General features: G+C 41.8%; 1 protein-coding gene and 1 pseudogene across 2 annotated transcripts; one reads left to right on the forward strand and one right to left on the reverse strand.

The window, feature by feature from the left end:
* Positions 1 to 7148: 7148 nt before the first annotated feature.
* Positions 7149 to 35377, reverse strand: Sec62 (SEC62 homolog, preprotein translocation factor). 2 transcript variants are annotated; one of them, XM_051157023.1, is made up of 9 exons: positions 35292 to 35377; positions 27133 to 27241; positions 25973 to 26078; positions 17576 to 17780; positions 17076 to 17168; positions 14946 to 15006; positions 12739 to 12858; positions 8309 to 8757; positions 7149 to 7721 (listed from the first exon to the last, which is right to left on the reverse strand). In XM_051157023.1, the coding sequence occupies exons 1-9, from the start codon at positions 35325 to 35327 to the stop codon at positions 7566 to 7568; spliced, it is 1335 nt and encodes a 444-aa protein (XP_051012980.1). In that variant the 5' UTR covers positions 35328 to 35377; the 3' UTR covers positions 7149 to 7565. The 2 variants fall into 2 exon arrangements, with proteins under 2 accessions (XP_051012980.1, XP_051012979.1); XM_051157022.1 differs by lacking the exon at positions 7149 to 7721 and having other exon boundaries at positions 8164 to 8757.
* Positions 28659 to 29038, forward strand: LOC127199143 (60S ribosomal protein L35a-like; annotated as a pseudogene).
* Positions 35378 to 64555: the final 29178 nt, after the last annotated feature.

Here is a 64555-nt window from a genome sequence, read left to right on the forward strand (position 1 = left end):
GCCAAAAACACTAAACACTAAGAATGTAACATTTATATAATTCCTGACTGTGTCATGGTTCTTCTTGCTACAGGTGATTTATTGTCTATATGTGTAATAATATAAACATATATGTAAAAGATAAAAATTATTTTTAAAAAAGAAAGAAAAAAAGTCCTAGTTTGTACTTTTCTGTACTCTTATCAGGAAAAAACATAATTCTGCCAGGTGGGCAAAATGGCCCTGGGTAACAAGCATTTGAAAAGAACTGCACTGATAAACTTAAAAACTAATTCTGGCAGTATCTGCTGTGTAACTCTCCCATCTTTCCAAGTGGCCAGACTTGCAGTCTCCTGTCTCTGTCTAAACTGCTGGAAGTGTAACCTGGGGGTGGGATCTGAGAGAGATTTAAGAATGACAGCATACGTATAATGCACAGCCTAAGCTGTATAGAAGTTAGTAAAGCCTCACATTTGAGGCTGGCTCTCCTTGGGCATCAGCTGTGGCTGGAAGAGGGCTGTTCAAGTGTTCTGCCTTTATCTTTGAGTGTGAGCGTAGGGAATTTCTTACAGAAGGGAGGAGGGTGAAATAACAACAAGGATTCTGAAAATGTCATAAAAAATCATACTATTAACTCTCCACCTAAGAACACCTACAATATACTTAAGTCGGTGTGTAAGTAAATATATAGAATTTGAATGAAAATTCCCCATCAGGGCTGACAATGCTCTCTCTAAGACCCAAAGACTATCTTGTTTTGTTTTGTTTGGGTTTTTCTTTTTTTTTTTCTTTTTTTTGGTTTTTGGAGACAGGGTTTCTCTGTGTAGCCTTGGCTCTCCTGGACTAGCTTTGTAGACCAGGCTGGCCTCAAACTCACAGAGATCCGCCTGCCTCTGCCTCCCAAGTGCTGGGATTAAAGGCGTGCGCCACCACGTCCGGCTTGTTTGGGTTTTTCGTTGTTGTTTTGAAGTAGTGTTTCTCTGTGTAACAGAGCCCTGGCTGTCCTGAACTTAGACTTGTTTTGTAGACCGGGCTGGCCTTGAACTTACAGAGATCCACCTGCCTCTGCCTCCGGAGTTCTGGGATTAAAGGTGTGTGCCGCTGTTGCCACCACCGCCACCGCCGCCGCCGCCACCACCACCCCAAAGACTATCTAAGAAAAAAAACCCAACATCAGGAATGAGAAGTATTCTAAATTGTTGGTCTTGAGGCAGAGGCAGGCGATCGCCGTGAGTTTGAGGCTAGCCTGGACTACAAAGTGAGTCTGGGACAGTCAAGTTGACACAGAGAGAACCTGTCCAAAAAAAAAAAAAAAAAAAAAGGTGATTTTTGGTTAGCCAAGAGACTCCCAAAAGATTGTGGGTTATTTTATCACTCTTGGTTGCCCCACCAGAGGTGGAAGGTACGTCTTTATTGCTGAAGACACCATGTCCTTCAGACACAGGGCCCAGAGGCTCCTGAGCTGGAACTGACCTGAACACCTTCTCCATGAGGACTAACTTTCATGGTACCAGAAATTGCCATGTAAGCGTACAAAGAAGGAAGCAACTGGACAGTCCTACCCAGCTGTGATGCCTATGAGCCACGGCAATGACTGACATGGATGGCACGATAGTCCTACGGATGCAGTAGCAGCAGGCATATCCTGGAGGTAACCAACAACTCTCTAACTGGACATAAGACCCCTCAACAAGAAGGAAATCATGTCTGGTACCAGAAACCTAACCAACTACCCAAGGCTAAAGTAAAGTCATGGATCTTGGAAAAGAATGTACAACTGCTACTTTTCAAATGAGCAGAAACCCTAGCTACACTCTAAATATTTGTTCTTTTTTTTTTCTATTTTTTTAAAAAAATATTTATTTATTATGCACAGTGTATGTACACCTGCAGGACAGAAGAGGGCACCAGATCTCATTGTGGATGGTTGTGAGCCACCATGTGGTTGCTGGGGATTGAACTCATGACCTCTGGAAGAGCAGTCAGTGCTCTTAACTGCTGAGCTATCTCACCCACAGAGAAGGAAACTTCTGTTTGTGATGAAGAGCTTTACAGAAAGTCTTAACCAATCAAAATGAAGAACTGCGGAGCCCTGTCCCATATAACTCCTGCCTCTGAAGACTCAGGGTTCACTGCAGAAGAGGGGGTGGAAAGACTAAGAGCTAGAGGAGGTGGGAGTTTGCTGTGAGATTGTGTCTCCCAGTGACGTGAGCTGAACCCGTCAAGTCTCATGGACATGGCTGCCTCAGCATGAGCCGAGCATAGAGAACAGACACGCTAACATGGGGTGGGGAAAGAGCATGAGGTCTCAGTCCTACACTAAGAACCACAGGCAACTGAGAACCGGAGAAATGGCCTTCCCTAGAGAGGAACGTATCAATTGGTTATCCAGAACCAAGAGGCCCGCCCGGAGAGCATACATACACGTAACATTAGACAGACAGCAGGGTTTGCTTATGGCTTGGGAATGTATTTGTGTAACAAAGATTAATAAAAATAGAGCCCAAGAATTTGAAAACGAACAAGAAGGGATACAGAGAAGGGTTTGGAAAGAGGAAAGGAAAGGTGTGTGCATGTGTGTGTGTGTGTGTGTGTGCATGTGCGTGTGTGTGCATGCGTGTGTGTGTGCATGTGAGTGTGTGCATGTGTGTGTGTGTGCATGCGTGTGTGCATGCGCGTGTGTGATGTAATTTAATCTCAAAAATTAATAATAATTAAAAAAAAAAAGAAAGCAGGCTGAGCAAGTCGTAGAGAGAATGCCAGGAGGCAGCATTCCTCCATGACCTATGCATCAGTTCCTGCCTTCAGGTTCCTTGCCTGGCTTCCTCAGTAACGGACTTACAACGCCAGGTAAAACAAAGCCTTTCCTTTCCTCCCCAGGTGGATTTGGGTCATTTCAGCACCAGTAACACTAACCAGACATACATCTTCATGCATTGTCTCTATTTCTGACCTGGTGATTTTACCTCATCCTTTCAGATCAAGGTACAGCCCGGGGGAAGCCTTTCCAGGTCTCTCCAGCCTGCACTGGCATTTATTCATGCGATGGGACTGGCAAGCTACATACCCTTACCATCACATGTCCCTCTGTTTTGACTGCATGAGTATGCTCCCTTGAGTTCTGTGATTACACACTGCCTGGCAACAGTAATTGTTCTGGGGATGTATGGTGAATGACTGAAGAATCATCTCAGGATGGGTACCTGACTTCATCCCTTATTTTAAAACCTTGCTACAAAGAAAATCTTTGCTATTCTCTAAAAGATACCGTCTACTTAAAAATAAACACATTGGGCTGGAGAGATGGCTCAGAGGTTAAGAGCACTGCCTGCTCTTCCAAAGGTCCTGAGTTCAATTCCTAGCAACCACATGGTGGCTCACAACCATCTGTAATGAGATCTGGTGTCCTCTTCTGGTGTGCAGGTATACATGTGGGCGAAACACTGTATACTTAAATAAATAAATCTTAAAAAAAAATAAACACACAAGAAATTGATTATTGGTGGTAATGGGGACATGGGTGTCAATATTAAGGGTTAAATTAAATGAAATAAAGTAGCACTGGCTTTTGGAACCGAATACTAACAAACCTGATTACATAGGTCAGAATTATAATCAAAGCCCATACTTTGCCATCATATGTGGCTAAATGCAACACTGTCTTAAAAACAACAAACAAAAAACTAAAACCATCTTATTTCAAGATAGGGGCTATGGTACAAAAAAGGTGAAGTGGGGCTGGAGAGATGGCTCAGAGGTTAGGAGCACTGGCTGTTCTTCCAAAGGTCCTGAGTTCAATTCCCAGCCACTACATGATGGCTCACAACCATCTCTAATATGATCTTGTGCCTTCTTCCGGCATGCAGGTGTATGTGCAGGCAGAACATTGTATACATAACAAATAAAAGGGGGAGGGTAATTAAGTGGTCCAGGTATGCCCTGAAAATAAAATGAGGCCAAAGTATGATGATTTGATTTGAGAAGTAGCCTATCCCCCCCCCCCCCGCTTTGATATCATAACAGAGACCATAGGAGCTGGGGACTCAGTGGTGGACCAGAGTTCAGCACCCACGTTAGACCATAGGAGCTGGGGACTCAGTAGTGGACCAGAGTTCAGCACCCACGTTAGACCATAGGAGCTGGGGACTCAGTGGTGGACCAGAGTTCAGCACCCACGTTGGGTGGCTCCCAATTACCTGTAACTGGAGCTCCAGATCTTACACCCTCTGCTGGCTTCCACAGGTATCCCAACACATGTTGCACATGCGCATGGCACACACGCGCACACACACACACACACACACACACACACATACACAGAGACACACACATATGCTAAAATGAAAGAAATTATTTTTATTTCTAACTCTAAAATGGCAAACTTACAGATAGATATATTCTTCATGTTGAAATGGCAGGGTAGAAGAGCCATTTAATTAAGTTTCGAAGGGACTCTCAACTAGGTTCAAGTGTATTGATGCATTTATCTGTTATATAAGATAAATGCTGAAGGTAGAAAATGCCAAATGAAACTGCAGTTAGCTGCAGAAATAGCGTCCTGCTTGAACATACAGTTTCTGGACTCCTTTCTAACACTCAGTGGTGAGGGTCTGACACTCAAGTGGTTGTCTTGGTTCTAGTTCCAACAGGAAACGCCTTTATATGGGTGCTCTGACAACACTAGCAGTCTGTCAAGTGTGGGAGCAGAGGCACAAAGAGGAAGCTGGGATGCAGGCAGCATCACAACAGCCATTTCCCAAGGGAAGGGAATTTTGGAAAAGGGGTGACTTTTGACAGCTGAGGCAGTCTCACTGTGGAGATGAAGGGAAACAAACTGACCGTTTGATTTCTGGCCATGACACTTCTGGGCTACAGCTGCACAGAAGCCAGAAGGGACAGGAGCCCGACGCACATCTCCATTCAGGTCCGCCTGGGTGGGCAGGTAAGAGACAACCAACACATCTGACACTCACCATAATGCTAAGGGCTCCAGGGTGGCAGCACTGGACTTTCAGCATGGGTGTGCCTTAGCTCTGACATACAGAAGTCCTCAGTATTACTGAATCAATGAATACAGAAAATGCAACTTATCAATGATATAACTAGGAAGTATTTATTTCCAGGCAGGGAACATATTTAAAATATTACTCAATATCGGAGCAGGATTTGTCAATAAATTCTATTCCAGGAGGGCAGAGGCAGGAGGATCTCTGAATTTGAGGCCAGTCTGGTCTTTGTAGAGTTCTAGGCTAGTCAGGGCTGTACAATGAGACTCTAAATACGGTTCTACGGATTAAATGTCATGATTACAAATGTGGTCAACCGTCATTATTTTTGGGTTCTTAAGTTTTGGGAGGACATATTTGTGAAATTGCCTGTAGTACTTTTACAGCCAAGTGCTGGGCAGCAAAATACCTGACTGCCCCATGCAGAATCTTGGCTGCGGTTGGACAGGATGTCTTATTCTAGACCTTGCAATGCGTTTTTGCTGTATATGATGTCTGCTTTTCATTTCTGTGCTTTTTGTTGCTGACTTTAAAATGGTCACCAAAGGTAGTATTAAAATACCATCCTATGTTCCCTAAGGGCAAAAGTGCAGTGGTTTGACTCCTGGAGAAAATAGCAGGAAATCTCCATTCAGGCAGAAGTTAGTATTCTATTGGTCATGAGCCAATGTTAGGAGTCAATAACATGGCTTCTAAAGAGACAGCTACAACACGGTAGTTGTATATAGTGGTTGGCTGAACGCTGGGAACAGAGGCTTAAAGAAACTTAGCCCTGTGTTTCCTTTAGACATGGTGGCTCAGGATTTGCGAATCAAGCATTCCAGAGACTTCACAGAATATAACCACAATGAAAACCACCGGTACATACTGTTTTTCAATTCCTACAAATTTTGAAGGAAAACTTACATATGACATATTTTTTCTAGGCAGAATCTAATTTGTATTCATGATAAAAAAAACAAAAAAACAAAAAAACAAGAGTGAGAAAACACCAAAATCCACCACTACTGCATAATTCAATGTAATATATTAAAATTTATTACTTTCTGAATATTATTCATTGAAGTTATCAATTAACATTCTCTAGAAGACCTTATCATTTAAAAATTAGAGAATCCAGTAGGAGGGAAAAGAAAAAGCACCCCATTTAATACGTTAATTTTGAGAACATCCACATATGCACTGTTCTTCCACCAGGACTCAGCCCTGGTTAGCTCAATCTTACTTAGGCCAATGTACACACACTCCATAATAAATCCTACATTACTCAAAAGCTTTGTGCTTCTACTTACAGCAGCATTAAGAACTCACGTTTTAAGGATCGCCACTCCATTGGCTATTGTAAACAATTCTCCATGCTGGTACACAAGGATATTTAGTCAGCCAACAAAGACTTCTGAAGACTATCACAGAAGAAGCATTTTTATTTTTGTATTTGTTTAAAGTGTTCAACCTTGAAAGCATACAATAGAAACTAAGCTGACATTTCTAGCTCATATTTAACTATGAGAATATATCCCCCAAAGGTCATTAATATTTATAAAAAAATTTACTAGCATTCTGTAGAAATCCCCACATATCAGTTAAGAGGACTTTGTAGCTAGTGCTCTTCAGTTTTTAGACTAGACACAGGATACGTGTTATAAAGAAACTTGCAGACCAATATTGGATGCCTGGATACCACAGTAGTAAGATTTACCCAACAGTTTTATTGTTATAAAACATTTTGGCTCCTTTTCCACACACCACATAGGTAGTAATCTACTGGTGACTAACAGGTTCATATGCTGCAATCATCCTTTTCCTCACTGGAAATGAAGCAATGGAGCTCTGCCAACTGGGTAGGAAGGGACACACCCAGGCCCTGCCGTCAAGGCAGCCCCTTGAGGAAAACCTTAAAAGACTATCATCAAGCCATATTTCATAAAAGGTCAATATACAGAGAATGTGCTTCCTCACAATTAAAGGTCATCTTGAGTCAAATACTAAGAAGGGAAACAGCCTAGAGAGATAAATACCTATACATCCAACCATCTCCTAACTACAAAGCAAAACCATTCCAACTGTGACTGAAAAAAAAAAAAAAAAAAAAATCAATGCTCACAATCAGTGCGTAAGAATGTATCTCCAAGGAATGAGTGTACATACACAAAAATTTTAAAAGGGGGTTTGTGATTAAAGCAAAACTAATTTGAAGCAATTAGAGAGTCCAATGGTTTTCTATGTTTTCTTTTATATCCTTTATTTTTAATTGGTATTTTAGAACAGCAAATTATCTTTCACAGCAGTGCCTTCTGGTCTGATAACATAGTCGCCGTTTCTAAATGTAAAGATTTAAAATAAATCAAAATGAACATTAAGGCATACAAACAGCTACTTTAAGTCTGTTCTTACTTAATAAGAATAATTTTACTCATTAAAATACATGGAATGTTGGCACACAACTGAAGCTGCTGTAAAAGATCCAATGTTCTGTGGGTTACTGAAATTGTCTAGAAACATACCTTACATGGTTTTTGTTTTACAAATTTAAGTATTGAGAAATTTCTAAATCATAAGGAACAATTAAAATAAAATGCTTTATTTGAAAATTATGTACAGAATACATTTTATATTATGACAAGGAGACGGGGAAGAAGGAAGAGCCCTTGCCCTCCAATCAGAGCTCTTCACTTTCTGCTGGAGATGGCCACCTTTCTCTGGATTGAGTGTACAGTTCAGTTTGGATTTCCTAAGCTGAAAAAGGAGACTCTGTAGCTGAATTAAAAGTGGTGCTGCACTGTTACTAGCTGGTTTGTTTCCACAAAATGCTCTTGATCCCTGCTAACTCAAAAACCTTAAAGAAGGAATTTTCTGGTATAATTTCATGACAAAAAAAGGCATAACTACCAAGAGTGATGAGTTTAAGCATTTCATCCTAAAGAAACTGCAAAATGGCTATTTACTTATGCATAATTGGAAATGCTGCAGTTTCTTTAGTGATTTCCATTAGTCTAACAGTAAAAAGCCATACAACTATCAAAAATGCCCTTAATCTAAATGTCACTGTGGACAATGTATCTTTGATGACTATCCAAATGAGGCCTACTTACTGTAAAATTATCAGATGGATAAAATTCATTAATGGCTTTTGACTGTGCCAGTAATAGTACCAACGTTCTACAAAACAAAAGGCTGGTGTAACTGAAAGTCAAATACATGTCGGAAAATGAATTTAAAGGCTGCTACAAATGCCATGTGTACACTATGGTGACCAGCACACAGAAAAGCCAACCTGTTGCACTCGTCAGTCCCCAATAGTCAGATTATGATTTCTCATGTGCAGATTTAGGCGTTTCTCCATCTTTGTCTTCATCTTCCTCGTCACAATCCCCATCTGTCTGCTGTTCCAGTTCCTCTTTTGTGATCATTTCAAAATCATTCCCGTTTCCACTACTGTGCTGTGACGGGTCGTCCTCCCTCCTGTCGCTGTCTGTGTCTGAGTGCCGCTCTCCCCCTGAGCCTTCTGTTCCATGACTGCCTGGTGCTGCTTTCCCGTCTTCGTCCTCCTTTTTCTCACTATCTGACTTTTCCTCACTGTCAGACTTCTGTTGCTTTTTGGTTTCAGACTTGTCATCTTTCTTTAAGTCTGCTTTTGGTCCTTTGTATTCATGTGTGTACAGAGGCCTGAAGGAGTCAATGAAGCCCACATCAGCAGTCAGATTTGGCAAGAACCAGAAGTGGTGCCTTCCTCCAGTCATCAGCCAAATGATGAGGAACAGAATGCAACGAGCTGTGGGAACAAAAGTTTCTTCTGAATAAATGAATCAACTACAGGGAAACTGTATCAACAAGAAACGGAGACAATATTTAGCCTTATTTGCATATTTTATGCACCATAAAGAAGGATATCTAGTCAGACTAGCTTAGAAGATGCAAGTATCTTAAGAGTACTCTGCCCTGAACTCAGGAACAAATGTTATTGCCACTCTCAAAACATTACTTCTATTTTTTAAAATCTGGGTGCATGCATTTTGAGATGTTGTACTTCATTAAGTCGCGGCCAGCTGCAAGTTGAAGCCTTCATGAGCTCATGGTGTAAGGAAAGAACAGCATATGAGCAAGGGTTACACCAACTGTAAGAAAGCAGCTGGCGAAAAGGAAAATCAATCTAGTCCTTATGTACTTGTCTGGATTTTAAAAATTACTAAAACTACATTCAACATACAATACAGAATAAATGCAATTATAATGCTGAAAAAGTGTACACACAGAAACATATATATTATTATTTCTGATTTTAAAATAAATACAAACAATTCAGTGGGCTCTTATATGTATTGCGGATCTAAAGCATGTGCTAACTTGTCTAAAAGACAGCTCAGCCTTGAAAAAAGAGTCCAGGCATTAGGAAATTTCTATCGTAGAACTGTTTTATTAATTAGGTAAATTATGCTTATTTAAGTACCAATTGCCTCAACATTAAGAAAAAGTTTATGTACCTTAAATATAAATTAGGTATAGTGCTGCATGCCTGTAATCCTAGCACTTGGGAGGCAAGGTCTGAGATACACATCAGAATCCTATCTCAAAATACTAAAAGGGGTGGGTGTGGAGGTGCAGCTCTTTAATCGCAGCACTCGGAGGCGGAGACAGGTGGCTCTCAAGGTCAGAGGCCAGCCTGGTCTACAGAGTGAGTGCAGGACAGCCAGGACTGTTACACAGAGAAACCCTTTCTTGAAAACAAGACCAAAAACAAGAAAAAACACACAAAACAACAGCAACAAAACTAAAAGAAATAAAAACCAATGAAATCCCACAATGCTAACACAGAAAGATTGCTCAAACACATGGCTTATGAGGTAACTCTTGGTTTTGTTTGTGATGGGGGTTGGGCTGGAATCCACGGTGGCCTGTCCATTAGGCAACATAAACCTACATTCTTAACCTTTTACATCTTGGGATGGGCTAAATTTGAGATGGGCAAGCCTTAACTCTCCATCCTCTTGCCTCAGCCTTCCAGGTAGCTGGGATCACACATGCTTATAATCACACCTGGCGGAGAGCACTCTTCGTACAGTGTCACAAACTTTGGTTATTTCAGATGGTTTTCCATTAATTTACCAATATGTGTAGATTAGTGATCTTTCTTTCCTGTTTCTGAGACAGGTAGCCCCGTCTGTTCTGGAACCTGTTCTGTACGCCAGGCTGGCCTCAGTCAAGAGCTCTGTCCCCCTCTGCCTTGAGTGCTGGGACTAAAGGCATGGGCCACCACATCTGGTTTTATTTATTATGTTAAAAGTTCACAATGACTATACAAATGTTCTAGGGTAAACAGTTTTGTTTTATTCTGTTTTCCTTAAAATTATGTACAACTATTTAAAAAATAGCTTACAAAATAGAGGATCCATGCTTTTCTCATTGTTGTACTTTGGATAAATCAAAGGATATGGTTTTTATATATGCCGTAGTTTATAAGGCAGGATTTACAAATAATCTTACTTATAAAAAGGTCATAAACAAACAGAATTTCTTACCACATGTAAACTGGGCAAAACAGAATTATAATTCCAGTTTTTCTCTATATGGCAAAAGATAAAAGGATGAACCACAGAAAAACTATGACATGTACCATCCTACCATTCTTACAGTAAAAGCTGCAATTTTAGAAAAGTGTCACATCTTATTTTAAGTGGTGATATTAACCATGCATATTGAAAAACACCAAAAAAATTTGAGTAATTCTATACCACAGTATTTGTAAGTGGGGTATAGATCAAAACTATTTGAAAAACAAAGTGGAGGGTGGGATGCAGCTCAGTTGGTGGAGTGCTTGCCTAGCAGGCAGGAGGCAGCGTGGGTCTAATTCTTCGCACCACATAAGCAGGCAAGGTGATGCATGCCTGTAATGTCAGCACTCGGGCCGTACAACAGGGCCATGAATTCAAGGTCACCCTCTGTTGCACTGCAATTCTGATGCTAGCTGGGTTACATGTGACCTTAAAATATTATATATACAACACACACATTATATATACTTGTATTTACATGTTGGGTTTGCTTCTTTAATTTGTAAGACTATCCCTAATACTTATATGTATAAACCTGGAAAATTATTTTCAAAATTCAAAACAACATTTTAAAGGTCAAAACAATCTAACATAAATTATAGTACACTGGCTTAATTAAAATATAGCAACTAGAATAATTCTACTCAGTAGAATTAATCCTTTGCTGAAAAGCTTCAAGAAATTTTTGTGAATTTCACTAGTTTGTGGGGGTCAGTCTTATTCTCTTTCCTGTGAGTTCAAATGTACGGCTTTCCTCCCTGAGACAGGCAGGCATTAGACTGACACTAGGTGCCTGCTAACAGGACTGGCTACTATTTCTTGGCCTACAAATGTGCTGTGCTGTCTGCAGAAGCAGTAAGAGGTGTTCTCAAGGTGACTAAGCTAGAGGAAGAAAACAAATCAGAGTTAGGTGAAAAGGGCTCATTTAATGAGAGCACAGATCAAACGGGAGGCCTGTTACCACGGTAGACTTAAAAAAAGTGGGTGAACTCTTGGTTTCGTGTGAATGGTGGCCAACTCAGGACCTATGGTGACCAGGGAAGGTGCGAATACACAAACTGTTTAGAACTATACAAATAAAAATTAATTACCTACCAGAGAATAATATGCATCCAGTTTAGTTACTGTGGGCCAAAGTTCTGTCTTCTAACAGCAGAAACTAGATCAATACTGGAGGCGATTTATTTTTCTATAAAGCAGTACCTGCTCTAGGCTGGGAATGGTGGCATGCGCTTTTAGTTCTAAGACTTAGAAAGCCAAAGATAGGTGGATTTCTTTGAGTTTGAGGCCAGCCAGGGTTATGTAGTAAGACCCTGCCTTTAAAAAAAAATGTATAAAAGATCTCAATAATTCTGAATGTTAAAAACCATCCACTTTGTCTTCCTATTTGGTTTTTAGTTATTTAACTCCTTAGTTCAACTAGAATTTAGGTGAAAGTGAAAAGTTATAATTGTCCCTAAGCGGCAGACAAATTGTTTTGAATCATTTTAACTGAATATGTAAATAGAAAAATATTTAATACAAGTTATATTTACTTTACCTCAAATATCTCTAATGATTCACCACTGCAAAAATAAATCTCCACTATAGCTAATTTTAAAACACACCTACATGCAGATTAAAATACAGGAATGTATTAATATTAATTAAGATATAGTAATATTTTATATATTTCAAAATAACTAAGAATAAATTTCAAGTGTATTACCGTAAAAAATGATAGCTAACAAGGCAATGGATTTTTTTTTAAAGACAGGGTTTCTCTGTGTAGCCTTGACTGTCCTGGACTCACTTTGTAGACCAGGCTGGCCTCGAACTCACAGCGATCCACCTGCCTCTGCCTCCCGAGTGCTGGGATTAAAGGCGTGCGCCACCACACCCGGCAAGGCAATGGATATTTTAACTTGATTTAATCATTCCACAATGCAAAAAACCCCCATATATATATATATAAAAATAAATAATTGAATCATGCTTTATACTGTATAGAAAACATAGTATAAATAAAACATGAAAGTTTGAAAAGACATAGAAAATGCTAGATCGGAGCCAACGTAATGCGCTCTGCGCTCTGACTTACAACACAGGCTCACACCCTTGCTGTCTATACTGATTTTGCTACTCAGCTTCTCTGGAGCTCCAGGGTGAAGTCTGAGTGCTCATACCCACCTTATACCAAGAGCCGTAGTATTAGAGACACTTACCAATAGCAAGGAGAAGAATGCTGGCTACAAAGCAGCCTGCGCCCACACTGAGGTAATACACACCTACTCTCATTTCTGCTGGCCAGAGAGGGAAGAGGGTGGCTGCTATTACTGCAATCACTGCAACAAGAAATGACAAAGTTACACAGTAACTTTTAGAAGAAATATTTTAATGGCTCGATTACAATTAACAGTGGGGGGGGGGCGGGGAGGGGGGCAGGACTGATAAATAGCTGAAGAAAAAAAGCACCATCTATGTAGGGATGATTATCAGCAACTTCATGTTATTTAACATAACATTTTATACTGTTCTTAAATAGGTTAGCATTTTTCAAAAGTCTAGATTACATTTAATTAATAAGAATACCATCTAGACATTAAAACTATTCTTTAAGTCAGCAACTACTGTCATTTTGAAGCTACTACTTTTTTTTTTTAATTAGGAATAGAGAAGCTTAAACAAAACAACCAAACAACACCCACTCCCAAAATTTGAAGACCCCACCTCCCACCCCAGGGGAATCAGATTCACAGAGTTGAGGCTGTTGTCTTTTAATGGGCAGAGCGGTTAGACAAACTATATAAAAGCATTTCTAGGGTTTTTTTTTCCTGCATTTATAGTAGGGTCTCTTAGAAAACTGTTTAGAAATGAGAAGCCTGGTTATTAAGTCTTTATCATTTTTTGTTTTGTTTTTCGAGACAGGGTTTTCTGTGTTACAGCCCTGGCTGTCTTGGAACTCTCTTTGTGGATCAGCCTGGCCTGAAACTCACAGAGATCTGCCTGCCTCTGCCTCCCGACTGCTGAGATTAAAAAAGCATGCACACCACCGTGCCCGGCCTTTAAGTCTTTAACATTAAGAACAGGATTTGAGCACTATGCATAAGCTAGGTAACCCTTCCAAAGCTAATTTACCTTATATTTGGTAAGACATGTTCTTATTGGAATGAGACACGAGAAGGCATTTATGACAAAGTGACTACTACACTATATGCAATCTATAGCATTAGTCTTTTGGGCTTAAATATGTTTCAACTCTTACTGTATGTGTCTCCAAATGGGATCCTATAATGTCTTACTCACCAATAATATTTTAGCTAGTATGGTTTTACTATTTGTTAAACTATTATTTCCCACCCATTTTGCCTCCAAACTTAAGAAAACTACATAAATAAGTTTAATGCCTATATTAAAAATGAGTCAAAGGCTATAGTGAAGATGAAATCTTCATCCAGTTTTTGTTCCACTGTTCAGTGGTAAACACTATTAAGCTTATCCTAGTCAAAGATTGCTTATGTACAATAAAAATTAGCTACAAATAACTTTTTCTAAATAAATGAACTTATGCAACTTTTCACTCTTTGGCAGTTTTCTTTTCATTGTTTAAAAGCTGCATGACACTCTATCACACAGGCATTATTTCACTCTTCTACTGAGGAACTTGCATGGTAAGAGACAGTACTGCAACGCGTGCAATGAATGCATGACTGGGACTCCCTAACAGAGTGAATTCTCGGCTGGGGGTGTAGCTCAGTGAGTAGTGCTCTCCTAGCATGTGTAATACCCTGGGTTTGATCTTAGACACTGTAACAATAAGCAAAACCTAACAACACTGAAAGAATCACGACAATTAATTCTTTCAATGAACTGGTAGCCAGAAGACACACACATTTAAAATGTGAAGGTTATTTGATAGATTGTTGTCTTCAAATGAAGTCTGAGGTATGTTGATCAACATAGCAAATGAGTAAGTGCATATACTTCGTTCAACTGTGTGCACAAAGAGGAATGTAAGACAAATTCCTGCAAGAGTTACAGGGTCAATGCATTTGCATCTACAGTTTGAAAGGTATTGCCAAACTGCCTGCTATAAAGTAAAAAGAACTGTACCATCGATAGTCAGGAGTGGTCCCTCCACCCCGGGACTTCCACTGTTAACTTTTGTAATCTTAGTATTTGTCACTTCACTCTGTATTAACTCTTTATCATATTTTAGCCAGGTTGTTCTACCATGTTAATACTATAAATATCTTTGTTTTAGTTATTGCAAATAATTTTAGTTTATTACTTAATCTTCTAACTTTATTTAAAGTATCCTCTTGGGCAGTTCTTACTTTATATTAAATTTAGAAATATTTTTTGGGGGTGCTGCACTCCACCCCCTAAGCTTTAGATTACACTAAAAAGCTACTTATATCCTCCTACTTACCAAGAATTAATCCCATGACAAATGTTTTAATGTGAACTGGGTCATAGATCCACACATAAACCTAGAAGAATCAAGAAACCTCAGTGCTTAAAAGTTCTAAGGTCACATGAGTAAGTAGTTTACTTCTGTACCGTAGCTCCTCAAACGCAGTCCCCAACCTCTGAACACACTAACAACTCTCTGATACAACTATACTCAATCATTACAACCCTAGTTTTAGCTGAGTTTCTGTAAAGTACAGTGTTCTTCCACTTCCTAGTTCTATTTTGAACAACACCCTTTATTGGTTTTTTTTGCTTTGTTTTGTTTTCTGATTTATTTATATTTCTAACATTTGAGTTTCTGATTCAACCTCTATTTTAATATTTACATCTTCCTTGGGAATTAGATTTAAAAACATTAGTTTTGCTACTTACCACAAAAAAAAAATCCCTCTAAAACCTTATGGCTTCTTTTTTTTTTTTCCCCCTGAGACTGAGTTCCTCTGTATAACATAAATAGCCTTGGCTGTCCTGGAACTTGCTCTGTAACCAGGCTGGCCTTGAACTCACAGAGATCCACTTGCCTCTGCCCACTGGGCATTAAAGAGCTGGGACTAAACGCGAGCACCACCACACCCATCTATTTTAAAAAAAATTTTTTTTCCAATTTGAAAAGCCTGGAAACATGGCGATTCTCGTGTCTATGTGTACGACCTACCCTTTCCAAGGCGGCAGGCTTTTGTCTGCCTTGCTTCCTTTCCTTGTACAATGGGCAAGGTGCCAGTCAGTTCTGAAGGCTCAAGTCAAACGCACATGGTCTCTAGACTCTGCTTATCCCTCCTAATTAAATTAAGCATACCTACATGGTGTTCTCACAGCATTAACACAGAGAGATGCGTAGGTGGCCCTTGACTTTAACTGACTATAGAAGCTTCCTTGTAGAGAACTGCATTGTATTTTACCGTGTCAGTTCCAGCACCCATGACATGCTTAAGCATCCTGACATGCTTAACACTGAAGATGTTTGCGCTCTTCAATTGCAGAGTTTCAAACACTCAGCCCTAGGATCCACTGTTTTTTACATATCAGATAACTGGTATAAATGTATCAAGAAAGAAGAATATGCCTTGAAATTCCAACAACTCAGCAGCTAGGGCATAGCTACTATTTTTGCGGCACTTAAGTGCCTACTGCTGTAACAGTCTTCATACAAGGCCACGTGCAAAGTACTAGTAATATTGAAAATTTCACACTCTTCAAGAGATGTGTCAGCCGGGCATGGTGGCGCACACCTGTAATCCCAGCACTCGGGAGGCAGAGGCAGGTGGGATCCCTGTGAGTTCGAGGCCAGCTTGGTCTTAAGTGAGTCCAGGACAGCCAAGGCTACACAGAAAAACCCTGTCTCGAAAAACTAGAAAACAACAAACAAGAGATGTCTGATGAAAAGCCATAGATAATAGGGGATCCCCATGAACCACCCTGTTCTTTTTTCTCTTGATGATAATAGAAATTATGCACTTTAACTGGGAAAATTAAATCCTCAATATAAAAAGTGCATTTTCAAGATGTTATCTCAGGTAAGCCTGACAACATAGTGAACCCAAGGGTAAGTGTCCATAAGATGATGGTTTGCTAAAATAGTTTTATGGCCATCACAGACCATGAGGCACCTCGGCAAGAAGACTAACAGAGGAAAAAAGAAAGGAGAAGCTTGTGCCTGCTACGGAGCTTCATGCCTGTGCGCGCACCCCGAGCACACGCATGAGAAAGAGAGGATCTGACTTGTACTAAGCTACTGCAGTTTCAGGCCTCATCTCATTCATACAGTCAGATCCAATCCTAACTTTTCACAAAACTAGGTTAGACAAGTGGGCTTTTTCAAAGTTATCTTTTTTTTTTTTTTTTTTCCCCCGGAGACAGGGTTTCTCTGTGTAGCCTTGGCCATCCTGGACTCACTTTGTAGACCAGGCTGGCCTTGAACTCACAGCGATCCGCCTGCCTCTGCCTCCCGAGTGCTGGGATTAAAGGTGTGTGCCACCACTCCCGGCTTAAATTGTTTCTTTTTGTAGTGATGGTATCAAATATATTTTTCAGATTTTCTATGAAAACTGGAGCTCTGTGATACTGGAAACCAGTACTATAATCTCACCTCATTTCCATCCACAAAAGCTTGATCATCATGGGGCTCAAGTTTGAATTTTTTCTTAGTTTCCTTCTTTTTTGGAGTTCCTGGAGTTTCCTCCTATAAAAGGACAGGTGAATAGAATAAAACACTCAAGACAAGAAAAAGTTGTGACCTCCATGAAGTGAAAAATTCTCTCTATTTCTCACATTAGCAAAAATCCTTCAGATCAGTATTTACAAGCAATTGGACAACGTCTCATGTGACTGTTAAAGTGTTGTAATCAGAAGACAATGAAGATCACATGAACACGACAGTTTAATTTGTCATCCATGTATGTAATGCTTCTCCTGCACGCAGCACTCTTAAGAAGGCCCGAGCTGTCCACGACCTGCAGTTAGCAGGTATGAGTCTGCACGTGGGTGCTGGAAGTTGAACATCGGTCCTCTGGTACAACAGCCTCTGAGCGGCCTCTCCAATCCCCACAGAGATTTCTGCATTTTAAATTTAACTTGAGGGAAACTTACCTTTTTGGAATCTTCCTTTTCACCATCTTTCTTTTTCTCTTTTTCCTTTTTTGTTTTTTCTTCTTTTATGCTTTCTTTCTTGCCTTTTTTATCTTCTTCTTTCCCACTTTCAGATTTTCCTTTATCTTTTTCTTTTTTTACATCTTTATCATATTTCATTTTCATTACTTTTAGGGCCCGATGATAAAACTGTTTCTTTAAAAGCCTCGAGGGGAAAAGTGATAGTTCTAGTATTACAATCCCCATCAATTACAAAGACACAGACTTCTCAAAAAAGCAAAAATATTAAAATCCAAATAAAATGAGCAAAGAAAGATGTGAACTATCAACTTATAGTTATAATAAGTAAACCTATGAAAAAATTACAGTGAAATATAAAGATACCAAATAAAGAATTCCACAAAGGAAAAACAAAAAACAAAATCCTAATAGCCAATTTGACTATGTAAAAGCTGTCAAAATTGACTTTTAAGTAAAATGAGACTTATCCACATAGTTTCTCCCTAGATACACTGACAGTAACTAACACTGTTCTATGGAACTTATTTCTCTACATGCACTTTATCGTTCAATCTACTGCTGTGATAAAGTATCAAGTAGGGATGAACAGTAACATATAGTACGTTGATAAAGATTCTCACAAGGACAATCTAAAACGCATGCAATGTTTTAGGCATAATACTGTATTCCTAGGTCAGTAGTCTCTCCCTAGATATAGTAAAGCTGCCCCCTTGCACGGAATATTCTTCCTCAAAAACGGCATGAGTTTTCACTTTCCTTTCTTCACGTTTTCTCTGAGTTACACCCATACCTGCTTACAAAATGTCAGCCCACCTCACCCTCTTTCAGTTTCTGCTATTTTGTCAACAGCACTCACCTATTAACTTACATTACTATTTACTGTATGTTTGCTCCTTTCCTAGACTTAGACTGCTAAAAGACAAAAGACAGACCTCAATTATCTTATGAGTTCAGAAGCTTAGCTGATCCCTTATTAAGTCAATCTCATTGGGTTGGTTTTTTGTTTAGTTTTGTTTTTTCCTCTCTAGTCCTACCACTGCTAGCTATGAGCCATCTTTTCAAATCTCATGTTCTAGTTTCAAAGTTCCTGATATTCTTCTCCATTCTTATCTTGGTAACATATTATACACTGGCTACAGCACAGTGTAGAAGCTATATGTCACTAACACCCTCTGTCCCTAATGGTGACTATTCACTCTTCTGCTTACACCTCCCTGGTACCCAACCAAGCATGATCACTCTCATTTGTTTGCTAAGTCTCCTCCCCTTTCTGTCCAGATGATTCTGTGACTTCTGGGCACCTATATTGTTTGTTGCTTGACTGGGCTTCCATGTGATGCCCAACTAATTCCAGCTCATGGGCACCCCACCACAAAGCTAATGTCAAGAGTTCCTCATTTTTCTTCAGAAGTAGATATTATTCTGAGATATGTTCCAACTGCCCCCCCCATAAATGACATTTGTGTCTGTTTGATAAGATATAAACAAAAATTTTAAATGTGACTTTAATGATTACTATTTGTTAATACAAAAAGGAGTTTAAGAGTAGTAGGCTAGGGCCCAGGGGTCCCGCTCAAATTAAGGCACCAGCCAAGGACAATACAGGCGGTAAACTTTAAACACCTACCTAGATCTAGCCAATGGTAAGAACAGTCTCCACAGTTGAGTGGAGAGTGGGATATGACTTTCTCACGTACTCTGGTGCCTCACATTTGACCATGTCCCTTGGAGGGGGAGACCTGGTGGCACTCAGAGGAAGGACAGCAGGTAGCCAAGAAGAGACTTGATACCCTATGAGCATATACAGGGGGAGGTAATCTTCCTCAGTCACAGTCATAGGGGAGGGGAATAAGGGGAAAATGGGAGGGAGGGAAGAATGGGAGGATACAAGGGATGAGATTAACCATTGAGATGTAACAAGAATAAATTAATAATAAAAAAAAAAAAACTGGGAAAAAAAAGAGTAGTAGGCTAGTGGGCTATTTGAATATGAAGAATGTTCTACTTTGGCATGTCTTGAAAAATTATTAAAGAGGATATACTGTTTATATTAGCACTCAACATTGAATCAAAATATGTAATTTTTAATGAAAAAAAAAAAAAAAAAGCTAATTTTTGAGCCAGGTGTGGTGGCGCACGCCTTTAATCCCAGCACTTGGGAGGCAGAGGCAGGTGGATCGCTGTGAGTTCGAGGCCAGCCTGGTCTACAAAGTGAGTCCAGGATGGCCAAGGCTACACAGAGAAACCCTGTCTCGAAAAACCAAAAAACAAACAAACAAACAAAAACCCCTAATTTTTTAGTTTATATTATAAATATACATATTATTAAAACTTCTCAAATAATAATGTGATTCCCTATGAAGTAGTATTACTGTCATTTTAGAATTTCTTCTACATCATTAGTTTGTATCTTTATTTTGCTTAAATTTACTTTGTGGAAAAAACTGCTCTCAATCATTACTTAAGAAACAACTATTTCCTCAGTAAGAAGCTAGAAAAGGCACAGAACCAGGGGGACTGCTGCTTCTGCTGCTCCTCCTGTATGGCTGCCCACACACAACAGAGCAAAATTGTGCAACTGCAGCATGATGAAGGCACTTTACAGGGACCCCAAAGTCCTCATCAATTTAAATGAAAAGTAGCGCAAAGCAGTTCCGCTGAAATCAGGAACAAGACCAGGCTGTGCACCCTTTCCATATCTATTCAATACAGTACTTGAACTGCCAGCTAGAGCAGTAAGATCTCTGAAGGAGACCAAGCAGTTAGAAACAGGAAGGGGAAAAGTCAAAGTATCCTTATTTGCAGGTGATGTAACAGCATACACAAATGGCCCTAAAAATCCCACCAGGGGACTCCTACAGCTGATAAACACTTGTAACAAGTAGCTGGTTACAAAACTGACTTACAAAAACCAGTAGCCCTCCTATATACAAATGACAATCAGGGAAACAACACCTTTCACAACAGCCTCAAATAATATAAAATATCTTGGGGATAATTTTGGCCAAGCAAAGGAAAAGATTTGTATGATAAAAACTTTAAGATATTGAAAAAAGAAATTGAAGAAGACATCAGAATTTGGGAAGGTCTCCCATGCTCAGGAATGAGTAGAACTAATACAGTGAAGATAGCCAGCCTACCAAAATCATCTACAGATTCAACTCAGTCCCCATGAAAATTCCAACACAATTCTTGAAAGGACAATTTTCAGCTCATATGGAAAAACACACACACACACACACACACACACACACACACACACACACACACACGATAGAATAATCTTGAATAATAAAAGAACTGCTGGAGGTATCAGCACTCCCAACCTCCAACTGTACTACATAATTATAGTAATGGAAATACCATGGTATTGGCACAAAAACAGAAACATCAGTCAATGGAATCTAACTGAAGGGCCAGGTAAATCTATACACCTACGGACAGCTGTGAAAACAACAAAGAAACAATAAAAACCTACATGTAGAAGAATCCAAATAGGATCCATATTTATTACCCTGCCCAAAACTCAATTCCAAATGGGTCAAGGACCTCAACACTGACTGCACTTAAAGAGGACCTGGGTTCAATTCCTATCACCCATGTGGCAGCTTACAAGTGTAAGCTTACAGTTTAATATATAAATTATTTTTTAAAAAGGACATCATGAAACTGAAAAGCTTTTCAGTTCGTAAGGCAAAGGACATTGTCAATCAGACAAAGAGGCAGCCTACAGAATTGGAAAAGACTTCTACCAACTATATATAGAGAGAGGGCTAATAACCAAAATACATAAAGAACTTAAAAACCAGACATCAAGAAAACAAATAACATAAAAACAACAAAAACAAAAACAAAACAAACAAAAAAAAGGGGTACAGATCTAATAGAATTTTCAAAACAAGAAACTTAAGTGGCTGAGAAGCACTTAAAGAAATGTTCAACATACTTAGTCATCAAGGGAATGCAAATCAAAACTACTCTGAGATTTCATCTTACACCAAACATAATGGCCATATCAATAAAACAAAAGACAGCTCACACTGGAGAAGATGTGGAATAAGGGGAACACGCCTCCATTGCCTGTGGAAGTGCAAACTTGTTCAGCCACTACAGAAATCAGTGTGGCTCAACCATGTTGATTGCTGCTCTAGTTACAATAGCCAGAAATTATAAACAACCTAGATATGCAGTAATAAAAGAATAGATAAAGAAAGGGGTATATTTACACAAGGAAATATTACTCAGCTATTAAAAAAATGAAACCATGGGCTGGAGAGATGGCTCAGAGTTAAGAGCACTGGCTGCTCTTCCAAAAGCCCTGAGTTCAATTTCCAGCAACCATCTATAATAATCACAACCATATATAATAAATAACATCTGGTGCCCTCTACTGGCATGTAGGCAAACATGCAGGCAAAATACTGTATAAACAATAATCTTAAAAAAAAAAAGGAAAAAAAGAAATCGTGAAATTCACAAGTAAATAGAAAGAACAAGAAAAAGAAAACCACCCTGAGTGAGATATATTCCAGACCCCAAAAGACAAATATGGTATGTATTTCCTTATATGTGGGTATTAGCTGTTAAGTCAATGACAACCAAGTTACAATTCATAGAACCACAGAGGTTAGGTGTGGAGTAAGGGACTTGGGGTGGGGACAGGTAAATCTTGTTAGGAAAGGGAAATGAAATAGTTCTGGAACGATGGGGTGGTCGGAACTGGGGGATCAAGTTGGGAGTGGGAGTGCATTTCTTGTGTTTTTTCCTTTGGTTTATTTTCTTGTTTGGTTGTTGGTCCTATTCCAATTTGTTTATTTTTACTTATTGTATTTTTATTATTACTCATTCAATGCCTGTTTTCTAGCAAGAGACAGAAAGGGTGTAGATCTGGATAGGAAGGAAAGTAGGGGACAAGTGAGAGGAGGAGGGGAAATCATAATCAGAGTATATTGTGTGAGGAAAAAAAAGTATGTAGTTAACACCCAGTCAAATTAGTGTTTTAAACTATTTTAGTTACAAACATTCAAATACTGCCTTTGCCACTTAACTAGGTAAGTTGATTTTTTAAAAGGATTTATCTATTTATTATTATGTATACATATATACAGCATTCTGCCTGCATGTACACCCGCAAGCCAGAAGAGGGCATCCAATCATATTATAGATGGTTGTGAGCCACCATGAGGTTGCTGGGAATTGAACTCAGAACCTCTGGAAGAGCAGCCAGTGCTTTTAACTGTTGAGCCATCTCTCCAGCCCCAGTAAGTTGATTTTATGTAGTACTCATCATATACAATTTTTAGGATTAAATGAGAGGCATATAAATTGTTAGTGCTTAGCATACACATACTTTGTAAGTGATAGTTATTTTTGCTATGAGAAAACCTTCCATTTATAGTTCTGCAAACACAAGATTCATAAATCATTACAATGCCGGGCATGGTGGCGCACGCCTTTAATCCCAGCACTCGGGAGGCAGAGGCAGGTGGATCGCTGTGAGTTCGAGGCCAGCCTGGTCTACAAAGCAAGTCCAGGACAGCCAAGGCTCCACAGAGAAACCCTGTCTCGAAAAACAACAACAACAACAACAACAAAAAACCCAACAAATAAGTCATTACATTCTTCTATGTTATAGTAAGTAGAATCACTGACTGTCTCCTTGGTGAGTATTTAGAGAATGTCTATGCAACTAATTCTGTGCCTACAAAAGTGATGCTGATTAACTGCTACAGGGTAAGTCGTAAGTACACAGCACTCAGGCATTTGCACAGAACTACTAATATGGCCCTATTTGAGTATGTTCTATGCTTCTTCCTGGGAATAAATGCTTTTCTCTTGTTTTTTTGGATAATCAATTATTTAAGTTCCAAATTTTGATTAAAACATTTCCTCTGTGGGGCTGGAGAGATGGCTCAGTGGTGAAGAGCACTGCTTGTTCTTCCAAAGGTCCTGAGTTCAAGTCCCAGCAACCACATGGTGGCTCACAACCATCTATAATAAGATCTGGTATCCTCTTCTGGCATGCAGGGGTACATGCAGTCAAAACACTGTATACATAATAAATAAATAAATATTTTAAAAATTTTCCTCTGTGAAGTCATTGCTGAAGGTTTCTCCAACTAAAATTACTACCTGTAATTTTTTAACAGATGAGAATATGTACTCTGAAGCAGTGACCAAGTCATAGTAACCAATGTTATTATAAGGCCTAGCATTGCAATGGGGGTTTATTTAATTCGTGCTGAACAGGTTTTTTGTTTTTGTTTTTTTAAGTTTAGAAATTATTTGTATATTTCTTTTGCTGTCTTAATTTTTTTCAGACTTAATATTTACTTTATGTCAGACATTCTAGGAACTTTCACAAATGTGTGATTTGTTTATGTAAGTAGATTGTGAGTGTATAACTGGTGTCCTCAGAGGTCAGAAAAAGGCACCGGGTTCTCTGGAACTGGAGAAACAGGGCTGCTGGGAAACAAACTGGGTTGGAATGTAAGAGCAGCAAGTACCCTTAACCCATATGCCATCTCTTCAGCCTCAATACCTTTTAACACTTTTCATAACAACGTATTAAGGTTCCTAAAAGGCCACAATGTGTGAACTAATACTGGTTACTCTCCTGAGAGATTTAATATCCCTAACATTAGTACTGGCAAGTGATACAGATTTGACTTTTGCCACGGAGGACACAGTTATGGTCCAAAGGTGGACAGTATGGAACCTGACTGCTGCATTTAGAGCTTTACCTTTACTTGTTATATGATCTTGGACAAGGATTTTAATTTTGCCTACATATCCCAGTTCCTGCATGTGTAGTATCTGTTAACATATTATAGCATACATAAACATGTATGTATATCTATATGTACACACACACAGCAGAGGGAAGGTTACATCCTGAATTCTCAAGACAGTAAATATAAACTGTATCACTATTAGTTTAGCCTCAATGAGACTTGTTTCTGGTTTCTGGCTGGGCATAGTGGTGCACCCCTTTAATCCCAGTGCTCGGGAGGCAGAGGCAGGCGGATCACTGTGAGTTCGAGGCCAGCCTGGTCTACAAAGCGAGTTCAGGACAGCCAAGACTACACAGAGAAGTCTTGTCTCAAAAAACCAAAATAAATAAATAAATAATAAATTAATGAAAAAGAAAAAAAAAGACTTGTTTCTGAAATGCTAATTAGTCATCTATAGTCATTTAGCAACTAAGAATTTGATAATTATTAACTTAAACATTTAGTAAAGAGGGTTCTCAGATCAATACTGTTCATTCGTTCCCTCCTTTTCTTTTCCTTCCTTCCTTTCTTTCTTAAAACAGGGTCTCAAGCAGTCCAAGTTGGCCTCCAACTCACTTGTAGGCAAGAATAACCTTGAATTCTTGATCATCTTGCCTCCATCTCTCCAACGGGGCATTATAAGCACTTAAAAGTGTTACTAAGCACAGTCATTAAATGCTTTATATACGTCCCAAACAAACATGGAATTTAAAATCTTAAATATGTTTTTAAACTTTGGTACATAAAAGCAAAATTTAACTAATACAGGTTAGTAAGTATGCTACTTAAGTATTAAACAGAAAGAAGAAAGTAATTTGGTTTTTTTGTTTGTTTGTTTTTGTTTTCAGGCATAAATTAGTGAACAAAAGCTTCTCTATAAAGAAAAAGTACCTAAATGAAAAACATGTGTATGTTACCAAGGTGCATGTACTTTATCTTGCAATCTTCAAGAAGAGACTATAATGGCAGTGAACCGGTTTAATTTTAAGAGAAATACTATATTAGCAATCACTGAAAACAGCAGTAAGTTGGGCTTACAGTCCAGGGCAAAGCTACTAAAAAGCAAAGGAAACAGAATTAACCACCATCATCCATGTAAAAAACTTGGAAAAAAAAAATCTGACTATTTCTACACAGAACTTGCCCACTGTAGACATGGTTATGCTTTTTTTCTCTTGATTCTTTCATTCAGTAGCTTGGGTGAATACACAAGAGTAAAAGACCAAAGCTATAAAATGCACACAATTGAAAATATAGTAAGATAGATGGCTAGAGAGATGACTCTGCAGCTGAGAGCACTAGCTGCTCTTCCAGAGGCCCTGAGTTCAATTCCCAGTGACCACACGGTGGCTCGCAACCATCTGTAATGGGATTTGATGTTCTCTTCTGGTATTCATGAAGAAAGAGCACTCATGTGCATAAAATACATAAATAAATAAGTTTTTTTAAAATACAGTAAGTCTAAGAACAAGCATCTGCATGCTGATAAAATCCAGGTTACATATAAAAGCTCATTACAGTTAGTAACAACAACAGTTAAAAGGCTTCAGCCCTATGGGAAAAGTTGGCATTATTGATTGTTATCCTGACCAAGAAACACTACCTGTTGCAGTAGTCAACCACAGACTCCCTGTTGGTAAATAAAGCTTCCTCTCCTTTCTTGGCCTTTGCCCACTTTGAGTCCAAGAGGCAATCCACTGCTTTTGAAGCTACAGAAGAAATTTGTTATGTAAAATTTAGTACATGTGAACTTACGTCTAATGAAATCATGTTATCAATGTCAACATTCTGACAACAGAAATAAAGACAGGATAGAGTATCAAGTCTAATGACTATCATTAACGTTCTTTACAATGCCAACCTGTGAGATACACTGATAAACATCTTGACAGCAATGTTGGCAAGTAAATATCACTCAAAGCAAAATAAACTAATGGGGAAATATTTATAACAAAAAAATCCTCTCAAAATTATTTGTATGGAACCATCAATCACTGAATAATCACAATAAAAAATAACCCAAACACTTCCTACTTCCCTCAATGGTAGTGAAAATTCAGAACAATCATGGAATAATCTACTGCTGTATTAGCAAATAAATACATTAGATTTAGAGATTAGCATGCCGATTTTTCTAAACTTTTAGTGAGTAGCAAAATCATTAATATCATAAAAAGAAGAAATTTCTTCTGTATATAGACGTTCAAGTTTAGTTGGGTTTTTTGTTTTTTCTGAGACAGGGTTTCTCTGTGTAGCCTTGGCTGTCCTGGACTCGCTTTGTAGACCAGGCTGGCCTCAAACTCACAGAGATTCACCTGCCTCTGCCTCCCAAGTGCTGGGATTAAAGGCGTGCGCCACCATGCCCAGCATTCAAATTTAGTTATTGAGACAAAAAATACAACCATCACTTATAAGCGGTTGGGGACTATATCATAGATGGTATCAGCTTTCATGAGGTTGAATGGATAATATGCGAACAATGTTCCTAATTAGCTCCATGTAATCATACTATCTGAACAAAAGGTAGTATTTTATAGCAAACACTGAAAATAAGTCTTGTTTTTGAAATGTCCAATAAAACCAATTATAAAGCATTTATCCTTTTTTTTCAACCATAAAAGGAAGATTAGGATAATCAACTGCCATATACCCATCACCCAGATTCAGTAACCACACACGGAAGCTCTTCATAACTTGTATGCATCCAAGTGTAGGTAACTTCATAGGACTTGTACAGAAATAAGGCTAGGGTCGTAGTCATACCAATAAAATAATCAACTCGATGACCCATCATATTGGTGGATTTTGTTGGACAATTGAATCGAAGATACTTGGCTACAGCCTTCTCTTCTTTAGATGGTTCACCAACTTCCTGCAACAAAGAAATGCTAATTTAGTGTGGTTACGTATGAGAAATTCAAGCACTGAAGCGTAATTTGTACATCTATTCTCTAAATCTTTTCAAGTGTTATATTGGGCTTGCTTCTTTCAGAGCTTCCTTGGAGCAAACCTGATAATGCATATGAAAGACAAAATGGACACACGTAATACTTTATAAATACAAACCCACAGGGCCAAAGGCTGTCCTACATGTTGGCCTAAACTACAGAGTATTATTAAGCTGTTTTTCCAGCATATTAACTATTTTGTATAGCATTCCTTCAATTTTTATGGCTTCTTTTAATATTCACCAAGCAATAACTTAAAAGATAAGATGTTGCCAATAATGACTGCCTAAATGTCAAAGCCAGTAGAAACAGGTGTCATAAAGAAATGTAATAACCATAGTCAAACATATGGATAACAGTTTATAAAGAGTTTGTTAAAAAATCAACCAAGGGTAGCAGCTCCAAGGTAGTAACCGTAAGAACTGAGATGCTGGTGACTGCACTTAGTCTTTTCCTTTTTCTGAAGGATCACAGACGCTGTCTGGGACTCTCCCCAGTGGGGCTGTGGAAAGGGTTATTCCTGCTAATGGTAGTGCAGTAGCGAGAGCTGCTCTGGGAAAACTGCTCTATCCTTTCATGTGTGTTTCCTTCTCTACTTATTGCTCCCCACCTCCTTTTTCTTTCTTTCTTTTCTTTTCTTTTCTTTTTTTTTTTTTTTTTGTAGACAGGGTTTCTCAGTGTAGCCTTGGCTGTCCTGGACTCGCTTCGCAGTCCAGGCTGGCCTGGAACTCAAAGCCATCTGCCTGCCTCTGCTTCTCGAGTGCTGGGATTAAAGGCGTGCACCACCACGCCCGGCTCCCTTTTTTAAAATGACAAACTTGGCTACACAGCCATAATTAATTGTAGTAATAAAAATTAAAAGTCCAGCAGGGCATGGTAGTGCACACCTTTAATCCCAGATTCAGGATGCAGAGGCAGGCAATCTCTGGGAGTTTGAGACCAATTTTATTTTATTTTATTTTAATTTTTTATTATTGATTTATTCTTGTTACATCTCAATGGTTATCCCATCCCTTGTATCCTCCCATTCTTCCCTCCCTCCCCTTTTCCCCTTATTCCCCTCCCCTATGACTGTTCCTGGGGGGATCACTTCCCCCTGTATATGCTCATAGGGTATCAAGTCTCTTCTCGGCCAATTTTATTTTATAATAACAACATATACTAACTGCTTTTTCCTCATTCAATGTATCTGTTGTCAACTTTAAAGTTCATCTAACTGGTAACTTGCCATTGCGATGAACTTGATTTCAAAGTGAAGGAAGCCTGATTAAATAAGAAGTCTCGCTCTTTCCGCCATCTTGGCGCCTGTGCAGGCCTGCTGGGAACAGGACTTCTAAAACGACTTCTAAAACGCGACTATGTCTGGGAGGCTGTGGTGCAAAGCCATTTTTGCTGGCTACAAACGAGGTCTCTGGAACCAAAGAGAGCACACAGCTCTTCTTAAAATTGAAGGTGTTTATGCTTGGGATGAAACTGAATTCTACTTAGGCAAGAGATGTGCTTACGTGTATAAAGCAAAAAACAACACAGTGACTCCTGGAGGCAAACCGAACAAAACCAGAGTGATCTGGGGAAAAGTAACTCGGACCCATGGAAACAGTGGCATGGTTCGTGCCAAATTCCGAAGCAACCTTCCTGCGAAGGCCACAGACTGGACACAGAATCCGTGTGATGCTGTACCCTTCTCGGATTTAAACTAATGAAAAGTAAATAATAAAAGTGGATTTGTGCTCTTGTTAAAAAAAAAAAAAAAAAAGAAGCCTCAATAAATGTAAGTCATTCAATCACATACATACTTCTGAGTGCTTATCCTATCATCTTTGGACACTACTATGTGTATTGGTAAGGTAGGACACCTGCACTTTGTTACATAAATATGCTAAGCAGCAATTACTATTTTCCAAACAGGAAAAATAAATAAAAATATTTTAGAAGTACACAAAGTAGAAGTGAACAAGGGTACGGAAAAGATGTCTGATTTTGAAAGGCAAGCTCTGAGTACACTTGAATGACCAGCATAAGCAAAGAGGCTGAGAATGAACACTCAACTCTCATAGAAATCTGTTTTAATGTACTGGAATGTTAAATCTGTACAAAGAGAATAAAAATATTTTAACTTTATTCCATAAGGAGCAAAAAAGATGACTGTTTTTAATAGAACAGAAAAAAGAAAGTAACTTAAATAATATTTTTATGATTGTAGGCAAGATGAATAGGGGAAAACATGCAAAGCAGGAAAGTAGTTAGGAGACTACTGTAACAGTCAAGTAAATGTGACGTGACATTGGCCTAAGACAGGAAGGAAATGTATATATCTGAAACATTTCAAATGTAGAGTCCCAAGGATTAATGGTAAAGAGTAAATGCAATGTGGAGATACAAGCTATGTTAATCAATAAGAAGGAAGCACAAAGTTGGGTGGGCAGAGAGGTAGGACTGGCTCTGGGAGGACCTGGAGTGAATATGCTCAAAACGTTATTTTTTAAAAGGGGTAGTTTTCAATAAAAAGAAATGTGTAAGGAAGGATGGGTAAGGATTATAGAGACCATCATTTGGGTATGGTATGTCAATACTTATACAAATCTTCAATTAAACCATTTAAAGATCACAGAGAAATGTGCTAAGTTCCTAAATGCTGATCAAGGCATCACATACAAAATTTGGTAAATGTCAAGATAAAAAAACTCAAAAAAGTCAATTTTGTAACAGTAAGTCAGACACTATTAAGTATCTTCAATTTTTTTAAAATTTCACTTAATAATTAAGTTAATCAACTTTTCCCTTAACTCTTTATTTTCCTTGGTAAGGACACTACTAAACAACAACGGACAAAAAACTCCACAAAAGAGACATCTGAGTAATTTTTTCAAGAGGACACAGCATTCAGTTGTCTACTAGTCCTCTCCTAAAGTGACTGCTACTAGTTAATAACAGTGTAGTGTTGCAGTGCCTGCGGGGTTTAGTACCAGGAAGACTACTGTGAGAGTAGCACCAGGAAGGACAGCACAAGTTGGTTACACAGGAGATGCTGGGTGACTTCCGCCCTGCTGCAGCCTAAACAGGGCCTAACGTGTGGTCTTAACCTTGCTTACAAACTAGACTATAGTACACACTCTCCTATTTGTTCCCTTTTACTGTGAACAGAATGCTTGTGCTAGACTTCTAACCAGAAGTGAAAGCCTTTTGAGAGTATTTATGAATGCTTACAAAACATACAAAACCTAGCTCATCAACTCAAACGAAAAGAACTTTTTTAACTCCTTGAATTCTAACAATTGTCTTTGAATGAAGATATCAACAAGTTTAAGCTAGATTGCCTTTTCTTTGCATCAATACCAATCTGCTGGCTACTATTAATCACAACCTAAAATTACTTAACCAGGAAGTCTGGTAATATTTGTAGTCTTCTGAAGGAAGAAAGAAAGAAAGAAGCAAAGCATCCAGAGCAAGCCATGGGCTTTACTCTTACAGAATTCCAAACAATTTACAACTGAATAGAAATAAACTTATTAGTCTGTCAATAATAAGATGAATGGAAAAGGTCTTAGCTTTTGCATACAAGTACAAAAAAGTAATATAAATGTTTATAAAAATGCAAATGATAGGTTAATAGGAAATACTCTGAAAGCTAGACGGGATCTTAAATTATTTGCTTAAAGTCACACAGCTCTGTAACCTAACAGTAGTACCATCTACAATTGCTTCTGTGGTATTTCCTGTGGCAAAAGGTTTGCTATGTAACTGCAAAATTCTGTTAAGCCCGGTATTCTGGGATGAAGTAGTGGGTAGTAGGAGGAACTTTCAGACTTAGGGATTTTTGGATTCTTTTTCTTTCCTTCAGACGGTTCCAAGAAGTGAGACCTGGTTGAACAGTCTGGTTGAACAGTCCCAAATATTTTTCTTCTCTTTCCTGAAATGAGGCATACAAGCCCATGTATATGTCAGGAGTTTACTTCCAGGAAGACAGATGGGTCCAACAAAAATAACTGATGGAGGCTATACAAGTCTTAAGATAGAGAAGTCACCTGAAGATTTCAAACTGAACTAGACTCCACACACAAGCATAACACTTCATGGAATGATTCTCTGAGCAGGAGTAAGTCACACTAAATCTTTCTTAAATGAAATTTTATATTCAGAATTTGGGGAGCTAGAACAATAGCTCAGTGGTTAAGAGTACACACTGCTCTTGGAGAGGACCCAGCACTTAACGTTGGATGGCCAACCACTGTCTGTAACTATAACTACATATATGTGATATACACATGTAATATATATAAATTTGGGGTTAAAATAATTCAAAACCTATTTTTCCAGTCAATGATGATGAGGTGGAAAGAGCACTGCACTGTGAATCAGATGACTAGTCTAAATCTAACTTTATTAACTTTTTTTTTTTAAGTTTTTTTTTTTTTTTGTGGAAGATCTATTTATTTTATGTAAGGACTGTATCTGCACACACACCTACATGCCAGAAGAGAGCATCAGATCCCAGTATAGATAATTGTAAACTACCATGTGGTTGCTGGGAATTGAACTCAGGACCTCTGGAAGAGCAGCCAGTGCTCTTACCCTCTGAGCCATCTCTCCAGCCCCACTTTATTAACTTAAAAGGCAAGCCTAGTTCAAGTCAGGTGACCTCACTGGACATCAGTCTATCAGTAAAATGAGGGCAAGATCTGTAAGCTCCAAGCCTACCACTGTTTCTATATGGCTGAACATTTTGTTGGTGGTGGTGTTTTTTGTTTTTTTTAATTGCACGCATACGTGTGAATGTGTGCATGTAGAGGTCAGGCCAATTCTAGAGGTCAGTTTTCTCCTGCCACCTTGTGAAATCAAACACAACCCACCAGGCAAGTGTTTCTGCCCTCTGAGCCATCTTACCTCCTGAGACTGAACGTAGACAGAGGATTCTAAATACGTTCTATCGGGTTCTTTTCCATTTGTAAACTCTTAAGATATAAGAACTCTAAGTCAATGCTTCTACTTCCTAGTTAATCTACAAAGTCACCATATTTCCTGAAAATACATAATTGCTGTTCTTAAATCAGACAAGTATTTCACTAGTTTTGACGATGTCATTCTGGCCTAAGAGTCTTAGTTATTAAGATGTGACAACATGAAGCCAATGAACTCGTGAGCTCACTGTGAGGTTCCAGTGACCCAATCTGAGTCCAAGAAAGAATGTGATCGAGGTCCCAGATTCTAAAACTATTCTGTTCTCGAAAAGTTGGCTCCAAGACCAAAATAGAACTCTCAACTTTGTATCAAACATCCCTCCCCTTCCAAAACAGCCACTGTAATTCAAAGTCAAACAAATCTGACTTAAAAATCTTTTCTAAACAAAAACATCAAATCACAACAGGAAACTCAAAAGATAGCTTTAAAGGTCTTTGAATAGATTTTTTTTTTTTTTTTTTTTTGGTTACAATCTCTGAACTTTGTCATTACATTTGCTCTTTTTATCTCAAGTGATGCCAGTATCAGAGTTTTCGATTCTTGACAGGAATAAAAGAAGTGAGAAATTCCCTAGGATAGCTGGAAGAGGTTGAATAAATGTCTCCGTGGTTAAGTACTGCTTTCCAAAAGTCCTCAGTTGGATGCTAGCACCCACTGTCAAGGAGCCTTAACGCCAGCTCTGGGGAGCAGACACCCTTTCCCGCCTCCACAGATACCCGCACCCAAGCACACATAACTGCACGTAGAAGACACACAACCAAAAAATAAACAGTAAAAACTTGTTGGGCTATATAAAAGTAGTACTGTAAGATCTTCCACGAACATTCTATACTGCCATATAAAAACTTATTTAGAGGATGGGGAAAATTAATTTTATAATACCAAGCTGACTTTTAATCACTAGACTCTGAAAAAAACAAAAAGTAAATAGCAACATTCCATATAACTTACATCCTAATGGTTAATTTACTAGATACATGGCTATTAATTATTTTTAAACTTATTAAGGAGTACTTATCAAAAACCAATATAACCTAACCTAATTTCTTTATTCTGTGGAGGAGGGAAAGAAGGAAGTTATGCACCAAACATTTTTGTTGGTTGGTTGGTTTGTTTGTTTGGAGACAGGGTTTCTCTGTGTTGCCTTGGCTGTCCTGGACTCATCAAGCATTTTAAATAACCTTTAGTAAGTCATTAATTCACTTACTGTTTTCATACCAACTCTATAAGCCTAAAAAGTTTTCTTTTTTTTTTTTTTTAAGGTAAGCAATCCTTACAAATGAAAAAGCTTAAGTTTAAAAAACAAACAAACAGCCGGGCGTGGTGGTGCAGGCCTTTAATCCCAGCACTTGGGAGGCAGAGGCAGGCGGATCGCTGTGAGTTCGAGGCCAGCCTGGTCTACAAAGTGAGTCCAGGACAGCCAAGGCCACACAGAGAAACCTTGTCTCGAAAAACCAAAACAAACAAAACCCACCAAAACTCAAAGTCCTTGCTAATTCGCGGAGCTGAAGTACAAGCAGGCAAAAGATAACTAAGCTGTAGCTCTTGGCCAATACCCTTGCTGTAGCATGAAACCCTCTTTACCTACAGTTGTTTAACATAAACTCATAACTGAAATATGAACAGACATTTAAAATGTACATTATATCATCTTCATGAAAATATTGAAGATCAGATAAAACTGGAAAATAACGTGCATTGAAGAACAAAAACGTACAAATCTGTATTGCCGAGGGTGAGCATAGGAGTACAGGAGGTAGAAATTTAACAACTCAACACAAATTGTAATAAACTAACTACAATTTAACAACTCAATACAAATTGTAATAAACTAACTACAATTTAACAACTCAACACAAATTGTAATTAACTAACTACCCATGTTCAGCAGTAACGCGAAATCTCAAAAGCATAGGCATAGCATAATTAGAAAATTCTATAGTCTCGACACCCTAGTTTAAATAAAAGGCTTTGTGAACTTGGAACCTGCCTCTAATTTCCTTCTGTACCCTCTTCAAAATTACTTTGTAAAGCCTGCCAAATTCCAAACGAACTGAACACTGGTGTCTCTCCCGAAGTATTTAAAAAGTTTTCACCTATAACTTAAAAACGCAGTCCAAAGGGCCTGGAGGCCGATGAACAGGTAAGCCTTTCAAAACGGATATAAAGCGAACATCGCAAGTCATCCCGAGTGAGGACCACACCGACAAGAATGAGCGTTAACAACTTATGATTGACACAGTAACAACTTAGGCCGTTGGGTTTCTTCTGCGTGAGCTGCCTGAGGCGCTCGCCTCCAACCTTGAACACACAAAGAGCGCGCAGCTGGGAGCAAACTGCGGGGACTAGATGCACAGGTGACATCGTGTGGGGCGAGGGCGGCATGCTATGTAGGGCATGAGGCTGGCGAGGCTGGCACACGGGGAAGGTTTCTGGGTGCCACCGGCTCATTGCAGCACCGACCGGGCAGGATTTGTTTACATCGCGTCGCCTGGAGGAAAGCCTGCCAAGCTTCAAGTACACCGCTCGGTTAAAAGAACTACGGGGTGGGGTGGGGGTGGCAGCCGCCACTGCACATCTGGAAGGGGAGCCCGGAGGCCGGACCATCTGGAAGCACAAAGAACCGGCTGCGGCGCCCCAGGTCCCCTCCCCACCGCTCCCCCCTCCCCCAGTTACAGTGGCCTTAATTTCGGGAGCGCCATCGTCCGCGCTCCCGAGGGGAGGAGGCTGGCCTCCCCGCGCGAGCCCCCCAGCGGGCCGCCGCGGGATTCCGAGCGCCGCGCCTCCTTCCCTCCCCCCCCCCCGCTCCGCCGCCCCGCAGACCCCGCGAGCGAGCGAGCGAGCGAGCGGCCGCCAGCACCGCCCCGCCTCGGGCCCATCAAGGCGCCGCGACCCCGCGGAGACACCCTCCCGCCGCCCTCCCGCCCGCGGCCTTTCCCCTCCATCCCCCGCCCCACCTCTGCCTCCTCTTCCCAGCGCGCCCAGGGCCCCGGCCCCACGGCTCCGCCGAGCTACCTGGATCCGCTTCTTGTGTCGCCTGCGTTCCGCCATGTTGGCCGCTCCGCCCGGTTCCTTCTGACGTGGAGCGAGAAGGGAGGGGGGGGGGGGAGAAGTGGAGAGGGGTGGCGGCGGGGTAAATCTCGCGAGAGCGCGGCGGCTCGCGGCCCGTTATGTAACCCGCCGCGGGCTAGGGGCTGGCGGCGGCGGCGGCGGCGGCGGGGTTCGGGCAGTGGTTCCCCTTCGCAGGACTGGGACGAGGCGTCGGCTCCCGGGCTGACTGAACGTCGGAGTCATCGGAATGGCTTCTAAAGTACAGACTCCCCGGCCGCGCCCCTCAGAGTCACCGTCGTCGCCGGGGCGAGGCCTTGCCTGAGGAGGAGGACACCTGGACCGCGGGGGCCGCAGCCTCACCTGTGGCGCTTCCTGCCGCAGCCAGCCCCGTCGCGCCCCCTCACTTCAGTTCCGTGAAATTCCACTTAAAAAGACACGAGAAACAACCTCAGAGGCAGAGATGGAGAGACTCCTCTAATGAGTGTGAGGGGTTGCGACGCTGCATGGCCCAAAGCTTGGAATGGCTGCTCCGCGCCTCACGTGACGCCTCATAACTCATCTTTAGAATCCACAAGTCAGGAAGAGCCCAGGGAAGTTGGGATGAAGTAGACCGTAGGCCACGCATACTATGGCTGCTATTTACTATATGACTGTGGTTATTTTAGAGCCTTCTAGACCAGTGAGATTGGGTAGTAAGGGCTTAGATGCAAGTTCCAGTGACATTGTGGGAATAGCAAACCATTGTACCTGTAGGTAGTTGAGAAAATACAGATGAGGTAGAGACAATAAAGTTGAATTCTACCAATCAGGTCTGGTCTGTTAATTATTTTAATTTTTGCCATTTATTCCCATTTTGTGTATACTTGGGGTGCGTGCATGTTGAATTTATCAATTTTTCTATCCCCAAATATTCATTGTAAACATAATTTCAAAATCCTTGACGTTTTCTATTTCTTTGTTTGTTTGTTTGTTGGTTTTTCGAGACAGGGTTTCTCTGTGTAGCCTTGGCCATCTTGGACTCACTTTGTAGACCAGGCTGGCCTCGAACTCAAAGCGATCCGCCTGCCTCTGCCTCCCGAGTGCTGGGATTAAAGGCGTGCGCCACCACGCCCGGCCTGCCGGATCTTTTTATAAAGTAAAATAGCTGAAGGTCTTTAAAAAAACAAACAGCGGGGCGTGGCGGCGCACGCCTTTAATCTCAGCACTCGGGAGGCAGAGGCAGGAGGATTGCTGTGAGTTCGAGGCCAGCCTGGTCTACAAATTGAGTCCAGGATGGCCAAGATAACATAGAGAAACCCTGTCCCAAAAAACAAAACAAACAACTATGCAGTTCCACTCTCAAGGGAGAAGTAATTGTTAACAATTAACCCAAACCTTGGGACAAACTATCTTCTGTTTCTCTAGTCCTTCCTACCCAAATAATGGTTCTGTTCTGTACTGTTTTATTTGGAAAACTCTAAACTGCTCTGTTTTTTGGGACAGGGTTTTTTTATGTGTTATAGCCCTGACTGCCCTGGAGCTCAGGTCTGTAGACCAGGCTGATCTTGAACTCACAGAGATCCTCCCTTTGCCTCCTGGGTGCTAAGGTATGCACCATCACTGCTAACAGTGGACTGGTTTTGTTTGTTTGGTTTAGTTTTTTGTATAGTACAGTTAGTCTGTAAATGAAAACACTATTTTATTTAGTAGAGATTGGGGGCTTACTAAATTCAAAAGGTTAGGTTAGTACAATATGTGTTGAGGAAAGGAACTTACTTTGTGGCTCTACATTGGTCAGGGTTCTCTGGAGCACCAGATCAGTTGAATATATATTAAGAGGGGATTTTTATTATATTAGGTAATTATATTATACTGTCTGGGTTGTCGAACAATGGCTGTCTCACACTGGAGAGGATGAGAACCTTGGTAGCTGCTCTGTCGGCGAGGCTGAGTAGCTAAGCATGTAGAATTCTGGCGCTGAAGGCCTGGAGGATTCCTAGAGGTGGATTGGTAAGTGGTGAAACCTGGAAGAATCCCCTGATAGCAGTGAAGGAATGCTAAGGCAGCCGGAGCATCAATAAGGCAGATGAGCCTCCCAATGGTAGTGAAAGAAAGCAGGCAAAGTAAAAGCTTCCTTCTACCTTGTTTGTAAGGGTTGCTGTCCCGGCCTGAGGGACAAATCGAACCAGGGTTCACCTGAAAGGGGGTGCAGATTGAAAGTGGGGATAGAGATGGGAGAAAATTGAGTGAAGTCTGGAAATTTCGGATCAAGGCTCTCTTTAATGCATATGAGTAAGTCTTTATATAGCAAGGTCAACAGGAGTTATTCTAATCCCACTTTCCCTAGCCCCTGGGCAAGAATACAATCGCCTGAATAGAACTTCCTTAATCCTCTGGGTAGTTGCCTGTAAGAACTTCCCTATTTCTCTGGGTAGACAATCCAAAGATAGCCTAGAACACAAGACCTCCTTCAGCAAGGGTCAACAACTCAAAGGTCACAGCGTGCAGCCTAAGCACAGGATTTCTAACATGGCTGAATTTAGCATGGCTCCCCATAGGTTGCCCCCCAAAAAAGTACCACCAACATTTAGAGTGGGTCTTCCCATCTCAAACAACCTGATGAAGAGAATCCCTCACAGATGTGTCCAGTGGCTTGCCTTTTAGTCACCTCCAGGTTCAGCCTAGTAGAATACCAAGACCAACCACTATGAGCTCCCCCTCAAACTAAAGCTTTTTTTTTTTTTACCTTCAGAAGAGAATTAATGATTTAATTTACTGTCCTCATGTTCTCCTTGCTATTCATGCTAGACCACAATTTGGTGTTCTCTCTCTCTCTCTCTCTCTCTCTCTCTCTCTCTCTCTCTCTCTCTCTCTCTCTCTCTCCAGTTCATAATATTTCATTTCTCAAGTTCAGTATCTTCTTTCTGCTAGCATCATATTTGGCATTTTATGATACAATATATGTCTTTAATCTATTCTTCCCCCCTTTTTGTTGTTTGTTTTATAAAGATTTATTTATATATACAAGTGTTCTGTCTTCCTGTATATCTGCATGACAGAAGAGGGCATCAGATCCCATTATAGATGGTTGTGAGCCACCACGAGGTTACTAGGAATTGAACTTAGGCCCTCTAGAGGAACAACCAGTCCTCTTAACCACTTAGCCATCTCTCCAGCATCATCCCCCCCCCTTTTTTTTCTAACCAAATCTTGGTTCAAAGACGTCTTCAGGCAACAGTATGCTGTCTTTGAAAAGTGATACTTATATTTCAGTTGTAGTAGTAATAGAAAAAAAAACATTTAAAGGGTCAATTTAGATGAAACAAAGAATACAAGGATTATGTGTATAGAGAAAATTTGTGAAGGCAAAGTATAGATGATAGAAGTGTGAACACTTCATTTTACTAGGGGTCTGAAGAAAAGGCTCCTCGCCTATCTAGACCTATCTCTCTTATGAAACATCCTATGTTGCTTGCCTTTAACATTTCTTGGAGTTAGGCAGATACCTCCCAAGATGTGAGAGCCAAGGGAAATTTCACAGAGGCCCCAGATCTTTTGCCTAGTCTACTTTCCAGTCCTATGTTCTGCGAGATAAACACACTGGGTTTGTGTACCAAGATGGCATTGGAATTTCAAGCTTGTCATCCTTAATCCCAAAATCCAAAATGCTTCAAAATCTCAAATAATTTGAAAAAGAACATATCTGACTTTATGTAATGAGTTGTAGGAAAAATGCAAGCACACTAAAAATATTGTATAAAATTAATTTCTAGTTATGAGTACCAGATGTAATTGAAACTAATATAGCTCGGGTATGTACAAAGATTCAATTTTCCCATTAAAATCCAAAATTTGAGACAATTATGTTCATGAGAATTTTGGATAAGGAGCTTTTAACCTATAGAGATTTCTTCCTTATTCTTTTTGGCTTCTCTTTCCTCTTTGCATGTTCTGGAGAATCTCAGGCACCCTTTCAGATTAATGCTAACATACTACGTGAATATGCATTTTCAGCATTCTTCTGGGCGTCTGCACTGGGTATTGAACTAGAAATCTCCATTTCCCCAGCAGCACCTTTACACTTCATTACGTATCTTTAATGTTAGCTGCACTGTTTGCTCAGTCATGCTAGAAACCTCGAAAGGCGCCCAGCCATGCCTTTCTGTTCGCCACTCAGCAACCTGCTCATCGGACACCTGAGATGTTTGGAATTCTTCCCCTCCATATCATTGTCTCCATCAGGCTTTGGTTACTGGATGAACAATTACTGTGACAGCCTCCTAATTGTCCTCAATTACCCTTTCTACACACTGTGCCACCCTTTATACTCTTGATAACTACCCCCCCCCCAAATTGCCCCTTATTGTGTATAGCAATATGAATAATGGACGATATTTCCACAAATAACCTAAGAGTTTAAGTTCTAAATCTCCTCTTTGATTCGTTACTCATACAAAATAGCTCGGTGCCTGTTCATGCCGTTGATGGTGGTTGTGAAGAATTCCTCTGAGCCGGGCGTGGTGGCGCACGCCTTTAATCCCAGCACTTGGGAGGCAGAGGCAGGCGGATCACTGTGAGTTTGAGGCCAGCCTGGTCTACAAAGTGAGTCTAGGACAGCCAAGGCTACACAGAGAAACCTTGTCTCAAAAAAAAAAAAAAAAAAAAAAAAAAAAAAAGGAATTCCTCTGAGCCGTTTCTTGTCCTGACCTTGCAGTCCCATTCGTGTTTGGCTGTCATTTCTCTCTCAAATAAATAGCATTTCTTTCCTTTTAATTTTTCCCTTAAAACAAAACTATAAGAGACCTTAGTGCAAGTTTTTTTTTTAGAAGAGATTTATTCAGTGTTCGTTAAGGGGTTGCTGCTAGTGTTTTCCTAAGCACCAAGAAATATAATAGTGACTCGGGGATGACTATTCCTGGCCTCATAGAACTTATATTTTAGGAAGAAGGACAGATAAATACAGGAAGCAAGTTGTGAAGTTTCTTAAAAGCCTTACAGACAAAATTTGGAAACATGAAAGAACTGTTTGCAGGTGGAAGAAGGGTACAATGCTGTTGCAGGATATTTGGTCCCATTGTGAACCCTGGGATTGTGAACTGTAAAAGCCTGATCCTAATGGTGGTATGCCTCAGGCTTTGATCCCAGAGCTTTCTATTTACTATAAACAAGTACTTGTGGTGTAGCTCAGCCCTAGCACACACCTTTAATCCAAGAGCTCTCTGTAAACAGCATTAAATAAAGTTAGCCCCAGGTCAAAAGGCATAGCAAGCAACCAGATTGACATGAAGTGAACGTAGGAAAAAAACATAGAGAGCAAGAGGAAGTCTGGAGGACAGATAAAAAGACACACAGGAAGTAGAAAGGAGGGACACTGAGTTGAAGGAGCCGACTGGGACATGAGCTGAGTAGGAAAGGCTTTTTCCTTCTGGGATGTTGGTGGAGTAGGAAAGTCAGCTGGAGGCTTTCTCTGACTCTTGGAGCTAGCAGGTTTTCACCCCAGCATTTGGCTCCTTCATTGATAAAATCAAGTGATTGGGATTTTCTTTCTTTATAAGAGCACAGTGTAACTGAAAGGGTCCTACTGTGTCCTTGAGCAGATCAACACATGAAAGAGTAAAGCCAGTGAGTGTCTGAGGAAGCTACAACCAGAGGCAGAATGAACAATACTTATAAAAACCTACAAGTACTCAGTAGAAGAATAGATAAAGAAACTGTGGTACATTTACACTATGGAATACTACTCAGCTATTAAAAACAAGGATTTCCCGAAATCTGTGGACAAATGGATTGAACTAGAAATGATCATAATGAGTGAGTTCACCCAGAAGCAGAAAGAGTCAAATGGTGTATATACTCACTTATATCTGGACACTAGCCCAAAGGATATGTCCCATGAAAGTCTTCGCATACCAGGAAAGTGGGTCAGAGGGGAGGACATCCTAGTGGGACTTTAGGTGAAAGAAGCATGGGAGAATGGGGAAATAGAAGGATCCAGAGGGTCCTAGAAACCTACAAGAAGAACATTATGACGGGCAGATCTGGGCTCAGGGGTTCTGCTCAAACTATGGCACCAGCCAAGGACAATACGTGCAGTAAACTTCAAACCCCTACCCAGATCTAGCCAAGGGACAGGACATTCTCCACAGTTGAGTGGAGAGTGGGGACTGACTTTCACACAAACTCTGGTGCCTCATATTTGACCATGTCCCCTGGATGGGGAGGCCTGGTGGCACTCAGAGGAAGGATAGCAGGCTACCAAGAAGAGACTTGATATCCTATGAGCATATACAGGGGTAGGAGGTCCCCCTCAGTTACAGACATAGGGGAGGGGAGTAGGGAGAAAGCGGGAGGGAGGGAGGAATGGGAGGATACAAGGGATGGGCTAACAATTGAGATGTAATATGAATAAATTAATAAAATATTAAAAACAAACATACAAAACCTACAAGTAGCAGAGTCAGGCTGTATTTGAGTGATGATAAGGAAATAGGTGGCTGGAGTAGCTCCAAAAAAAAAGGGTGGAGTCAGCCGGGCGTGGTGGCGCACGCCTTTAATCCCAGCACTCGGGAGGCAGAGGCAGGCGGATTGCTGTGAGTTCAAGGCCAGCCTGGTCTACAAAGTGAGTCCAGGATGGCCAAGGCTACACAGAGAAACCCTGTCTCAAAAAAAAAAAAAAAAAAAGAAAAAAAAAGAAAAAAAAAAGGGTGGAGTCAGGGATCAAGGTTGAAAGAGATGGAGTTAGATTGCACAGGATTTTGAAGACAACTTTAGGGACTTTGGGTTTTACTCTAATGGGCTATTAGTGAGTTTGTCACTGTGAATTACGGTGTGGGGGGTGACATGATATGCATAGGAAGTAGAGCATGGGAGCAGATGCAGGATTGAAGGAAGGAACCTCTACCTTGGGAGAGGTGAGGGCTTACGTTGTGTGGTTGCTGTAGATGTGGTAGAAAATGCTGTGTTCTAGGTTCTGATCCTGAGGGGGGCAGTAAGAAGAAGAAGAAGAAGAATCACAATGAGTGTAAAGTGTCGCAACTTTTAGAGTGTAGCCAGCAGCGTTTCTGACTTATGCTAGAATAACCTTCCTCTGTGTAAAACACACAGCTCAGATGTTTGGCTTGGTTTAGAAGAATGAGCTTTCGACTCACTACGGTGAGAGAGATAAGACTGGAAGAGGGCTTCCTGCGGGAAGGCTGGGAATGGGCATTTGGTGTTGAGTGTGCTGCTGCTGTCGGGAAGTCTAGTGAAGACCTGAGTGGATATGTGGGTGGTCGGCTAGCTATATGAGAAATGGGGAATGGATCAATGGTACCATATTGGTATATTGAGTGTTTTGACATGAAAGAGTTGCAAAAATGTAGACACTGGAAAGCTTCTCTGCCCTTCTATTACCCACATGTAAGATCAGGGCATGCATGTTCTTTGATGGCCCGTCCTTCCCTTGCCCCGTACAAGGAAGGGAAGCGTCCCTTAGCTGACTGGCGATGAGTCTACAAGGGCAATTCTTAGTGAGGACTATCTAAACCCATAAGTATTTACCTCCCATCGTTGTCTTGACCCTTTTTGCCCAATCTCCATAATTTTGTCATTCTTTATTAAAAGGATAACTAAAATCTCCAAGTGTAATTACTGCTTGATTTTCCATCTTTTGGGTGAGGGGAGTGCTGGGAACTGAATGGCGATGCTTTCACTTCTTTTCATGATTGATTGGAATTTTCTTCTGCTAATCTAGTTTTTTTGTTTCTGTTTTTTTTTTTTTTTTAATCAAAGGCCCTCATCATCGAATCTAAGAGGGCAAGAGGAACTTGCTTCTGTGGTTCTACAGGATAACAAGTGCGTACATGCTACTGAAACTCAAGAACAAGAACACAAGGGAGCTTCCTTTCCTCAGGACTCTTCATGGGCTTCTGCTTTTCTTTCTACCACTCTAATCATTTCTTTTCAATTTTTCCTTCCTGGGTTTCCTCTCCTGCTCCTCCTTCCAGTGTTGGAGAGCCGACAGTAGGTCTTCTTATCCAGGTCTGCCCACAGTAGGTCTTCTTATCCAGGTCTGCCCACAGTAGGTCTTCTTATCCAGGTCTGCCCATAGTAGGTCTTCTTATCCAGGACTCTCCTGGCCATCCCTGTTGACCCTCCTCATCACCCTTGCCCCCTTGCTCTTTACTCACTTTCTCCAGGACATTTTTCATGTGAGGCGACTTCCTCTTTGTGTCTCTGGACGCTGTTACTTCATATAGAATTTCCTGTCACTTCGTTATGAGACTTCCTCTAAAACTGAACACTTCCCCAGCTTTCACAGAACAGAGACGTTTCATTTTTTTCAGACTTGACTTTGGTTAAAAATGCTTTCGAGCCGGGCGTGGTGGCGCACGCCTTTAATCCCAGCACTCGGGAGGCAGAGGCAGGTGAATGGCTGTGAGTTCGAGGCCAGCCTGGTCTACAAAGTGAGTCCAGGATGGCCAAGGCTACACAGAGAGACCCTGTCTCGAAAAACCAAGAAAAAAAAATGCTTTCGAATGTTAAACATCTCTTTACCATGCTCTGATAAACAAAACTCTCCAGTCTAAATCTCTATTCTGGATAACTGAAGAAGAGAGGGGAAGCTGGAAAGCTCGGGTTTTGAGGGTATACCATTTCAGCACGCAGAAGCGAGTAATACAGGGCCGTGCTCCCATTGATGGGTTTAGACCATCTACAAAGTGATAATACTTAGTTTTAAATACTTTTGCTGGGACTATTTTATGTGGTTAACAAATATGGATGAGACCTTAATGTAAACAATGGCCAGTCCCTTTTTCTCTTTTTGCCTTTGAAAAACAAAACATGCTGGTTCTTTTTTTTTTTTTTTTTTTTGGTCAACTTGACACAACCTGGGAAGAGGTACCCTCAAGTGAGGGACTGCCTCCATCAGAGTGGCCAGTGGGCCTGTCTGAGGGTCATTTTCTTGATTAGTGATTGATGAGGGGAGAGCCTAGCCTACTGAGGGCAGTGCCATTCCTGGGCAGGCGGTCCTGGGATATAAAAGCAAGCAAGCTGATAGGGGGTGGTGGCTTCAGGACTCTGCTTTGAGAAGCTGTGATCCACTTAGCCCGGAGCCAAGCTTGGAAATTTGCTTCTAGCACCTTTGAGGTTGCTCTTTCTCCCACAAAGATAAGAAAGTGGACCCCTCCTCATTTGTGAGTAGTCTTCTGATTTTATCAGATCTAGAAGTATAAAGGCAGCCTGGGAAGTAGAGGGAGGCTTTCCACATTCTGTCAAGTGCCACTTCACTGTACCCAATGCCACAATTTCTTTCTTAAAGCGGCCCCACGCCCCCCCTACCTTTCTTCTCTCCTAGGGATACATTTGAAGTCTTGGATCCTCTTGCAATATGCACTTTCATGACCATGCAATTTTGATATTTTCCTTTTCCCTTCCTACTTGTCATCTGGCTCAGCTAAATGAGTATTGGTGGGAGAATAAAAAAAAAATGATAAAAATATCCTCTGGCGCTTCAGTCAATTTTTTTTTTCTTAGAAAACAGAACTCATTCTTTTGGGAGGCCTTTAATATTATCCAAGGCTCTGTGGTCTGTGTGACCCTTCGGAGAATTTAGAAAGAACCATTTTAAGAGGCTAAAGAAATATTTCACTGTGCAAAAATCCTGGCGTCTGGGAACCGGTCATTTTTGCTTGACTTCCTGCAGTCTAAACTCACGCGAGAGCGGAGACCTGTGGGGAGATCCAACTACCAGCCTGCTTTCTCCCTAGAAACTTGAGAGGAGAGGCAAGGTCTGGAGATCTTAAATCACAGCAGTGTCTTTGAAAAGAAAAGACCCTCATAGGTTAGTAGAATCTAGAACGTGTCTTCTGCACAAACTAAACATCTACAATAATATGGCGGGACAGATGGGAGACGGTCAACTGGCACAGAGTTCTTAGAAGCTGTGAGCACCAAGAAAACCAGTAAGTCTAGACCTGGACATCAACTGAAGATTAACATTGTTACCTTTCATCTTTCTTACATAAGTCCCTGACTTCTGCCCAAGTGCTGATGTTCACTTGGCATACAGTATACAGTAATGTCATATCTCAGGAGTGGAGGGCAGCAGGACAGGAAACCACACAGGTGGGACATTTTACCTAGTTACCTAAGTAATTAGTAATTATTGACCTACCCTCAAATTAAGTTATTAGTTATTCATGTGGTTCCATTGAGGGTCTATTTAGGAAAATGTGAAACTAGAATGCCTTATATTCTTTTATTTAGGATTTATTTTTATGTGCATGGGTGTTTAGCCTGCATGCATATCTCTGCACCTGGGACCCTGTGAAGGCTGGAAGGGAGGATGGGATCCCTTGAAACTGGAGCTACAGACAGTTGTGATAGGAAATGCCAGTCATGTCTCAGTCAGTCTCAACGCTGGTCCCATGTGGCAGGATTGGCGCATACTCTACCTGTCTTGTTCTTTCTCTTGGTTTCCCTTTTCCTGTCTGTAGCCAAGACCTCCAGGGGTCTCCCCCAGTCAAATCTGAATTCCAACAATTTGGATGGGATGCATAGTTTTTTTTTGTTTTCTCTTATGGGAAGAAATGCAAAATCTCCTCCCCAACGCTCAACACATTTCCTTTCTTCCGTTCTGAGGGTATCACGTGTATGTGCCGACCTAAGTCATCAGTTCTTTCTAAGTTCTGGCGTATATCAGCAGCGGTGCTACTTGTCTCACTGATACTTAAAACATTTAAAGTCAACAAAGCAATATTTACTCTATCCCTGGGAGATTCCATATCCTCTTTCTGTTCTTTAACAGCATTTTTTCCTTAAAGCCTGTTAGAGTTCTCCATAATTGCTTGTCCTGGAAAAATCATAAGATATATTTGTAACATTTTTTTTAATGCCAAATGTTGGTTGTCTTCTAATGGATACCTACGTTGAAGCATCATCAGCTTTGATCTGTAAAGGCATCTCCAAGATAGCCATCATCTCCAGAGTCAGCCTCCTCAGAATCCAAGGCAAACTCCCAGTGGAACTCTGAATATGCATCAACAGTATGACTCGTCGACATATGTGCATATCTTAATTCTCCGAGCTCTACGAAATGAAACGCATAACCTGTGGCGTGCCACTGCTCTAAGGTAGCATCGATAAGCTGAACCTAGACTCGCAGCTCAGAATATTGCATCTCTGTGGCTTGCCGCTCCAACTCCTCAAGGCTTTGTGCTTTCTCCCCTCCAGACCTACCCCCTTGGTGCTATTGTTAAGTCTCAGGCTGAATTCCTCTGAAGGGACCCTGTTTTGATTCACAGAATCTGCCAACATCTGTTCTATGGCTTCCAACTCAGCACCCAATGTCTCTTCTTTTTCCAAGTCAGCCTTATTCTGATCTCTCCTAAAAAGGATATGCAAACTTGTAATCGTTACTGAAAAAAACTATTTGTGTGCTAAGAAAGAAGATCATAGAATCCAGATGCATTGTGCCATTGTTTTCCTCCATTTTTGACATAGAAAAAAATATATCTCAAAATCTCTCCCTAAAGACTTTATTATATTTAAACCAAATACTTCCTCCTATGATTCCCCCCCCCCCCCCCCTACCGACAGGGTTTCTCCGTGTTAGCCTTGCCTGTCCTGGACTCACTTTGTAGACCAGGCTGGCCTCGGTCTGCCTGCTCAGCCTTCCGAGTGCTGGGATTAAAGGTGTGCGCCACCACACCGGCTGATTTTTTTTTTTTTTTTAAATACCTAGCTTCCTTTTTCTTTTATTGCTTTCCAAACTCATTGCTTTACCAGTTCAGATGCTTGGGGTTTCCCAGTTTGTATCTTGCAAAGCTGTCAGCCCCGCCCCAGCCTTTCGGCTAGTTTTTCAGGTGGGCTGCTGGCCCCGCCCCAATTCTTCGGTTCACTAGGAAGAGGCGGAGGAGGCTGGCTGTTCCCGCAGCTCCAGGCGCGGGAGCGTCGCTGGATGCCCCACCCCTGCTGAGTAGCAGGCACAGCTTCTGTTTTGGCGAAAACCTGAGAGAAAAGGCCATGCACCTTTGGAACCTGCCCGCTGAGTTAGCTCTCCCAGCAAGGTGGCTAAAGCCAGCTGCTGCGTCTCCTCTGCAAATCCTCAGTGTCTCTAGCCCTGATGTGGGCTACAGTGAGCTTCTGTGTTCCTCCGGCCAGCTGTGGAGCCTTTGCTCAGAGCTGTAGTTCTGGAAAAGTTCTCGCCCCCGGGGCGTGCCTGAGGCTCCAGTCTGCTTTCGCTCTCTTTTAATGAGATCAGGCCTCCTGTCTGGCTAGCAAATTGCATCAGCCTCCAGTTTCTCTTTCTCCGCCTCCCACAATAGTTCTTGTGTTTTGTGTTTCGAGACAGGGTTTCTCTGTGTAGCCTTGGCTGTCCTGGACTCCCTTTGTAGACCAGGCTGGCCTCAAATTCATAGCAATCCACCTGCCTCTGCCTCCCTGAGTGCTGGGGTTACGGGCGGCGTGAGCCACCACACCTGGCTCTAGCAGTGGTTCTTTTTTGTTGTTGTTGTTTTTCGAGACAGGGTTTCTCTGTGTAGCCTTGGCCATCCTGGACTCACTTTGTAGACCAGGCTGGCCTCGAACTCACAGGGATCCTCCTGCCTCTGCCTCCGAGTGCTGGGATTAAAGGCGTGCGCCAGTGGTTCTTAAAAGGGGCCATGCCTGGCTTTCTGTTCCGGCTTCTGTGTCCAGAACTCTTGGCTTAACGCCTGAATCTAGTGTCCTAATCTTGGATTATGTACCCACTGCTGGAAACCATATGTTGAAGGGAGTTTTCTGTAACCAGTGTTTCTTGCTCATGGCTTTGTTCCCATGACACCCATGTAACACTTTTTAAGGACATTCGTTCTAATTATAAATGTATGAAGGTGAGTACATGTGCCCCTGGAGGCCAGAAAAGGGCATCAGATGCCCTGGCTCTGGGGTTCCAGGCAGTTGTGAGCCACCCAGTGGTGCTGGGAACCAAATCTTAGGTCCTCTGCACAAGCAATACAGGCTCTTAATGGACGAGCCATTTCTCTAGCCCCTTGCTTTTCTGTAACTCTTTAAAAAAAAAAGGGGGGGGGGCTTGAGAGCCAGGCGTGGTGGTGCACGCCTTTCATCCCAGCACTCAGGAGGCAGAGGCAGGCAGATCGCTGTGAGTTCGAGGCCAGCCTGGTCTACAAAGTGAGTCCAGGATGGCCAAGGCTACACAGAAACCCTGTCTCGAAAAACAAACAAACAAACAAACAAACAAAAAAAGGGACTTGAGATCTTGAGGTTTGTATCAGCTAAATGACAGAGTCTCTCCCCTATATATCTTCCTCCTGGGAATTGACAATTTGAAAGATGCTATACTTAGTACGCAGCAGTCACTCGAGGGATCCACTCACATGGCCACTAGAGACCAGGGTTGCTAAAGTACTTTCACATATAGTTGCTATCTTGGACTTTCAATTTTTTGTAATAAAAGCTGAAAGTCCAGAATATGCTTTTTTAAATGTCCATATAATTTAACGTGTGATTAGTCAAAGCAAATGATTATTTGTCTACTCTAAGTGCCAACTTCCCAAGGAGGGAAGCAACCAGCAGTCTTACCCAGCTGTGATGCTTGTGAACCACAGTGACCAGGAGGACACAGTAACCCTAACAGTGCAGTACTGGCATGCCTATTCTGGTTGTCACCAAGAGGGAAATGGTGGCTGGTACTGGAAACCCAGACAGCTATCTAGGGCTGGTGTAGCCATGGCTCTTGAAGGAGAACCTACAACTATCACTTTATTAAACCAGAAAAATCCCTGACAAGTGTAGCCCTCACCCTTCGTTGAGGAACCACCACTCATCAAAGTACAGATTTGTGGATCCCGTTGCCCAGGTTGGATCTGCAGTACACCTCCCACACCTAAGGTTTAGGGATCATCAGGAAAGAGGGAAAGGTAGTAAGGGCTGGAGGAGTTTGGGGTGAGGCTGTATCTCCTAGGAATGTCAGAAGCTTACACCCATAAAACCTCACCAACATGGCTGCCTGGGCCGAGCAAGGACGACAGCAGTAGGCCTGGAAAAGTGAGTAGGGGAAAGCCCTCCGTGCCTCAGCCCAACCCAAAGACCCAGAGACAACTAAGGAGCGCTGGTTGAGCTGGAGAAATAGTCTTCCCCAGGGAAAAGCACACCAACTGGTTGTCCAACACAAAATGTTTAACTCTGAAAACGCATGTATAAGTAATGTTATACGGACTGAGGTATATATGTGTATGTACACACACACACACACACACACACACACACACACACACACACACACACAGCAACAATGAAAAGAGAGGCCATGAACTTGGAGGGGTTTGTGGGAATATTTGGGGAGAGGACAAGGAAAGGGGAAAAGGCATAATTATATTAGAATCTCAAAAAATAAATAACTAAAATGTTTTTAAAGAGTAAAGATATTTATTTTAATTAATATGTATTTAAACTCTATATAAAGTAATATTGTAGTAAGTGAATTTTGTTCAGCTGTACTTTTCCACTCCTTCCTTCCCTCCCTCCCTCCTTCCTCCCTTGTTTCCTTCCTTCCTTCCTTTCTGTCCTTCCTCCTTTTTTTGAGGGTCTCACTTTGTAGAGTTGTCTGACCTGCAACTCTCTATGTTGACGAAGCTGGCTTCCAGCTCACAGAGATCTGTCTCTGCCTCCCCAGTAGTAGGATTAAAGGTGTTTGCCACCACATCTGGTTCAGCTGCAATGTTTTAAATTAAATTTTAATCATTTCCAATTTTCCCACTTTAAATACTTTCAGACTTATTTAGAATGTGAGAAAGTGGCAAAAAAAATTTTTTTAAAGTGTGATGAATTCCCATATGCGCCTTAGGTTTGAAAACCTGGATTCTACAGATAGATTCCAATAGCTTATACCATTTCAAAATGAGAAATTATCCTCGCCACAGCTTATTAACTAATCCGTGCACCGCAGTCAGGGTTGGCCAGTTGTTCTAGTGAGGCCCTTGCAGAATTCGGAACTCCGAAGCTGCGTGTAGCCATGTTGGACCTTTGATCTCCATTTCCTGGGATGGTTTTTCAGTTTGCCTTTCTCTCTCATGACTTTGACTCTTAGAGAGGGTCCAGCTGTTATTTTCTAGAATGCTGCTCAGTTTGGATTTCCTGGTGTTTCCTTATGATTAAATTCAGGTTATATGATTCAGGAAGGATGTTGTGCTTCCCACGTTAGGGGGACACAGCCGGTCACCTTGTGCAGTTGGCATTGTCCTGGACTTATCACTGTTCAGTTCTTCTTTTTGGATTGACTAAGCATCTTATGAAGGGATATTCTGGATTGATGGAAATATTCAGCTTTTCATCATTTGTCTTTTACTGACTCTAGCATCTTTAATCATTGTCAGGACTCATCATTCCTGTGGGTTTTGCCAAATGCCGATCTTCTCTGTTAATGTTAATTAAAAAAAAAAAAGATTCGTTTTTTTTATTATTATGTATACAGTGCTCTGCTTGCATGTACTCCTGCAAGCCAGAAGAGGGCACCATATTACATTACAGATGGTTATGAGCCACCATGTGGTTGCTGGGAATCGAACCTAGGACCTTTGGAAGAGCAGGCGGCGCTCTTAACCACTGAGCCATCTCTCCAGCCCTGTTAATGTTAATTTTACAAAAACAGTGTTTGTTTCCTAGTTTCTCTCTTAGCCTGGCTATCACACAAATAATTGAGACTCTATTATATTATTTAATAAGCTCCACAACACAATAACTGAGTAGTTACTTCTCTATTTTTGTTTTGTTTTTTGTTTTTTGAGAAAGGGTTTCTCTGTGTAACCTTGACTGTCCTGGACTCACTTTGTAGACCAGGCTGGCCTTGAACTCACAGAGATCCGCCTGCCTCTGTGTCCTGAGTGCTGGGATTAAAGTCGTGTGCCACCATCGCCTGGCTACTTCTCTGTTTTTTAACTCTCCAAACTAATCTGGTTTTCTCCCAGCATATATCCCAGAGACACTTGCACTCTGTAGCTTTCCTTGCTCCCTTCTTGGACTTCTCCCATGGCCAAATCCCCTACTTCCTCCTCTAACTCCTCCTCTCCTGGCTGGCAGGAAGTCCAGACATATTCTCTCCCCTGCTTAGTGATTGGCTGTAAGCTGTTTTATTGACATATCAGGGAACAAATGGGGAGCAGTGTTTACATAACATTGAAACAGGAGATTCTCAGAACAAGGATTGCAAACAAATATGGGGTACAGAAATCAGCATTTGAATTGTATAATAACCTCATGCCTACAATTTTATTTCTATCACCTTTTTATACTTATTAATTTGAGACACTACAGTAGGGGAAAGTATATTCATTTATTTTATTATCAAACTTCATTTTGTCTTAATCTAGAGATGGTCACTTGGGAGCAGTTTGTGAGTGAGAATTGATACGGCCACCTTTGTACTGAACTTCTCACCTCACCCAACTGGCACGGTCCCCTTTGGTGACATCTCTGCAGAGGTGTTTTTTGTCCCTGTTTTGGGTGGGTCCTGGAAAAGAGCTTGCACATTTTTGTGGAGAGAACGTAGAAAGCCTCACCATGCATCAATCTATTGTATTTTTTACAATGTATTGATACTATAAGTGTCTATCCATGGCCAAACTGCACCACGTGTGACATGGACATGGAAGCGAGAATTATTTTACCTCAGCATAGATCTCTGGCAATTTATATGTCCCTCAGTTGAAAGAATGAATGTTTTAGGAGTTTAGGTCCAAGCATCCCTGTAGTGGGGCTCTGTGCTACTGCAGGTAGGTGCACATCACAAGTGTTCTCCTCTCGCTTTGACTAGCCTCCAGGTCAGCATGCTGGGCTACTTCCACCAGCACAGCAGCAAGGGTTAGTTCCCATTGATTCGGTACCCAGAGGGCACCATGGGCACTGGGCAGCTTCAGTTCTGACGTATTTCTCTGTGAGACTGACTGGCCTTGAGGTTGGAGAGGCCCAGGCAGCTCCCAGACAAGCAGACAATGACCATGACTGTAAGCATCTGTAAGTACATGTCCAGAAATAGGGACCATGATAAAAACCAAAACCAACCAGCCAAACAGGAAGAAAACATAGCTGGCCTTTTACACATAGTTGAATAAGGGGAATGGAATACTACGGAGATTTGAACATCAACACCAAGCAAAACTTTTTTAAAAGTAGGGAGGCCCTAAAAAGCAAAAGGCCTGGGTGGGCAGAGGCAGATGGATCTCTGAGTTTGAGGCTGGCCTGGTCTACAGAGAGAGAGAGACAGACAGACAGACAGACAGAGACAGAGGAGAGAGAGAGAGAGAGAGAGAGAGAGAGAGAGAGAGAGAGAGAGAGAGAGAGAGAGTTCCAGGAAAGTCAGAGCTGCACAGAGAAACACTGTCTCAAAAAACATTAAAAAAAAAAAAAAAGTAGGAGGGCCTGTAAACTAGAGTGGCTCCAGAATATTAAGTTTTCAATTAATCAAACTGACACCCATTATAACCATAACAAGAAATGAGAGGCTACGATTCAGAAACTTCCAATTAACTTATCTTTCCATCTACCCAGTTAAATGTATTCTTTGTTATGTTTCTACCTTCGGCTTGCAGCGCTTGCTGCCTGCCCGGATGCAGCAGAGGTGACCCTTTTCTGGCGCTGGATGCTGCCCCATCTATGAATTGTCCTTCGCTCAGATAAACTCCTTAACATTTTAATAGCTCTATGTGTAATTTAAACATGCAAATGCATACACACACATGTACATACACGTTGTACACAGACAAGTAAATAAAGTAAAATGTAGGGAAAAAAATCATACTGCAAATGAGTATTAATGTCTCCTTCTTCAGGCCTTTCTTTTCCTCACGGTTCTATCTATACTAATAAACTATATCCAAAAATTTGATTATGAACTTTAATATATTTATAAGTAATCCCCAAGCAACAGTAGCTTCTTTGCTGAGGAACAGCCACATACCAGGAAACAAATCTAGGAGGAAGCTTGTGCAATCATGACTCTTAGGGCCAAGAATCAAAGCAAAGAATCCGGAGATCAGATTTCAAAGAAATGTGTCACCCCGCGTTGGAGGGCAGTCCCTGAAGACCTCTCTTGACCTTCTCTGTCTGCTTCCTAATGCAGTGGCTGACAGGTAGGGAGCTGGATGCATCAGTGTCCCCTTGGCCTTCAGGCTGAGCCAGAAAAAAGCTTTGGGAGAGGCTGTGGGCGGGGCCTTGGGAGAGGCTGTGGGCGGGGCCTTAAGGTCACAGTGTTCCAGTCTGAGTGTTCTCTGCCAGGAGGCAATGGCAGGGCTGTGCCCTTGGTTGAGGATCGCAGCTCCTGCTATGTGTCTTTCCAGTCAACTCCATAGCTTGTCCCTAGGGCATAGACATGGGGTAGGTTCCAGCTGCTTCTACCTGAGGAGGAGACACAGGCAGGGTTCTCTAGGAGGCAGAGGATCCAGCACTCTGTGACAGGGTCCAATCCATTGGCGTCGCAGTTTGAGCCAGGATAAGGAAGAACAATAATTCTGGGAAATTGTTGGTGGAGGAGGTGGACACTCACCTTGCTGGCAAGATTGAACACTAGTGAAATCTATGTGGAATGCCTGCTTGTAATGTAAAGGCAACATTAATGCCATATTCTATATTCGGCAAGTAATGTTCTATATGAGAACTTGTCCTCTGCGTTCTGGGAATGACACCTGCCAGCAGTCCCCAGAAACTCCACTGGAGCAATTACATACAATTAAATCCCAGTGTTCCTCTGAGCCAAAAGACTTCCCCTTCCAGACTCAGCCTCCACCCAACCTGCCTAAAGATCAACATTCCTGTGACCCACAACTTCCCTGAAGATCCAGACTCTACCCAACCTGCCTAAGGGTAGACATTCCTGGGACCTACCACACCCTCTTCCCTCTATAAGCCCATTACCCTTGAAGCTCGGGGTCACTCTCCTATCCTGCTGTGTCTGGAGAGATTGTGATCTAAAGCTCTGAGCCCGTAATACAGGACCCTGTGTTTGTTGCATCGGTATTGAGTCCTGGTGGTCTTTTTTTTTGGGAGGGGTGGGTCTCGCGGTCTGGGTGATCTCAGTATTACACTGAGCGATCTCGGTATTACATTAATGCCAATGAAAACTGTAATTGCAAGTCTATTTGGCTCAGTATATGATTTTCAGGAACATGTCCTATAGACATACTTTTACCTTTCTGAGGTTGTATGCACATCTAACAACAACAACAAAAATAAATAAATAAAAGGAGGAAAAGAAGCAGAGAACTAAATAGACCATGTTTGAGGCAGCTTTTTTGTTTTGTTTTGTTTTTTGGTGTTGGTGTTAGTGGTTTTTGTTTTTTGTTTTTTTGAGACAGGGTTTCTCTGTGTAGCCTTGGCTGTCGTGGACTCGCTTTGTAGATCAGACTGGCCTCGAACTCACAGCGATCCACCTGCCTCTGCCTCCCAAGTGCTGGGATTAAAGGCGTGCGCCACCACTGCCCGGCTGTTCTGAATTTTTTCTCATTTATTAAAGTGTGCTGCCAGCCAGGTGTGGTGGCTCACACCTTAAACCCAGGATTCAGGAGGCAGAGGCAGGGAGATATCTCATTTTCAAGCCAGCCTGGTCTACATAGTAAGTTCCAACTGGAGCTAATTAGTGAGACTCTGTTCTTCTTCTTCTTCTTCTTCTTCTTCTTCTTCTTCTTCTTCTTCTTCTTCTTCTTCTTCTTCTTCTTCTTCAAGAATGCTGTGGTTTGGAGGTAAAATTTTCCTCCACAGGCCAGGCATGGTGGTGCATGCCTTTAATCCCAGCACTTGGGAGGCAGAGACAGGCAGTCAGGGCTGTTACACAGAGAAACCCTGTTTTGTAAAACAAAACAAAAAAATCAAATCAAATCATTTTTTTTTTCTCCACAGGTCCACGTGTTAAAGGCTTGTTCCCCACTTGGTAGCACTAGGAGATGCTGTGGGCCTTAAGGGGCAGAGCTAGGACAGAGTCCTTAGGTCACAGGGTCATTCTCTTCAAGAGGGTCGGGGGATACATCTCTCTCATGTACTCTTTGTCTCTCTCCAGCTCTTTCTCTCTCCCCTCCAGTTTGGGGCTTAATTGTTCACTCTGATGTGTGCTGCTCCCCCCATGATACACTCATTTACTCCCGTCAGAGGGCAAGCCAGCGGCCCTCAAGCTCTATCTTGGACTTTCGATGTCCCAAAACAAGAGCTGAAAAACCCCTGCATGTACCCTGTGGCAGGCATTTCAGCTTAGACGCAGAAGGCTGAAGACACAAGGCAATGCCCACTTTCGCCCAAAAGGCGTGGCATGGCTGCAGGGCAGGGTTGGGGTATGGGCTTTTTTCTGTGTGTATTTTCTGGGTCCCATGGCCACATGTCCTGATATTTTGGGGGCTAACAATTTATGTGCAGTGCAGCAGCCAGTGCCACTGAGGGCCAGAGGATGCTTCTACCTGCTGAGGTGTCCCACTCAGACACTCAAGTGTTGAATGCAGATCTCTATGGTGGTTGCAGAAGTCACACCTGAGCCTGGCCTCACCCTCAGGAATGAAGGACAACACTTAATTCAACAGTGTTAGGCACTGCGGTGTCCTAGCAGTGGGTCAAAAATCTTCCTAGCTAGAGAAATGAGTAAGAATGGGGCACGCCACCCTTAGCGGGAACAAATAAACCTGTGTGTATTGGCCACTGGAGCAGGTGTGCTCCAGAGTGAGTGTGTAGGTAAGTGGGTCAGCATCCTGGGAGTAGGAGTTGCCAACCTTGACTCCTTTGGCTCCCTTTAGAATGTCGTCTTCCCTCTGTGGGGGCAGTGTAGGCAGAGAAAGCAAATCAGCTTGGCCCATATGTTGGAGACATTAGTTTATTTTTGTTAAAATTTTTAATTGAAAAAAATATCTTTTCTATACAATGTATTTTATCATACTTCCCGACCCCAAGCCCTTTCAGATTCTCCGTGCCTCACTATCAACCCAGTGTATGGTTTTTCTTTCTCTGACCCTCTCTTAAAAATAAAAAAGACAGCCGGGCGTGGTGGCGCACGCCTTTAATCCCAGCACTCGGGAGGCAGAGGCAGGTGGATCGATGTGAGTTCGAGGCCAGCCTGGTCTACAAAGTGAGTCCAGGATGGCCAAGGCTACACAGAGAAACCCTGTCTCGAGAAAAACAAACAAACAAACAAAAAAACAAAAACAAAAACAAAACAAAAAACCAAACAAACAAAAAAAAAAAAACCAGAACAAAGCAAAATGAGACAAGAAATCTACAAATACTGTTGAGTTCATTTTGTGTTGGCCAGCTGCTTCTGGGCATGGGGCGTGCCCTGGGTTGCGCTTAATACACCCAGGGAGGCTCCCTTGAAGAACATGGATTCGCCTTTGCCAGCAGGTATCAATTGCAGAGAGCTTCTTGGTTGGGGGTGGGAGCTGGTGTCCCCCTGCTGCCCCCCCACCCCTCGCCTCTCAGTGCTGGGGCCCCATGAGGCTTGTACCGGAGCAGATGTTGTGCATGTTGCGTAGTCTCTGCGAGCTCACATGTGTGTCATTGTTGTTGTTTCTGGAAGACTGTTTCCTTGGAGTCAGCCATCCCCTCTGGCTACTTCATTCTTTCTGCATCCTGTTCCACGTAGCTCCCTGGAGCCCTGAGGGACAGGTTTGATGAAGACATCCCGTTTAGGACTGAGTGTTCCATGGTCTCTCACTCTCTGTATGGTGTCCAGGTGTGGGTCTCCATCTGTGTAGGGTTTCAGATGGCGCTGAGCTTGGTAGGCAGCAGTGAGAGTGGGCACGGTGAGAGTTTTCACGCCTCTCCAGCCAGACACTCCAGCTGTCAGTATTTTCTCACTCAGATCTGCTCTGGTGTTAGGATTTCTTTTCCTTCGATTACTAGGGTCTGTTACCGAAGCCATTGCTCACAAGGCAACCAAGATCTGTTCTCTGCTTGTAACCCAGAACGTGGAAATGCTGCAGAAATAGCATGCCACGGGCTGGAGAGATGGCTCAGTGGTTAAGAGCGCAGCCTGCTCTTCCAGAGGTCCTGAGTTCAATTCCCAGTAGCCACATGGTGCCTCACAACCATCTATAATGTGACCTGATACCCTCTTCTGGCCTGCAGGTGTACATACATGCAGACAGAACACTGTATACTTAATAAATAAATAAATCTTAAAAAAAAAAAAAAAAAAGAAATAGCATGCCACAGTGTAAAGGCATGATACAGCAATGTAAAACCACACGACAAGAAAGAGAACTTGAGACAGAATTACAGCTGCCATCTGAGAATAGAGTTAGAAGCAAGGAAAGCCATAGATACAGGGGAGTATTTTATTATTATTATTTTCTGTTGTTCTTTGTTGAGTTTTCTGCCTTTTGTTTGTTTGTTTGGTTGGTTGGTTTTTCAAGACAGGGTCTCTGTGTAGCATTAGCTGTCCTGGACTTTGTAGACCAGGTTGGCCTCGAACTCACAGCGATCCGCCTGCTTCTGCCTCCCTTCTGCTTTTAATTTTCTAAACTCAGCAGAAAGTGTTTGCAGGGATGGAAAAACACAGGCTGGGTTCCCTGTAAGATGTTCTTGGTTTAGCACGTTTGAGCTAGACCAGACTTTGTCACAGTAGCACAATGCTCATGTCCCTGCCTCTATTCTTTATAAATAAATGTATACAAGCATGTAGGTAGATAACAATAGCATAAAAATTTGATGGCTAGATGTGCTATAGGCTTTCATTTCACAAATATGAAAAAAAAAATGGAGGCATAGTTAATATTGGTTGTCAACTTGACGAAACTTGGCCACGAGGGCTCTGCTGTCTCTGATGGACTTTATGCCCGAAGGTCTTCTGTCTGTCCTTGTGAGGACACAGCAAGAAGGAAGCTAAGAAAGAGCCCTATGAGACCCAAAGTCATGGGAGCCTCTGTCTCAGGCTTCCAAACTCTCCAAATGTGAGAAATAAAAATAAATCACTATCTATCAAGCACCCACACTCAGATATTTTGCTATAGTGCCACTGATGGACCGAAACACCTATGCGTCCATGCTCAGGGATCCCTGTGACTGAGGCTGATGTGTCTTTGGGGCCTCTGGTCTACAGCTGTGGCTTCATGAAGTCCTAGTTGGCTAATGACTAGGATGCAAGAGGGAGGTTGTCACCACCTTCGGTTACCCTGTATGGCCAGATCTATGACCTCTTGGACAAGAAGCAAACACTTAGCACCCATTCTCAGGGCTGTCAGCCTCTTGCTGTCACCCCTGGCTATGCTGAAATAAGGGGTGCACTGACTTACTCATATTATCACTAAAGTGACCGGCTAAAGATTGATAACGTCCCCTTCCGTTCTAATAGCCTTGAGCCCGTCGCTTGAGCTACTCTACTAGTTTGAAGACAGATGCCAGCATCTTTCCGTTACGTGGTTCAATAAGCTACTTGTTATCTAAGCCTTACTAACTGCAGGCAGAGGCAGGGCTCTGGCAGTTTACAAGCAGCGCACATGTTCACAGGTGTTGGGATGTAGCTGTGATTGGGAGCTTTCCCAGCTCTGGAAGGCTATGGAGAGGGACTGATTTACCAGAACCTAGGACTTGGGGGCAAGTGTAGCTGTCAGCACCAGAGAGACAGCCCTTGGCTGGAGCTGTGAGCTCTATGAAGAGCGAAGAGTGGGCCTGGGGAATTAATACTTCCCTTCTCTTTCTTCCTTCTTCCTTTGTCTTTTGTTGCTTCCCACAGCTGGAATTTCCCCGAGTGGAATCTGAGGAAAGGGAGGCTACATGACATGGTCTCATAGGCTTTAAAGATGGACAGAGAACCTGGAAGGGTTGTGGGCAGCACACCTCACCGCTCTAGATCCTCCTCCATGGTTTTACAAAGAGCTGTGAGATGTTACATGAGGTTTTTAAAGAAATGACTTTTATGGTCATTAGAACACATCATGATCACCTTACCTTGTTCAGGCTGTCAGTCTCACTTATTGAATATTTAGTTTTTGGGTTTTTTTAAAAATAGATATTTTGATTGTTTTTTGTTTTTCGAGACAGGGTTTTTCTGTGTAGCCTTGGCCATCCTGGACTCACTTTGTAGACCAGGCTGGCCTCGAACTCACAGTGATCCACCTGCCTCTGCCTCCCGAGTGCTGGGATTAAAGGCGTGCGCCACCACGCCCGGCTTAAATAGATATTTTGAAAAAGTACAAAGAATTTAGAAGTTAGTCACTGCTTTCAATGGGTAACAACCAAGAGCTGATACTTCAAGTTAAAAACAATCTTCTTAAAGATACGGTATTTTATAGCATCTACAGAGACTCAGTTCTCTTTCATATGCCAATGCTTGCCAGTTTTTAAAAAAGAAAATCCATATTATCTTAATCCTAATTAAAAAATAAAACCACAGTTTATGATCTAAGGTGCCAGTAACTAATATCTCATACAAGTAGCGCAATCAAACTATTCACTTGGTAAAGTTTTTAGGATGGGGACAGAGTAGCTCAGGGGTAGAACATTTGCATAGCATATGTGAGGTCCTGAGTTTCATCTCCCCATTCTTGGGGAAAAAAAAAAAAAAAAAGGAACCTGCAGGAGAAAGCAAACCACACAAAGGGATGTTCTCTGGGAAGCAGGGGATGTTCTGAATAGTAAGTACTGTTTTGAATACTTCTGTGGATGTCGTTTGTCTGTACAGTTGGTAGAAATAAGATCTACTAATCTTATGCCGGGTGTGCTGGCACACGCCTTTAATCCTAGCACTCGGGAGGCAGAAGCAGGCAGAGCACTGTGAGTTCGAGGCCAGCCTGGTCTACAAAGGGAGTCCAGGACAGCCAAGGCTACACAGAGAAACCCTTTCTCAAAAAACCAAAAAAAAAAAAAAAAAAAAAAAGCCGGGCGTAGTGGCACACGCCTTTAATCCCAGCACTCGGGAGGCAGAGGCAGGTGGATCGCTGTGAGTTCGAGGCCAGCCTGGTCTACAAAGTGAGTCAAGGCTACACAGAGAAACCTTGTCTTGAAAAACAAAAAACAAAAAACAAACAAAAAAAAGTTCTACTAATCTTTGCACTTTATGCCTTTAGCACAAGAACAATCTTTAGGCCTAGATAATGACTTTTTTTTTTTTAATACTCTTCCAGGCCTGAAGATGTGTGTTTGTTCCATTAAGAACCACACTTCAGTTCCTGGTGACATCCGTGTGAACTAGTAAATAAATGTTGACTAATTCATTCTGTTTCCTATGGTTTGGATATCTATTTACCTATTTACGTGCTCAGTTAAATGAGTGGGCTTGTGATAAGCCCAGACAGCCGACTTGACCACAGAGGGAAGAGTAAGCTTTAGGGGACCCTGAAGTTACTGTGAGACTGCGGTGGCAGCTTCAGTGCCACAATGCTGAAGTGTGGTCATCATTTTTCCGATAAGGACAGAAGCGACTGTGTGTTAAGGTTCTTTCTCTGCTTCAAAGGAGACTCGCCCCACCCCTTCATCATCATCATCTTCATCATCTGTTGGGTGACCTACATGCATACATGTCAGAAAAGAAAGTGCCAGTACTGCTAGAGGACCCCAGTTGAAGTCTTGGAACTATCAGAGAACTGTGCTCAACTGCTTTTACCTCACACTGGTGCCTTTTGTAAAGCCCATAATCTTGACTCCACAGGTGAAAGCCGCAGCACAGCCCCATTATCAAAGCCCAACAGCAAACTCTGTGTGACCTGTGCAGAACGGGTCAGCTCCCTCACACAAATGCCAAAGAACAGGCGGAAGGAACCCTGAGCCAAGGGGCAGCCTGGCCCATGGACGTGCACAGAGGCATCTGCAACTTTATGCAGTTTCCAAGGTTCAGAGAGAAGGTGGGCGTTCTAGTCAGTGTTCCAAAGTGCTAGAGGCACAGGCCATCTTGGAATAGAAACAGATTTCAAGTCATAATATAAGAATTCATAACTTGGCTGGGCATGGTAGTGCACGCCTTTAATCCCAGCACTCTGTAGGCAGAGGCAGTTGGATCTCTGTGAGTTTGAGACCAGCCTGCTCTACAAAGCAAGTCCAGGGTAGGTAAGGCTGTATACAGAGAACCCTGTCTTGAAAAACAAAACAAAACAAAGCAAAAGAATAAGTCTGTCTTGTAGATACTGTGCAAAGGATTCTTTCTGTCTTTCCTTTTTATTTATTTATTTATTTACTTGGTCTTTTCAAGACAGGGTTTCTCTATGTAGCCCTGGCTGGCCTGGAACAAGCTCCATAAGCCAGGTTGCCCTTGAACTCACAGAGATCCACCTGCCTCTGCCTCCTGAGTGCTGGGATTAAAGGCATGCACCGTCACCACCTTTAATTAAGGATTTTTAAAAAATTAAATAGAAGTATAAATGAAAGAAAAACCTAGAAAGACAAGGCAGAGAATTAAAAAACCGAGGTAAGTCAACAGAAGCAGAAAGTTGGTTTTACAGTGACAAAAGACAGGCCACTTCATTCCCAATGATAAATACAGGCTCCCAGCTTGTATATCTTTGAGTGTCTGAAGACGTCTATGCCCCTGAGCAAGGGATCCTGTGCCCTTCAGTCCATCCGCAAATGTTTCTCCAGACAGCGTGGCCAAGAGCAAGGCACTTATTGAGATGGCCACTACAGGAAAGCTGAATCATCTAGAAGAAAGAATAGGTATCCTACTGTTACATAAACACGACAAACTGGCGTACTCTGAATCCAGCATGTGGCAGTGCAATGGAACTGTGCTTACTACTGAGTGGAGGATATAGGGACAACCATCCCTCTACAGGGTGAGACTGGTGAGTCTTCTAAGAAAGACTCACACTGGGCAAAGCTCTCTGGACAGTGTTTGCTTGCTTGCGAAATACAGACAGAACTTAGAACTCTTAAGTTAGGAGACCTGCAAGGATTCCTCAGGAGGTGTGGCTGGCACCACAGGGAGGCACCACGAATGGATGACCAGCTGCCAGGTATCCTGAGGTACGTTTAGAAAAAGTAAAATTGAAGCAACTTTTTTTCTCCACTGGCTTCTCATCACAAGCCTGCCCACTGTACCCCCAGGCCCCCAACCCCCACCCCCCAGCCCCCCAGCCATGAGCCAAGGCAGGGAGCAAGAACAGAACAAACCCTGTGGATGAGGGAGTTTGCTGTTCTTTTCCCTCTTTGGTGGTTGGAATCAGCTTAAAGACTTATTATTTAGGTGATGGGTACCAAAGATGTCTGGCTCTGCTGTTGCTCCAGGCGGTAAACAGGTGAGCAAGGGGCCCACTTCTTTTGTGTTTCTTGTATTTGGTTCTGTCTTGCTTTCACAGCTTTCTTTCTTGGATGCTTCTGGTCTGGACGCAGATGGGCTGGAGATGCTAAGCCCAAAGGGAACTTTTGCTGCAAGCAGAAGCCGGTGCACAGATTGCTTTCCTTGGAGGCTTCTTTCTCCGACCCAGACTCATGAATACCCAGTGAACAACCCTTGGGGGTCACACATGTAATCCCCAGTGAAGGGCAAACCCTGTGAGAACAGAGCAGGATTCCTGGTGGCTACGGGGGCAGGCCTCCAGGTCAGAGCACCCTCAGTGAGCGACTGATTCTAGGGCAGGAATGTGAGGCCTACTCTCTTCTGCTTCCCAGGCAAGCTTTTAGTCGGGAGATGGAAGGATGTTAAGTTAAGAGGTAGGGTTTTTAAGATTCTTTTTTAGACAAGACAACTGCTTGTCACCTTTTCTGTAACTTTCTCACCATCTCTGAAGTGAAACAGGCTATTTCTCTATATAGGAGTGCAACTGTGAACAGGAAAGAAAATGTGTAGAAGCCTAGCAATTTTTGAAGGAGCACACAAAGGTGCCTGAGATTGCTAAATCAAGTTTATTAGTTATTAAACAATTGAGAGCCGGGCGTGGTGGCGCACGCCTTTAATCCCAGCACTCGGGAGGCAGAGGCAAGCGGATCGCTGTGAGTTCGAGGCCAGCCTGGTCTACAAAGTGAGTCCAGGACAGCCAAGGCTACATAGAGAAACCCTGTCCCAAAAAACAAAAACAAAAACAAAAACAAACAAACAAACAAACAAACAAAAATTGAGAATGGACTGAGGGGGATAGACGAAGAAAGGATTTGAGCCTATCTGATACTCTTTTCCTTAAATTTGGTTTAGCTAAACACTCACACGTGTGCACACACACACACACACAGACACAGACACAGACAGACAGACAGACAGACACACACACGCATGCACACACAGTATTACTACCTTTTTTTTTTTGGTTTTTCGAGACAGGGTTTCTCTGTGTAGCCTTGGCTGTCCTGGACTCACTTTGTAGACCAGGCTGGCCTCGAACTCACAGAGATCTGTCTGCCTCTAGTATTACTACTTATAATAAATGTGCGGATACATGAGTCTTCTGGAGCTCCGAGAAGGTAGGATCCACTTGCTCCTCTCTCATCCTTGTCCTAAAGCACTGACCCCAACACACAGATTCCTTCCAAGTCTCTACGGCATGGATGGGCTGCAGGCCAGCAACACTAACGGTTTCCCAGTTATTTTTGAGAGTGTTGAAAAGAGACTTGATAGTGTGTATGTATTAAAAAAAAGGCACATTCAAGAAGTTATTACAGAATGTTTAGTTTAGTTTTAGTACAACATTTTTAAGTACTAATAATTGAGGGTCTTGAGGATACTAAGTAAGAATTCTACCACTAAGCTACACCCCATCCCCAGACCAATAATTTAAGCTGTTTTGGGAAAATGTGTCAATAATATTTCCCTTAAATAATTTGAAAACAAATAGAAATGTATACACTGTAGTTTGTTTTCCTGTTTTCCTACCAAGAACAAAAGGTTAAACTGAGACTGTAATTGTAAGATTTTTTTTTTTTAATTTGGTTTTTCGAGACAGAGTTTCTCTGAATAAGATTTTTTTTAAAGCAGTGAAAAGATGTTTGAAGTTCTTACTTTGTTATGTTTTATGAAAATGCCTTCTTAGCACTAGAAGTAAAACAATCACTTAACTTAACAGTCAGTTAGTACACTTAAAAAATTGAAACTAAAGCCGAGCGTGGTGATGCACGCCTTTAATCCCAGCACTCGGGAGGCAGAGGCAGAGGCAGGTGGATTGCTGTGAGTTCGAGGCCAGGCTGGTCTACAAAGCAAGTCCAGGACAGCCAAGACTACACAGAGAGACCCTGTCTCCGAAAAACAAAACAAAACCAAAACAAAAAATTAAAACTATAGCTGGGTGCAGTGGTGCATGCTTGGAGGCAGAGGCAGGCGGTTCTCTGTGAATTCAAGGCCAGCCTGAACTACAAAGTGAGTCCAGGGCAGCCAGGGCTACACA

Source organism: Acomys russatus, chromosome 15 (genome assembly GCF_903995435.1).
Source record: "Acomys russatus chromosome 15, mAcoRus1.1, whole genome shotgun sequence".
Taxonomy (NCBI): Eukaryota; Metazoa; Chordata; class Mammalia; order Rodentia; family Muridae; genus Acomys; species Acomys russatus.

Excerpts from the sequence above, each read along its gene's own strand:
- Sec62 (XM_051157023.1), bottom strand. The coding sequence starts at position 35,327 with ATGGCGGAACGCAGGCGACACAAGAAGCGGATCCAG. Across the intron at positions 26,079-27,132 it reads TCGAGTTGATTATTTTATTG|CTTCAAAAGCAGTGGATTGC; the intron begins GTATGACTACGA and ends TTTCTTCTGTAG. Across the intron at positions 7,722-8,308 it reads ATGGAGAAACGCCTAAATCT|CTTAGGAAATCCAAACTGAA; the intron begins GCACATGAGAAA and ends CTCCTTTTTCAG.